Source organism: Vipera berus (genome assembly GCF_964194415.1).
Source record: "Vipera berus genome assembly, chromosome: 1".
NCBI classification, from domain to species: domain Eukaryota; kingdom Metazoa; phylum Chordata; class Lepidosauria; order Squamata; family Viperidae; genus Vipera; species Vipera berus.
The window spans coordinates 56,677,093-56,749,181 of record NC_138202.1 but is presented as its reverse complement, the minus strand read 5'-3'; the positions used below and the strand labels follow the sequence as shown (position 1 = coordinate 56,749,181).

The window sequence follows — 72,089 nt, the reverse complement described above, 5'->3', positions numbered from 1 at the left end:
CCTTGCTGGTTGGACCCTCTTTGCTTTTAAACTGCTAAGCACATTGCTATTGCTAAGCACATTGGTTTGTGCTTAAAATTGTAAGCCGCCCTGAGTCTTCGGAGAAGGGCGGGATATAAATGGGATTAAAAAAAAACTGCCAGAGGCTGCTGGGAAAAGCTACAAAACTGAGTTAAGGAGAAGTGGGTTGAGGGGCACAGTAGCTAAGTCCTTGCTGATTGGACCCTCTTTGCTTTTAAACTGCCAGAGGCTGCTGGGAAAAGTTACAAAACTGAGTTAAGGAGAAGTGGCTGGAGGGGCACAGTGGCTATGTCCTTGCTGGTTGGACCCTCTTTGCTTTTAAACTGCCAGAGGCTGCTGGGAAAAGCTACAAAACTGAGTTAAGAAGAAGTGGGTGGAGGGGCACAGTAGCTAGGTCCTTGCTGGTTGGACCCTCTTTGCTTTTAAACTGCCAGAGGCTGCTGGGAAAAGCTACAAAACTGAGTTAAGAAGAAGTGGGTGGAGGGGCACAGTAGCTAGGTCCTTGCTGGTTAGACCCTCTTTGCTTTTAAACTGCCAGAGGCTGCTGGGAAAAGCTACAAAACTGAGTTAAGAAGTGGGTGGAGGGGCACAGTACCTAGGTCCTTGCTGGTTGGACCCTCTTTGCTTTTAAACTGCCAGAGGCTGCTGGGAAAAGCTACAAAACTGAGTTAAGGAGAAGTGGGTGGAGAGGTACAGTAGCTAAGTCCTTGCTGGTTGGACCCTCTTTGCTTTTAAACTGCCAGAGGCTGCTGGGAAAAGTTACAAAACTGAGTTAAGGAGAAGTGGCTGGAGGGGCACAGTGGCTATGTCCTTGCTGGTTGGACCCTCTTTGCTTTTAAACTGCCAGAGGCTGCTGGGAAAAGCTACAAAACTGAGTTAAGAAGAAGTGGGTGGAGGGGCACAGTAGCTAGGTCCTTGCTGGTTGGACCCTCTTTGCTTTTAAACTGCCAGAGGCTGCTGGGAAAAGCTACAAAACTGAGTTAAGAAGAAGTGGGTGGAGGGGCACAGTAGCTAGGTCCTTGCTGGTTAGACCCTCTTTGCTTTTAAACTGCCAGAGGCTGCTGGGAAAAGCTACAAAACTGAGTTAAGAAGTGGGTGGAGGGGCACAGTACCTAGGTCCTTGCTGGTTGCACCCTCTTTGCTTTTAAACTGCCAGAGGCTGCTGGGAAAAGCTACAAAACTGAGTTAAGGAGAAGTGGGTGGAGGGGCACATTGGCTAGGTCCTTGCTGGTTGGACCCTCTTTGCTTTTAAACTGCCAGAGGCTGCTGGGAAAAGTTACAAAACTGAGTTAAGGAGAAGTGGCTGGAGGGGCACAGTAGCTAAGTCCTTGCTGATTGGACCCTCTTTGCTTTTATACTGCCAGAGGCTGCTTGGAAAAGCTACAAAACTGAGTTAAGAAGAAGTGGGTGGAGGGGCACAGTACCTAGGTCCTTGCTGGTTGGACCCTCTTTGCTTTTAAACTGCCAGAGGCTGCTGGGAAAAGCTACAAAACTGAGTTAAGGAGAAGTGGGTGGAGAGGTACAGTAGCTAAGTCCTTGCTGATTGGACCCTCTTTGCTTTTAAACTGCCAGAGGCTGCTGGGAAAAGCTACAAAACTGAGTTAAGGAGAAGTGGGTGGAGGGGCACAGTAGCTAAGTCCTTGCTGATTGGACCCTCTTTGCTTTTAAACTGCCAGAGGCTGCTTGGAAAAGCTACAAAACTGAGTTAAGGAGAAGTGGGTGGAGGGGCACAGTAGCTAAGTCCTTGCTGGTTGGACCCTCTTTGCTTTTAAACTGCCAGAGGCTACTGGGAAAAGCTACAAAACTGAGTTAAGAAGAAGTGGGTGGAGGGGCACAGTAGCTAGGTACTTGCTGGTTGGACCCTCTTTGCTTTTAAACTGCCAGAGGCTGCTGGGAAAAGCTACAAAACTGAGTTAAGGAGAAGTGGGTGGAGAGGTACAGTAGCTAAGTCCTTGCTGGTTGGACCCTCTTTGCTTTTAAACTGCCAGAGGCTGCTGGGAAAAGCTACAAAACTGAGTTAAGGAGAAGTGGGTGGAGGGGCACAGTAGCTAAGTCCTTGCTGGTTGGACCCTCTTTGCTTTAAAACTGCCAGAGGCTGCTGGGAAAAGCTACAAAACTGAGTTAAGGAGAAGTGGCTGGAGGGGCACAGTAGCTAAGTCCTTGCTGATTGGACCCTCTTTGCTTTTAAACTGCCAGAGGCTGCTGGGAAAAGCTACAAAACTGAGTTAAGAAGAAGTGGGTGGAGGGGCACAGTACCTAGGTGCTTGCTGGTTGGACCCTCTTTGCTTTTAAACTGCCAGAGGCTGCTGGGAAAAGCTACAAAACTGAGTTAAGAAGAAGTGGGTGGAGGGGCACAGTAGCTAGGTCCTTGCTGGTTGGACCCTCTTTGCTTTTAAACTGCCAGAGGCTGCTGGGAAAAGCTACAAAACTGAGTTAAGGAGAAGTGGGTGGAGGGGCACAGTAGCTAGGTCCTTGCTGGTTGGACCCTCTTTGCAGTAGTCAGGGCAAAGAAAAGGTCCAAGGCAAGAAGTGAAGCCAAGTCCAAAAAGCAGTCCATAAGAGAAAGGCTAAGTCCAAAACAATACGGAAAGAGCAATCTTCCAAGTGAGGCAAGGCAAACAGCAACAGGCACGAATCGAAGCCAGGGACATGTAAGCCAAAGCAAACCATTGTTCCAGGCAAAGACTAACTCCCCATGGCTTCTTAAGTTACTTCAGTTCAGGTGTTCCTTGTGAGAAGGGGAGGAGCAACTTCCTCCCAAGTAGCCTTGTAGCCCCTGTCTGGCCTTTCCTACGCTCTGGTCTCTATGCCCTTGGATCAAGTGGAGGAGACAGCTGTTCCTCATTAGAGGAGATCTCCTGTCTATCAGCATTACTGCTGTCAGCAGCCAATCCTACCCTGTATCTGTACAGGCAAGCAGATCTCTGTCCAGTTAACCATCTCCCCCAATGCCTGAGGGGCCCAGGACAGTATCGTCCTCAGCCCCTGGCCTCTCCAGACATGTCAAGGGAGATTTGCTATGCATGTCGGGCAATCCCAGGTCCAACTCCTCCTCTTCGTCCTCCTAACCAGGCTATGATGAGCCATGACACGTGGCTTCCCTTATGTATTCGTGATGTTTAGTCATGGTATCTGCTCTAGTAGAAAAATTGCAGACTAATGGAAGGTTGATGGCATAGCAGAGATTAAAAATATTTTTGTCCTCTTTAAATCTAACCTAAGGATCAGAGGTTCATGTCTCATCAATGAAAACTTCATCCAAAATTTATTTCCCATTAAACTGAGTGAAAATATATATTTTTGCATAACAGAGATAAAAGAGCTTTCTTGGTCTTGGATCCTTCCCAGATATTGATATCTTGAATAGACCCAAGATATATTTCTTATCTGTTTATAGGAGCTTTGTAATTTTCTTCTAATATACGTAACAGTAACTGTCCTCAAAGTGTGTTGAGGAATTTTCTAGTTCTCAAATCTTACTAGGGTCCTTTCAATAAGACATGGAATAACAACAAAAAAACCTCTCTGAAAGGCTATTTGACTGATTCTTATAGCACAAATCATCCTCTAAAACATCGCCCCCCCCCAACCTATGCAGCTTGGTGGCCAGGCGGGGGGGAAAACTGAGCAATGTGAGTGATGGGCTGGCAATTATGCATGCAGCTTTACTTGAATAAGCAGCGGGTTGGCATGCACGCACATAAGTGCCTGCCGGCCCATTGCTTATGGAAGTTGAGCTGTGCGTGCATGCGCTCTGGCCAGCCATTCATGCAGCCCAATTCCAAATATGCCACAGCTAGGTAATGGGCCACAGCCCGGAGGTTGGGGACCCCTGCTCTAAAATATATACCAGCCTTCCCCAATCTCACTGTCATGCATCTGATCTTCAACTCTACATTGAACCTTGTGGGAATGGGAAGCTTGCAAATGAAGATTTCTACAGTCTCTATTTGGTATGTCTTTGGCTAAGAAATTCAATGGCCACCTAGGACAGGAGTCCCCAACCTGTGGACCACGGCCCACTACCGGGCCGTGGCCTGCTGGCCAATGGGCCGCAGAACAGGCTGGCTAGATGGCACATGTGTGTGTGTGTGTGTGCTCGCCCCCACTCACACCAGCAGCACTGCCACAGCAAAAAAAGGCCACCACGTGGCAAAAATGGGATGGTGCTAGTGAGTGTCATGCAAGTGCTAGCACCGCCCCTTTTGCATCATGCCTGCTTTCAGCCCCGTTTGTGTGTGCGTGTGCACACATGTGTAAAATGCTTCCCCCTCCCTTTCCCTTCGGTCCACCAACTGAGAAAGGTTGGAGACTTTTGTTCTAGGATAGATTATTTGATTGCAAATGTTGGAGAACTATTGTATTTTGAAGGTTGTGTAAGCTTTAGATCCCATTCCAAATCTATACTGAGGGATCACTGAATCTGTGGCTAGATATCTTCACTCTATTACCACACCCTGCGTAACACTAGAAAATGCAGAATCTCAAAAAATTCCAGCCAAGGTCAGGTAGCACTTGGGGCAATTCATCTTACAAGCAACACTCTTGTGATGGAGTTAACTAGATCATCTGCAAAGCTGATTACTAGTAAACCTCACTCATTTCAAATATTGTACTATATTATTTGCAGAATGGAAAATAAGACTTTCTAGTATTAGACCCAAGTCTCAGCTAATCATGTAGAGATTCTCCCCCACCCTCACTTGTTTAAATCTAAAGCATATTAAAAACATTTCTGGGTGAAAAAAGAATGAAAAATTGTTTAGACCTAATGAACAGCAGGGATTTGCACATATAAATATATGGATAATATCTCTCAAAGGCAAAGGCTGCAGGTTTTTATCCCCTTGAATATCTTATACAGATGTTGTACAAGGATGTAGGCTAATATAATTTTTATCTAAGTTACGTAAACATAAAACAGCCAAGCCCCAGAATTTTTTTCAGCATTAGCAACATTTCGTAAACATATTCTTTATTGCATCCAACTTTTATGTAAGAATCATCACAAAACATAAAGTCAGGGTATATAATTCCCAATCTAGTACTTACAGTCAATGAATGAAAAGTTTGAGTTGATGAAGCTACAACACAGGAACAAAAGTCTTGTTATGTTGGGACAAAAAAGATAGAAAAGAAACTGGCCAAGTTAGGTAAGGCAGTCATAAAACACTTGAATGGAAATAAATCTAGAATGATTACAATTTACATTTTGTTTAAAGCAAAATTTCAAGCAAATTGGATCTGTGGATTTATTTTTCCTCACCCAGAAAACGTTTCTAAAAGTTTAACGAAGCTTGAAATAATGTTTTCACTTTAATATTTTTTATTGTTCTTTTTAAAGGAGTGGGTCAATCTCTGTACTTTTTTTAAAAAAAAATGTTTTGATAACATTTCTGAAAATCTCTGGCCATTTCCTTGGCAAGGATGGATATTTTTCAGGACACTGAATCATCTGAAAAGACAAAACACTTTGTGGATGTTCTATTCCTTCTGCTGGACTAATCCCTCTTCTCTGAGGGCTTTTCCACATGGCCTCCTTCAGCTCACTGGCTCCTGTGCTGAAAATGAAACTGACTTTAGAAATGCCTTTCCTGCTTTCAGGGCCTTCCTTTGCTTTGGTCATTTTTGATGGTCTAGTGCAGACATGTCAAACACAAGGCCCGGGGGCCGGATCCGGCCCGCAAAGTGGTTTCATGTGGCCTGCGAAGCCATCCTGGAAACAGTGAGGGAATGGCCCCCACTGCCTTGGCCCTGGCCCAGAGACCCTCCTTCTGCCAGAGACCCCCAGATCTCTCCCACTCCTGCCCAGGCCCCCATAGGCACCCTTGATGCGAACGATGTAGAGCTGGCCACGCCCACCCAGTAGGCCATACGCACTCTGGCCACACCCACCCAGTAGGCCACGCCCACCCAGGCCATACCCACCCGGCCCCTTGAGTGCAACTGCAATGCTGATGCAGCCCTCAATGAAATTGAGTTTGACACCCCTGGTCTAGTGTTCATTTACCAGAGACTCTCCTGCTTCTTTACTCCTCCTGGACTAGTAAAAAGTAAAGAAGAAAAGTCCGTGTTTCATCACTTGCCCCCATAGAAGGGCTAGAAATGAAAGAGGCAGAATTCTGGTCAATTTCATCTGGTTTAAAAACAACAACAACCAAGTGAGGTTTATCATTGCTTTGTTTCATCAATGAACATATCTAGAAAAATCAACATTTCACTATTCCTTCAATTTGCTTGTTTCTTAAATTGTTTTTGTTGCTTTTAAAATAAGAACAGAGAAAGGAAAAAAACAAAAGGAACAAAGATATATACATTATCAAAAAAATACATAACAAGTATTTTAAAAAATAAGTGGGAAATGCATCAGAAAAAAAACAACAATGGAATATAATATGTTATGGAAAATGCTGCTGGTTCAAACAATGCTGCCAACAAATGTTGTAGCTGTAAATATTGCTACTGAGTTATATCTGACAGATTATATTTATTTCTGACGACAAATGACATAGTTGATATATATAGCTTCTTCCCTATTATAATCTGGTAAGCATCTCTCCCTCCCTTTGTTTCTTCTGCTAAGTGTTAAACATGGTAAAACTCCAAAAATCAGATTTTTCCAGAGCCAACAAGTACACTATTAATTTATTTTTAAGATTAAAGGATTTGTTAGGAATGTTAGAAGAAATACCGTTTTAAAAGGTGCCAATTAGAGAAGGTAAAACTACCTTCATGGTTTTATTTCCAATGATATTACAAAAGAGGGAAGACAAGGTGAAATCCTGATTTAATAGGACTGTATTGCAATTTGTAATCACTGATTTGGAGGGAGGAAAAGGAGTTAAATCAAGGTGGCAAACAACTCAGGCAAAACTATGCACTTAACAGGCCCTGAAAAGGACATGGTGGCTTTGAAGGTCTGGGACCATGTATTGTATTCCCAGCATACTATAAGTGGACTCCCCTCATCCTAGACCAGGGGTAGGCAACCTTGGCTTTTTTATGACTCATGGCCAAGGTTGCCTACCCCTGTCCTAGACTAATCAGACTAGTTCTAACCAAATATACAGAACAGAAAACCTCATCTGGAACCTTCGATGTACACTAATCTCAGATTAATAGCTGACTCGTTATAATTATTATATAAACATTATCCCTGATAGCGATTGCCTTTTTCTTGTTCCCTGGGATTACAGCTGACAGTTCATTTCACCAGCTTTTCCAAAGATGTTTCAAGGCAGTGGGATTGTGTGCTGTACAAGGAGAATCCTCTTACATGGAAAAGGAAGAGAGATTCTATATAAATGCTAAATAGAGCATTTCCTTACTTCCTTTACAGCTGAGGTGGGACCCTTCTACCTCTGGACTACTCATTTCATAATACCAGAGTCCCCTAAAAAATCAAATTCTGAAATTTAGTGCTAAACCACAGAAAAACATGCCCTTAGTCATTTGTGGCTGAAAAATCAGAAGAAATGTACAACCTTCGGAAAAGGCTTGATAATTTCTTGTCTCGATCGCACTCCCCAAAATATGAAATATTTTTCATTATGTTACTGTAACCCTTAATTTGTAGGGGGAGGGAAGTATGGCCTCCAACCATCAAAACTCCCCCTCCCCAAGCTTATACTTTTCATAAAATTGTGCTACAATTCTGAATTCAACAAAAGTCACTGGTAAAAGATGTGCTTGTAAACATATGCATAGTGCTAAAAGAATATTGAGTAATGAAGTAGCATTAGGTCCAAATATAGTTGTCTTGGAAGCACATGGCTTAGTCCAGCAATCAATGGATATCAGCAGACACTCGCTATTTTTGAAGCAAAAGTTCAATTTATTAAGTAATATATAAGAGAGAACCAAATCTCCTGTCCCTTATCAATCTCTTGCCATTTGCCCTTGTGGTCAAAACTGCTCATTAGTGTAAAGAAATGTGGTGATCTCTGACACTGAGTTTACCTACATACCTATAGTATGATAAATAACATGCAGACTTCAGTCCCTCCAAGTAAGCCTGGGAGAAAACAAATCTGCCTGAAATATCTGCCTGAAACCTTGAGAGAACCCTGCCAGATAGTATAGTAATGCCAAACTTAAAGGGCAGCTGTCTGTTTCGCTTCCCATCAAGCAGTAGACTGTGCCACTACATCTGAGCTATAAAAATCCAGATGTTACCAAGCAAGAGTTAGAGGGTAAAGTATATTTTTATTGCAACCTATAGCTGCATGGATTTTTGCAGACCTGTTCACCCTAATGCATGTACTATTTTCAGGGCAAGATGAACAATCAAGATGGAGCACGCAACAAGCAACTCCATTCATATTATGTGCTACTGCAGCATCTATATTTTTCAACAGAAATATTCATCTTGTTCCTTCTCTTTTACCCATTTTGACAATCCTAGCCATCTGGGATGTGTTGAGCTGCTTCAGTCTTTTTCTGCTTGCTGATGAAATGATACCCTAAAATAAACATTTCAGTATGCGGATGGAATTATCAGTATCGATACATGCAAAGATGGCTAGCAAGCCAAAGACGTTAAGCTTTTCTAAAGAGTGTTTTTTAACACTAAATTAAGGTGACTAACCCATCTCGCACCACTTGGTGGCAACACTTCCATATTTGATTTATTGAATCTTGTCAGTATTGCTGCTGTTCTGATAATTGGAAAAAAAAGAAGTGTGGGCCCAAGAATGAAATACTCTACCACTAATTACAGCAGATATCAAAGATGTCAATTCCATCATGAAGATTACTCTTCCACTTAACCATAAGTCTTTCCCCCACCCTTCTGTTCACCAAGAGCAATAAATAATGTGTTATAAGTTATGCTGCCTGGAATATTTTAATAAGGTGTTTTGCTTACCACAGAAGCATCATTTATGGGTCATCATCACATCAGAAATAGGGACTTCAAATATTTTCAATGTACTTAATTCCTTCTTTTTATGCTGCGGCCAACGCAAAATGATTAATACATTTGGTGAGACTAGTTTTTGCTTTTGTTTTAATACCGTAAACATCATACAGAATTCTTTGCACAGCAATGGAGGAAGGACTGCCATCTAACATTTTCATGGCATTTTCACTGTATAAAATCTCACTTCCAGGACTTGTAAGAAGAAAGACATGTTAGTCGATAGTCAAAAATCAGGAGGAGACTGGCAGCACCTTTGCAGACTGACAAACGTTATTACAAGGCAAACATTCTCATGACCTACAGTTTATTTCATCAGATGTATGGAGTGGCTAAAGTGATGCAAGATTTGAATTGGCATGGGGGGGGAAGAGGAAGACAAGAGGGCTTTGCGCCGGAGGCATGCTGCACTTGTGCCAGGAGAGGAGGCCTTCTGCAGGTGCTGTCAGCCTGATTATTCTGGCTGGCAGGGTCCACATGGAGGGCCTTCTCTGCTGTTGCACCTGGCCTCTGGAACATCTCGCCCCCCCCCATGTGAAGTTGACCCCATCCCTCCTATCCTTTTGTAAGGGCATAAAGGCCTGGCTCTGCCATTCAGTGGAGCGGAGGTGATTGATTAACAATAGATCCCTCCTTCCCCCCATTCTGACCCCGCCCACCCCACATGTCCTTAGATTTTAATCTTTGATTTTAATTTATTTATGTTTTAATGTAGATACATTTTTATGACTGTAAGCCACCAAGGGTTACCATATGGTAAGATGGGCAGCCAATAAATGTTACAAATAAACAATAAATAAATACAGATGCTGGTTATATGAGAGACAGTTACAACTGATGTACTCTTAACCCATTGTGTTTATTGAGAACTTTTGAGATTGCCTGAAATCTTGTGATGTATGTGAGTTCAGCAATCTTTCATTTAAAGATACTGCAAAAGTTTTGTTTTCCCAGGGGATCACTTTGAAAGATAGATGACATCATATCCCTCCCCCTCTGTTGAGAGAGGGCTGTTCAATTTTGACATAGATGGGGATATGACATCATCTCTCTCCAGTCTACAACACAATCCTTTCAGCAATTCCAAGATGGCTCTACATCGGGTGTCAAACTGCCGGCCCAGTGGCCGGTTGCATCATACGGAGGCCGTGCCCACCCCAGCTCCGGCAATGCAAAAGAAGTCGCAATACGTCACAACATATCACGTGACACGGACGAGTTTGACACCTGTGCTCTACATCAATTTGCACTACTCAGGTGACCCTGAAAACCCAGATAAATCTCGAGGTGGCCTCAATGACTCTCTAAAAAGAATGCAAATGACCAGCTGTCTTCAAGGAGTATAAATCCTTCCATTCGCAACCATCCAATCAGAGCTGAAGAAGCTTTTTGATTGAGAAGTGAAATGTCTTCAAAGAAAAAAAACAAAAAACAAGAAAGACTAGTTGCCTCATGAAAAAGCACCTTTGGGATAACTGAGAATCTCCGTAGACCTAAAGCAGTTTTTTTTCCTCTATAATCCCTAAAGGAGTTTTTTGGGGGAGGGAAAGGGGGGGTAATATGCCCATTCACAAAAATGGGGAGGCTGAAAAGATTTGTAGAAAAAGGAGATAGGGGGTGAAGGGAGAAAGGAAATGCTGAATAACACCCCCCCCCCCGTTTCCACTTCTCTGCACCCTAAATCAGCCTCTTCAGATATTTTCCCTCAAAGAAGTCTCCTGTAATTGTCTTCCTGCACACGCTTTTTCATAACCCAGAGTAAGTTGGTGAGTTCCTCTTTGTGGCTGGCAGCTTGGTAATTAAAGGAAATGCAGGCCAAGGGAAGGGGGAAGTGTAGAGGGAGGAAAATGAGGAAGCCAGAAAACCATTTGTATTGACACTTGTTTTAAAACTAAGGACATAATTACCCTGTTGTGATCCTGTGCTGCAGCGAAAGCATCTTGTTGGGAACTAATTAAAGAATTATCCAATGTTTAGCTTCTCATAGATAAAGAAACAGAAGCTTTGAAGCAGAAGTGTTTGCAGTGAGCTTTTGAAAACTCTCTAAAGGATGGGCTTAAGACAGTTAAGCTTTTTCCTTTGCCAATTAAACAGCTTTTGAACTACTTTTGTTTTTGGAGAAAGTATGATAGAAGCTGTCAAAGCTTCTGAAATGTGACCAATTTATTTCTTCATCTCCAGGCGGTGACAAACCATAGCATAATGCTATTAGGGTTGAAACTAATATTAGGTAGGTCAGGCAGGGCTATGGATGGGCCCCCTTTTTCCCCTGCAAATGAGAGTAAAACAAGCCTCCTGATCCGGGATGTCCTTCCACTCTGGCCTTTCTAAATCCCTGGGCTTTGGTGTCAGCCTGGGAGTCAGCCTCTGAATAGGGAGGATTTCCTCCCCCAATAAGAAAACAAAGGGTGGGAGACAAGCTTAGGCATTATATTCCTCCTGCAATGATAAGCCACAGTATTTGATTATTTGCAACAAGCTGGGGCCAGGTATCCTGCAGGTTATGGGACCCAGAGAGGTCTCCAAGATCAGAAGCTCAGTTTTCTCACAGTGTGATTGTGCTCGAAGAGCCCTTCTTTACTATCTTACTAAGTCACATGCAACTCCTGGCAATATTGTTATTTTACTATGCCTCCATGACATTGCCTTCATTTCATTCTCAGCACTTGTATCATCTTAAATTGACCTCAGTTCTATAGTTTTTGTGTTTTCCCTTATGCAACAGCAACAAGCAGCAGTTTCAAGGAGATTCAAATCATAAAAACATAAACACCGCCCTGATGGAATCCTGCCCCATTTGGTCCAGGATTTGTTCTTGCAACAGCCAACCAATTGCATAGGAAGCCCACTAGTATCCAAGCAGATGGCCTTCAGAGGCAAGCCACCTTACCATCAACACATTGTTTCCCATGACTTCTCTTAATTGGTTCAAACTTTTTTGAAGCCAGCCAAGGTGGTAGCTAGCTAGCATCCACATCTAGAGATAGAAGTGCAGCCCAGTGAATTATGGGAGGTGAGAAAAGCCAAAGTGTCATAGCGCTGTTGGATCCTGGTTTGGAGAAATCGGAGTCGGAACTGGGATCATCTGATGGGGATGGTACGTCTTCTCTGGAATGTCAGGAGAGTCCAGGGGCTGAGGACAATGCTGTCCCAGCATTGGGGGAAGTGGTAATCCAGATGCAGAGGATTGGCTGCAGATGGGCAGCAATGATGAGAGACAACAGATCCCCTCTAATAAGGAACAGCTGCCTCCCCCTCCTGAACTGTGGGGATAGAGAGTGGAGTGGAGGGAAGCTCAGAGGTGGTCTGCAAGGCTGCTTGCGAGGAGCCAGCCCTGCCCCACTCACAAGGAACACCTGACTCAGGGTAATTTAATTAGAGGCCAGGGGAGGATGAGTTCGTAGGGAATAACCATTTGTCTCGGCACACTCTCCCCTGACTTTTGGAAACATTGATTCATGGACTTCAACTGCGTTTCAGCCTTTGTATTTTCATACCTAGCTTTGCAGACTCTGACTCTGGATTGTGGCTTATGGACCTTGTTTTGCAAACTCTGCACCTGGTTTGTGGGCTTAGACGTTCTATTTGGGGTTTTGGGTCTCATGACTAGTGGACCTGGCTGGTGGGACTGGGTTCTATTGACTGTGGGTGGTCAAGTGGAGTGGAGGTTTACCAACACCCCAGGAGGGCTGCCTGTCATGGTTTAGCAGTGCAATAAAAGACTTTATAGGTGCCTGCATCTGCCTACCTGACCTGGGTCAGAACACCAGCCTTTGTTTCCAACTTCTAATCAATGTAAGCAGGCCCCCACTTCCAGTCCTTGGATATTCTCTTCTGTTATTTTTCTGGTCATCATTCCACTGAAACAGCTGGGGACATGTGTGGAGAAAAAATATTTTCTGTTTATAAAATTAAGATTAAGAATAGCAGTAAACATTTAATTCTATTCTGAGACTTAAAGAAGTATTATTAGATTTGATGGGACAAAATGGGTTTAGGCTGGAGAAGGGCCAGCAGAGGAGGAAAGCTGGCTGTAAATGGGGTGAGGTGGGTGGCAGGGGGCAAAGGAGGCACAGCCAAGGGTCCGTGCCTAAATGTCCCATTTCACACAAAATTACAGTATTTTCAAAGTTAGACATATAAAAATGTTGAAGCAGGGAAAATAAATGGGAACAACTTCCTCAGTGTCAGGGGGGGAAAAGTATGCTGATGAATAATCCTAAGGAAGAAATTTTAGTATAGATAGCAATGAGGATGGAATAAAAACATGGGTGAGTATTTTAATTAGAATTCACAAAGAACAAAACATTAAAAGAACTCCCTTTCTATTAACAATGAAAAGTGATCTCATAAATTACTAGCTGCCACTGTTTGCATCATGCTTTTATGTGAATAGTTGCTATTGCTATATCTAATTAGGATATAGAATGGCTGCTTGCTAGCTCTGAGTGAACAGTATTGCTGTAGCTTTTGGGCCTCATCATCTTGCCTTTTGTTGTATGGGAAGAAAGGTAATAAAAAGGTCTTCTGTTTATTCTTGTTTCTCAAGACAAAAATCAGGATATATTGAGATAATTTAACTAGGTATAAATACCTGAAAGCACTATTTAAGGACTCCAGCATAGATTCAACAAGTGTTAGTGCTGAAATGAGAAATATAGGTGAGGATGGAACATTTCAGAACATGACTGGAATGTCAAGAGGACAAGTCTGCATTAAGCTTCTATACTTGTACACTATGAATCCATAATGACAAACGGGCTTTTCCTGCTTCTAGGGTGAATATATAGAGATACAGATGATATAGATATTGATGACATAGAAATAGATGGCATAGACACATGATATGGATATATTTTGTGCAACTGTTGTATTCAGAGCCAATTCCAAGTTGGAAGGGATGGTTCACTTTCTTCTCCAAATGCTGGTTACAACCACTTTTGTTCATGTGTTCAGCAAAAATGGAAAGCAATTTTACCAATGTACTAGTATAGCCCACAGGAGAATCACTTTTTTCTTTTCTTTTGAGGCCTCAGTTTTGCTGAAGGCCTGAGGCCAAAATGAAGAAGGTTGGATCAAGAAACAAAGTTTTGGTGAGTACCTTCTTCCCCTGGGTCCTGCATGTAGGCATAGACTTCATAGGGTAAGCACTACACCCCATTTTAGAGTGTGTGTGTGTGTGTGTGTGTATAAAATTATTTTTACAAATAACTTAGTGGCGAACAGATCCAACAAACCTTCCTCCTCCTATTTTCCTCACAACATCAACCCTGTGAGGTGAATTGGCTTGAGAGAGTGACTGGTCCAAAGTCATCCAAATGGCTTTCATGGTACAGTATAAGTCTTGTTACTAGGACTAAACTTTCACCTTAAAAGCATTATATGTATGTTCTTTTCTCATCAGACTATTGCTTGGTGATTTAATAAAAGGATAAAATAAAATGAATTGCTCTTAGGAAGCATTTTGAAGTGGATATTACTAAATACCTATTATTTTAATAGATCTGATCATTTCAAGCTATAAATTAGAAATCAAAAGTAGCAACATGAAGCTCTTCCACTCACTGTCTCCAGAGAGATCAAGTCTAGACTTAAGACCATAGTTAAGTTCTGTTGCGATTGTGTAGTTCACAGACTTTTGTGATTGAATAACAAGGAGCAGAGAAGATTGAGCATTTATTCAAAATGTGCTACTGGCAAGTTTGCTCATGATACCTTGTAATTATCTGATACTTGTTGATCCTCCAGGAAATACTAGATAGACCTCTCCAACTTCCTGCTTTTCAGTTGTGTGCAGATTGCAAATCCAGTGCCTCTGAATGGTTAATATGATTCAGGAAAACACCCAGTGCTGAACTGCTTATTTACTTAATTCTGTTTGGTAAATCATCATTTGATGACAAGGGAGAACTAGGTGAAGATTCTCTCTCTCTCTCTCTCTCTCTCTCTCTCTCTCTCTCTCTCTCTCTCTCTCTCTCTCTCTCTCTCTCTCTCTCTCTCTCTCCTCCTCCCTCTCTCTCTCTCTCTCTCTCTCTCTCTCTCTCTCTCCCTCCCTCTCTCCTCTCCTCTCCTCTCCTCTCCTCTCCTCTCCTCCCCCAATTGTCTCTGACTTTCAGAGATTTTATACATTACAGCCAGTGCTTTTTTTGTAAAGGAACAAGGTGCCGGAACTCACACATGTCATACAACCCGCCTTGCCTACCCTACAAGGTTCCATCCAAAAAAGGTGCCGGAACTCCGTTCTGGGCGTTCTATGAGAAAAAAAGCCCTTTCATTCTTTCAGTATTTTATAACTTTACTTACTGTTTCCAGGATTAATCCTGTATTAGCTTGATGGAATCTATCCAGTGCATTCTTTGCTAGCCTCATTTGCTAGCATAACTAATTTTTCTAAGGAATTTTATTGCATGATATGATCAAAACAAGATCATCTTAATTTGGTAAACTTAACTTCCAGTGATATTTTTGGCTCAATGTCTAAAATTTGCTTATTTTTGCTGCTGGGGAACATGTAATAGCCACATTCAAACCCAAAATTTGAAAGAATCCAGTTTTTTAATGTTTTTTTATTATCCAAGTTTCACAATTACAGATGGTTAGAGGAAAAACAATAGCATTTACTATTCTGCATTTTGTATTAAACTGATGTCCTGGTTTTCAGGATCTTTAGCTAATAATTGCAATGTCCCCTAGTGATATTCTGCATTTAATTTAAGTGCATAGTGTTTTCTGTTTGGCCAGTTTTGGAACCAAAGAAAATAAAGTCCTGATTATTTTGTTTTGATGCTCAATTTTTATCTTGATGTCACTATGGCTGACTATTATCTTTACTTTAATATTCTTGATGCTTAAATGTAGTTCAGTTTTTCACTTTTAGGATATTACTTTATCTGTTTTACATCCTCTTCATTTTCTGTTAGTGACATGGTGCCATCTGCTTATCTTAGATTGTTAATATTTTTGTCACCAAATTTTATTCAGATTTGTACTAAGATTCCTGGAAACTGTCAAGAATGCAACTCTGCCTCTTATCATTTCCTATCTTTCTTATTTGTGTTTAGTGAGGATTTTATATAACATGAAAGACAAATCTAAAGAAAACAAAAGGAAAGGAAAAAAGTAATGCAGAAAAGAAAAAAGAAACTAAAGTTATTAAATGTCCTCTGGCATTCTCTTCATCAGATAATTATAATCTTGTAATGCCTCCTCCTTTAGATGTTTTACAAATCCCTTCAGTTATATAAAATTTCTCAATGTATTTCTTTCATCTATTTTTGTTGTTTCTGATCATTAATATGCCAATTTTGTTAACTGTATTCCAGTGCAAAACTTCCAGAGCTGACAGTATCAAGAATTGCATCAAAAAGAGCAATATAGCAATGATCATTGTGCTGCTTCTTCAATTTGAGTTAATCCCCTTCATGGGATGATGCCCCCCTTTCTTAATCCCAATCTGCACATAAATTTCTCTGGATGCAACAGCTCCCAGATAGTCATTCTCATCTCATTTTTCTCCAGAGAAATCTGAATCTGCTGTATAAAAGCCCTTTGGCTAGGATCAAGGACCAAAATCTCTTATCTCCTAGCTGTATTGAGGAGAGTTACCTCTGTGGGAACCCAACAGAGGAACCAAATAAGATAGTGGCATTAACTAGAGTTGTCAGCGTGAGAGAATTGCTGTACAGAGATCTTTTAGTTTAGTTGGTGTAATATTTCTTATAGTCTGCAGCTTCTGCTCTGCTTTAAGAGAAGCATTATTCCGTCTCCTTTCACAGAGTGTTTTTAAAACAGTGAAAAATAGAAGACATTCTCCAGGAGTGTGTAACTCGTCAGTCAGGGGACACTATAACCACATCTATCAAAATGCTGTTTGTATCTTATTTAATCAACCAGATGCTCCCCAGGTAGACTGACAGCTCTTTATTTTGGGATGAAAACAATGAAAGTATGGCATATAAATATTATAAATAAAATAAACTATCAGAACCCCCATTAGCTAATTCCAATAAGATGGCTAGTCAAATTAAAAAGTTGTCTTGTTCTTTGTATTTTAACTTATTCAACTAATTCTTTTCCCTTTGAGTGATCAGAATACTTTTTTTCTAGCTTTCCTGGTTTCCCTTCCCTGTAAATCTTTTTATTTTTTTCTCCACAAATATCCTGCACCTCTGGATTCTCATCACTGTACTCTTCTGCACCTCTTATTAAATGTTTCTTCATTCATCAGAAAGGAAAGGATTACAAAAGAGTAAGCAGGTATACAGTGGGAAAAACATATTGAAAGGGATGCACTGGTGCCGGCAGTACCAAGCACACTAGGCAAACAATTGATTGTTCCCCATTATGTGCCTGCTTACTCACTGTAATCCCTTCCTCTACTCTTCAAGTTGGTGCGAAATGGGCCAGCCACAGAACAATATGTACTGATGATAAAGGGAATTACATGACTGAGGAAATACTGTGAAGATTGTAAACATGTACTTTGGTTGTAAAATTATTTTTTCAGGACTGTCGTAACTTCCAACAATTGCTGAATGGTAACATTAAGTCTATTGTATTTTTATTGTCACTTGTACATTGTCTAGAACATTTAAGGGATTGGCTGGTTTAGATATTTAGAAATAAATAATAAATTGCCTATCGGTGAAATCAACAGTGGTTCAAGGCCACCTTTCCTGAAATTTTAGAAGTCCCATATAGAAGAAAAATGGACTACAATAAAATCCACAGCTCAGTTTATTGACTCCTGCAAGATTTTATTTCATTCTACATCGTTTTAAATAACACAAACACAAATGTGGATAGGATGGCAACATTCCACAGTATAGACCACTATCCAGCCCACCTGCCAGCAACAATGACCAGCATGTAGCCTGGCAAAAGGTTTGCCCTCCTGAGAGACGTAGGGAGCCAGTCACAAAATATGATTAAGAATGGCCAGCAAATTAATGCACTTTCCAAAGCAAGCAGTAGTAGAAATAGTTACATTGAAAAGCAATCATGCAGGAATAGAACACAGTATTATTCTTTTTTTCAAAAACGACATTTCTGAATTGTTTTTCCACAAGTTCCAACCTTATTGGAAACACAGGAAACACATAAGAGATAAAATATATTTCATTGTGTTGTTTCCAAAATGTGTTGTTAGGTTTAAAAATACAAATGGAGTCTTCATATTAAGAAGGTAAAATTGACTGTTTTGCCCAACTTTTTTCTGTTGTAAATACAGTTTATTTTAAATGACTTTGTACAGTACTCAGAGGGATTAGGTCTGGTGTGATAATTATTGGATTGCATTTAAATTGACGATTCAAATAATCCTAGAAAGCTGTAATCCTGACAATTTAACAATGGATACAATATGGCAACTTTTTATAGATCGAAAAAATTATCTCACCACTCCATGAAATGTAGAATTGAACAGTTAGCCCTAGATGTGACTTTAAACTGTTTAGAAATCATATTTATTTATAAATGCAATGAAATTATTTCACACTTCACCTTTCCCCCAGCACACTTTTCAAGCCCAATGGGCAAGGGGGGGCCTTCAGTCATGGCAAGAAAAAGGCAATAAAAGTACCTTTGCCTCCTCAACTATAGCCAAATCAACATTTTTTCCTGTTGATCCAATAACTTCATTGAAGCTCCATTGTGACAATTTTTTTTAACAAACTGCTTATTGAAAATGCACTCAGAACCATTAAAAGAAATGTTTTTGTAATAATCTGGAAGTTAATCATTTTGCATAAATAAAACACAATGAAACATTGTGATAAAATAGGTAAATAACATTTCACTACCACACTATAATCACAGCCAATTGATGATCTCATTAACTTTTCAAGTTCTAAATTGCTTAGGCAGTTGAATGGTTCAGCTATGATTGATAACAGTAGATTCTTTCCCCAACTATAAAAAAGCTGACACCTTTTACAAAGGATATTACACAGAAATTGTTACCCTATTTTTTCTCTTTCAAGACATAAGCAGTCCTCATGATATGCATCTACAGCAGGTGGGAACAATAATAAAAAAAAATTTTTATCTTAGGTGAATGAGAAAATAGGTCTGATTGCACAATCTTGCACGGAAATCATAAAAGGGTTTATTTTGTCACATGTGAATAGGGTAAAAACCTATTTCTTGAAAGAGAATGTGGGGTTATGAGGTGTGCAGTTTTTTTTCCTTTGAAGAAGCTTCTGTGGATGAAAGAGTTGTCTCCAAATGAAAGGAGACTGAAGGATGCTATGCAAGTTTCCTGATGCTATGCAAACAGATCTTTGTTTTTCAGACATATTGATCTGGATTCCTTTTTATTCCTAGTAATGAAGTACTAAACTCCTAGTAATTCCTATATATTTTAGTATATCTCTTCAAGGATGCATCGTTGAGATGATAATGGATTCCTTTAAGGTTATGGTTGGATAGACTGGGCAGTTGGCAAGGTAGACCTCATCCATTTCTTGACCTTCTACAACAGGGGTCTTCAAACTTGGCAACTTTAAGATTTGTGGACTTCAACTCCCAGAATTCCTCAGCCAGCCCTGTGGAGTTGAAGTCCACAAGTCTTAAAGTTGCCAGGTTTGAAGACTCTTGTTCTACAATTTGCTCAGACTGCCTTCCACTTCATGATCCAACTGTTCTCTCCCAATACTGATCAGCCTTGGAGCAAACATCTTTTTCTGTTCTTGAGACTAGAGACCTGAGACTTGGACATTCTGAAACAGAATAGAAATAAATATACTTAGGCTGATGCCCATCTTCACTTTCATGTGAGTGCTAGAAGGTTGGCTATTATAGTCTGTGGCAGCCAAAAAGAAACAAAAAATCTATTATAGTCAACTGTAGTTTAGGAGAGTTAAGCTATAATCCATATCAATCTTTAAGATGCTACCAGATGCTTTTCATTTTTTTTTAAATAAATACTATCATCTTTTGATTTGTAAAATCTCAGTTTGATGCCTACAAAATTCTCCTGCTAATATATGCTGTATAGCCACACTTTCCTTACAATTATGAGCTCTTTACACAAGAAAGGGGAGGGGGAATCATTCACTAGCACAAATGAAAGCAATTAGTTTTTAAGTCTATTTTGCATAAGTCAAATTTAACTGACTGTTCTTTCCTGAAATAAAATATTTTATACAAGAAAAACATATCATAAACTCTCCATGTATAAAACTATGTGATCAAAGAGGAACATTCAAGGAAATATTTAAGAAGAAAGGGAATCATCACAGAGCATCTTAAAAATCAGACATCAAACGCAGGCAGGAGAGCCTTGTTTCCTGAAGTAAATGGCAATTTTGTTAGAAATTATGTTGCTTTATACATACTGTGTTGCTGAAAAAATATTTTCAGTTGGATTTGGGCTTAATCTGCACAATTCTTAAATATATTAGCCTTGTTCTGTGGCTCATGTTTTCTGGAAGTGACTTCCGTGTCTCCAGAAATTACTAGGAGATATCATATCAGCCATCCTATTTAAAGCCATAATAGTCAAAACTGAACTGAAAAGTTTAATTGGAATGAAAAGAAAGAACAAAAATGAAACCTGGAGAAAAGTATGGACACTTGGAAGAACAAATACAGTCTCCATCACTATATTCAAAACACTACTAGACACTACAGAGAAATGAACAATTATCTTCAAAGGATTGAATTGCATTCATTCATTGCATATTTTGACGAAAACAATTTGCTTTTTGTCTAAGTGCATTTACTGCTAAGCTTATTCATTAGAAATTCTTTTCTTTGAAAAAGTGACATTAGAAGAAAGGATGTGCTTCATAATCTCTCTCTGTAAAACCCATGGCTTCAATGCAGTAATTTAATCTGTAGCAAAGTGACATTTGGGACCACATTTTATATTTGTATTTGTAATCTCAATACGATACATCATGATAGCAACGTCTATCCTGACCTCATACTGGTAACACAGATCTATGAATCTTATCTTAAATATTTTCATAGTGCATCTGCTCTCCAAGATTCATGCTGTATGACACTGCATAGGTACAGCAACTGGAACATTCCCATCTAATGCATTATTTATTTATTTATTTTGCTGGCATCTCAAGTCTTAAGACTGAGTTGTAAGTCTACAGTTCAAAGCACACTTTCTTATGGGTTCCAAAACAACAGTGATTAGGTCTGAAATTCAGTTGTACAATCCTAGCCCCATTTATAATAGATCCAACATTTACACCACAACCGAATGCCAGTTTACATGCCATTTTCAGTGGCCACTGCAAATGTTTCCCAAGTATAACAGTTGAGAGCCAGCTGGACATGGCTTTCTATGTCTCTTCAACAGCTAGTTAGTCATCAAGCCCATCTTAACAATAAGCTTGATTGCTGGAGTTCATTTTTTGTCACATACAATATGTGACTAGTGGAAGATCAGTTGAAAAATAGTAAAATGAAATTTGATTAGATGATTTCTTGGCATACTTGCTCTTAGCTTGCCATCAACATTTCCCAAAGTTTGTAATGGGTAGGAGCTGGAGAGGGTGGCTAGCTATTTTGCCAAACAGTTTAAAAAGATGATAAAAAATAATTCTCAGAGCTAACCCACAAAGGAAGTACTTTTTAAAAACACTATAGGTAGGTGCACAATGGCTACCACTTCTATTTGGGGGCTCTAAAAAAGGCAAAGTGATAGAACTGCTGTTGCTTGGCTTGAACAATGTGGATAAAATCCAGACAATTTTATGGCAAGCGAGAGGCTTTGATTTGGCAACGAGACAAGCCAAAGAAGTCTCTAATAGTCTGTAAGTAAAACGATGAGGCACACCATCAAAAGCTCTGCAGTGACATAATGAATCTGGCTCCTGACAAGTATGCAGTTCTGGTTTGCATCTTGGCTTGCTTGTGTTGCTCATCTGAAGTTTGCCAGTGAGGATCCTTCGTAAAGTTCCTTCCTACCGAACCAGAAAATGTAACTAAAGTGCAAATAGACTCAGGTTCCTCCAATTGTTCAAATATTTAGTATTTTTATTACTAGTATTGCCATCTTCACCTTGATATCATATGAGATTTGGTGATATTCTTCATTCTGGTGGCATTCTTCAATTAAAAGGCAAGAACAGAAGAGGGATGCTTACGCCAAATAGAAGAGATTGGAAGCTGTCATGAGTACCATCATGGTAATATGCAAACATTAGTTAATGTCAAAAATAGTGCATTGAAGAATATCCAATAATCATAAAAAACAGACCATGTAATCTTTGGATCTTATTGCTTGCAAACAGTCCGAAAATTATCATTATACAAAAATTGTATCAAATCATTTGTTATTCAGTCTTTACTGAGAACTGCTTCTGTCTTTCCTGCATCTGCAATGAATAATTGAAGAGATGGTTAAATAACCACGCAACAGAGAAATAAACAAATTCATACTCAAGCCCTGCACCAGGTTAATAAGCATGAACATTTCATATGCACTTTGATGACTTTTCTATTTGTGTTGTAGAATAGGACACATAAAATTATAAAAACAATATAATAGGAGCATGAAACTTTAACACAAAAAAATCCCCTATCAGGAACTGTAAGTTAAACATAGAATGTACATTTAATTTACTTCCAAATTTTCTTCAGAATGCTTAAGCAAAGAGAATTTTAATTTAAGACTGAAAAGAGCCAATCCTATCATCTTTGGGAAGATACCCTTAAGTTCAGTGCCATAACAGAAAAAAATCCATTTTTCTACACACATAGCATTTCTCTGAACAAAGATATGTAGAGAAGAATTTCCTATGAAAGTCTTGGTAAAGGCAGGATGGTATGAAAGGAATTCTTTGAGATGTCAAACTGATTGTTGTCACTGGGGGGGATTATTGCTATTGATTATTTTTATACTAGGTTTTTATCTTTCTAAGCCACCAGGAATCAATGAGAGCTGAATAGCCATATAACTTTTCTTAAATAAAATAAATTCATATTTGGGTCCCAGTCATTTAGACATGAAACATAAAAATGAACAGAAACTTGTTTCAATGTGTAGAGCTTACATTTCTGGACTGGGCAAGGTGTTCTTTATGTAATTAATTCTGTGACATCAGAACATAGTAGAATGTGTTCCTGGAATACATGGGTAAAAAATAAATTCTCATACCAACTAAATTCCTGAATTTCTTTTTCGCTTCTGCTCTTTCCTCAGCATCGAAATACCACACCGTCATTGCATATCTACAAAGGGGGGAAAATCCATGATCCATTACATTGAGGCTTTATTATATATTTGGAAGTTCATAGAGCATACAACTTATTATGTTGCTTAGTGACTTTAGATGGCAATAGTTTCAAATATGAAGACAGTCAGATAGTTACTAAACTATCTTCTTCATTTTGGCACCTTCAGCTGTGCTGGAATTGCAACTCCCATTACTCCTACAGGCAAACCCAACCAAACTGGAGGGCACCAGCTTGGGGAAAACTATTGTGAAGTCTGTAAGTCCTCCTAAAGTGCCATGTCTTGCTTACATATTGCTATGAAAAGGGACATCATTAGTAAGAAGCAGATGGGCACATTCTCTAGCCAGGGCAAAAGCAATTATTGAGAAAGCATCAGTATCACAGATGCAGTAATGCTGAAAGAGGACTTCACTATATAATTTGGCACCACAAATAATTGCCATGGGTGCTTGTGACAAAGAAAAAAATGTCTAGATTCCAAGAAAGCCATTACTCACAATTTGCTATATGGATCCAAACACACCTATCAAAATTTTACCAATTTTAACTAAATTGTTTTTTTTTAAAAAAAAACTCTCAAAGGGTTTGTGTGCGCATGCACAGGTATATAAGTGGGTTCTTTAACCAAGGCTGAATATCTGGCACACAGAACTAGAGGACAGAAACACTCAATAGAGCCAGGAAGTTAAAATTAATTTGCATAACTGCATACTTTTCCCCCCCTTTCTGTTCAGTCATATCTGATTCTTGGACATTGCCTGGGCAAGTCCTGGAGCTTTCCTGGCAAGGTTTTTTTTTTTTTTTTGAAGTGGTTTGACATTGCCTTCTGCCTAGGGCTGAAAGAAAGTGCCTGGCTCAAATTCACACGGCTGGCTCTGTTACTAGACAGACTAGAACTGTGAATGACTCTCAGTTCCCAGGTTGATGCCTTAATCACTACATCAAACTGGCTCTTAACTGCATACTATGTATATACACATAGTAAATACCAATCAGTAGATATTCAGTACAGAATTAAACATGGCAAAATGCAATGATTTCCTTTTCAATAAAGGGATTAGTAAAATGTGAGGATAAAAGAGCACACTTCCATATCAAAAGTGTTTCTACATAATAGATACTTCTATTTTTCCAGTATAATTCCCAAATTATATGACTTACCCAGAGTATTGTTCCTTTCATCAAGCAAGTTTCAGAATTCATATTTCAGACGTCTATTGGATTCAGGGTTCTTTCCTGAACCTGCTACCTGAAATCATTTTACTGTCAAGGCTGGAATAGTACATCTAACTATACATGAAGTCTGTCCCTAATTAAAACCCACACCTGCAGTCTTTACCTTGTTGCATAGGAAGGTTGCACTTCATGTGGGTTCCTTCGGTCTGACCAGAAAAAAAGTAATCTGTCAAAGATGGGTTCGACATCTGCTACATAGGACTTGCCCTCTGGGAATATTCGTAGAATTCCCCCATGCAGCTTAAACAGAAAGAAAAGAACAAGATCATTTTTTGATTACACAGGATAAGCAGACGGCTTAAAATGTAGGTATATATGTGCATAAAAAAAATAAGTCAGGTGAGATTTACTGAGGACCCAACTGGACATGAAGGGGGAGAATGAAGAACTCATCTGCTGATGAAAAATTTGCCACAACCGTTGGGGCCCCTTCGTCTCATCTTCCTTCAATGGAAGAAAATCATTAACCCATAATCCCAGGGCTGACCTATGTATGTACCATTTGTGTTGCTGTTCCTGAAGGGTCTTTGGATATAATATAGTCTATTTGCTCTTTGTGTTTCATGAACAAATCTTAAAATGAATCAAGTATTAATACAGTGGATGGGGAAAACAATGCTCTCTTTTTCTCAAGACTTTCTGACCCCGGTTTTGTCTGGTTTTCCTTAGCAGATCTGTTATACACTTTTTTGTTATGATAAACTTCTCGCTATCATATCCAGACGGAAAATTTGAACCACTTCCATCCCCATACTTAATTCTTTTTTAACTTTTGTATCTTTGTATTTTTATATGTTTGCCCTGTTCACCGCCCTGAGTCCTTCGGGAGAAGGGTGGTATACAAATAAAATTAAATAAATAAATATGAGCTAGATTTCTCTCTCTCATTTCCCAGCCACTCAACTCGTGAGTTGACTACAAGGATCTTCAAATCCTGTGGACTTCTCCAGAGGAGTGCAGGTGGGGAATCTTTAGGTCACTCCTTATCTAGAGAGGCTCCCTTGGCCTGGACTAGTTGACTGGCCACAGGTAGCACTATAACACAGTCTTCGCTCCCTCAAAGATGTCCTAGTTTGCCATAGTATTCTTCCAGAAGGTGGATCTGCCCAGATTTAATAGAACACTACTATAACACCACTCTCTGCATGCCATGTTGACAGTGAGGTTTTGCAGCCAGATTGTTATTATAATCAAATTTACATCTTTCTTATCCAGATAACATCTGTGGTCTTTTATACCATCAAATATATATTCATCAGAGGGCTGCAGTTAAGAGTTCTTCCAGTATACTTATTACATTGGCATTAACGTACAGAGTTTTAAAACATGTAAATAATTTCCTTTATTGCTTGGATGCATCTAAATTATAAGAAATGTCCCTATGTCATCTATTCATGTTGGTGTATTTTTTAAAGAAAAGGAAAGGATTGTTTTTATTTTCCACTCTGAGAAAAGTCTGAGGGATCTCAGTGTCATATAAAAAATAATGCTCACTTTTTCCTGGGTATCCACAAGAGTTGGACATGGTTTGAAGTGGGCACACTTCTAGATTCAGGGCTTTGAGTAGCTGAAAACCGATGCTTTTGACAGTTAGCAAACCTAAAGGCAGAATGTCAACTTGCTTTTCTTTAAATATATCACAGCAAACAGCCTCTAAGCTCTCCCACGCGTGTTAGCAATGCGTTTTTTGAGGCCAAGGCATGGTAAACATAGGGGGATCTTATACTGTACAAAGGGCAAAATCAAACAAATATTCTTATTTCAAAGGCTGTTTTATATGGGACAAAAAGAAAAGATGACCACAGCTGAATCTGCCAATCTTCAGTTAAACTACCTCAGTTGTCAGAATCCATTTATTCCTTTATAGGCACCCATTTGTTTTCATCAAACTAAATCCTTTGTTACCTGTACCTTTAAATAGTGACAGTCATGCCAATGGCTCAGAAATTCTAAGTTATCCCCATATTCAATAAGCTGTCCATCCAATTGAAATTAAAAAATAATGCAAACATGAAATGGATTTATCTTCACATCTCAGCTACCCAGAAGCAATGGTGTTGTTGTATTCAGAAATTTCACGGTACTTCATAAAATATGGAAGAGCAAGAAAACAACTATGTGGAGAAGAATTGTTTCTGGAGTAGGTTCCTTTTGAGTCTGCAGCTCAACTACATGTGAGGAGCTACATACCTTTGAATCCCAGTTCTTGTTCAGGTAATAAATGCAGGTGATACATCGCCCATCTCCATTGGGATTGTCCACATGACGCACATAGCCAGTTCCATTCCCAGGATAGCAAGCTACCATAGCCTAGAAAGTGATATAAGAAAAGAAAGAATGAGGCTTACTATTTTTTCCTAATTTGGCAGTTTTTTAAAAAGTTTCTATTTGCTTTTCAGATGGAAATCAAAATATAACTTTAAGCTATCTGTCTTACAACTGAATAGTTTCTGTAGATGCTGTTAAGTTTAGTCAGACATATTATATTCTTCAAAGTAATTCTGCTCCTACAGAGCAGTGCTTTTAAGGAGAAATGCTCCTAGTGAAGATGGTGATATTAAATCTTCATTGACCTGACTGACTAGCAAATGTAGGCCAATATTAACAGTCAGTAAAGAAATCATGGAGGCTATGAATAATTTTTTAAAATGCAGCAGGATTTCACTTTATTTTATTGAGTTATTTGATCAATTTATATGGCTCCTCATCTTGCAGCATAGCAACTCTATTTAAGAATAATTGTCCACCACAACTCTGAAATGAAACAGTTAAGATACACCATAAAGGCAAATGGTTGGAATATGATCTTAAGGTCCATTCCATTCCTACTGGACATTACCAAGAAATACATGTAATATATCTACAAATGTCTTCCCTGTACCACAAGCATGAGGACCTTTAGAGATATACTTTTGAATTTGAGTGGAATAGCCTTCCGTATACTAATTATCTTTCCTGGGCATTTATATATTTATTTCAGATTTAAATTATTTTGCAGAAAAGACTGTATCTCACCAAAGCACCCTGCCTCAATTGGGTACCTTTGAAATGTGTTGGTATTACAAATCCTGTAATTGCCAGAACTGTCAGGCCCTACACTTTTGGAAATTATTTGAATGGGTTAAGAAGTATCCTTAACTTGTAGAAAAGTGTGAATACCACTTTTTCAGGTATTGTAACTCAGGCTATTCCCTCTATATTCCCACTAAATAAACACAATAAAACAATCCATTTTCCACCCCTCAGGATGTTTATATCTAATGCCTTGATGAAAGTAAAACTTAGATACTGTGCACAGTTGTTCATTTCTTGTTTATATGGGACTGTAAGCTTAAACCACAGAATTAGCCAAGTAATTTCTTGTTTTAATATTTTCATGCCTACTAATATAACCATCTTCCTTTTGTGGAATTAATCAGAGGACTAAATATGATGCTACCCTCTTTAAGAATCATAAGAGAATGCCATAGAGGATATGAGCAAAAACATATTTAGTACTGGTTATGGAGGAAATGGGCTCTTCACAGTACATACTCATTCTGGGGTTTTTTTTTAACGCAACTAGAACCATGGCAGAGGCCTAAGGCTGCCATTCCTGATTATAGTAATCACCATTACCATTTCATGAAACCCAAAGCTCTATGGCCTGAGGAGGCAGATTTTAGTAGTCAAAGCAGCATATTCCTCAACTCATTTTTCTCTCAAAGACAAAGGGCATCATAGCATAAAACCACAATGTGATGACAAGACTGTGAAAAAAAGTTAATAGCTGGTGGGACAGCAAAGCAATCATCACTCAGAATGGCTTGGGATAATTAGAAAATGAACTGCTACATTTCTGCAGGGCAACAAACTAGGGAAGATTATATCTCCTTCTTTCTTCCCTCTTTCAAAGAAAATCCCAATAGAGTACTAGTTAGGCATTTTTTAAATATTTCCTTAGTTACCACCAGTCCATTTTACACTGCAAAGAAAGACAAAACAAAAATTTACTTCAACAAATCATCTGTCATTTTCATTTGAGAAACCTAGACTTAATGTACGTTTTCTACATTCTTGCCCTTTTTCATGGAAAACAAGACAGAATTACCAGCTCTTGGAAATTAAAAATGGAAAGAAAGATTGCAAATCCAATTTTTCATCATCTGGTTCACATCTTTTTTCTCACAAGTACTTCAATCCACCATTTACTACATCTTCTGGTGCATTTTCTCAAATTAATAAATACTTGGCTCTGTAAATTTTTACTGATCCAAATATTTATAGAAGGAGCAACCAGGCTTCAAGTCACTTGTCTTCTAACCTCACAACCAACTGTAAACATGTATGTGAGTTAAATTTGGATGCAATATGTAACTTGGGCAAAGGTTAAATCAGAAAGGTAACCTATAAATAAGAGCTAAGGGACGCAGTGGCTCAGTGGGTTAGGACGCTGAGCTTGTCAATCAGAAGATCAGCAGTTTGGCGGGTCAAATCCCAACTGCCGCGTATCAGAGTGAGCGCCTGTTACTCATCCCAGCTTCTGCCAACCTAGCAGTTTGAAAGCACATAAAAATGCAAGTAGAAAAATAGGGACCACTACGGTGGGAAGGTAACAGCGTTCCGTGTGCCTTTGGTGTCTAGTCACGCCGGCCACATGACCACAGAGACGTCCTCAGACAAGCGCTGGCTCTTCAGCTTTGAAACGGAGATGAGCACTGGCCCCTAGAGTTGGAAACGACTAGCACGCATGTGCGGGGGAACCTTTACCTTTTTAAATAAGAGCTACTTGTTTTAAGGCACGGATTGGTCCTGCTAGAATATGTAAATTTTTGTTCTTTCTGAAAATGATGCATGCAATCCATCTGAAGTTAGAAGACTGAATGGAGCTGGTGTAGTATAATTATTAAAGCAGGAATAAGAAATCTAAAATCCTCCACTGATGATTAGAATCTCCTTCTTGCTAGCTGCAGTCAAATGCTAGTCCAACAGCATCTAGACTGAACAAGGCCTCCACTTGGAAGTCTCAAATTTAGTCCTAGGCATTGTGAAGTAGGAAAATTTGAAGCATCTGAAAGCCTGAAGAACTACTTAAGGACTTGACTCGTGTTCTGTTTCCTCATCTTTGAGAAAAACTTCACATCTGAACAGAAAAATGTTCTGCACAAGAAAGATATACTTTCACCAAAAGAGCAGGTAGTTCAGTTTAAAAATGAGAGCAAAAAGGAGTACTGAAATATTATAAATTTCCTTAAACCAGCAAACAATTTGGACAGAGGTTTGTTTCAATTAGCAGATCTTTCTGGATTTTCTAGGACCTTTTGAAAGAAGATTATCAAAGTTCCAGCTGGAATAATTCCAGCACAGATGAGGCTGGCCTCCATGTAGAAAACTGGCTGTTGACTGCTTCTTTTTGAGGAATCTAAAAAGCAAATATTGGAGACAGAAGAGGAAAAGGACCAGAAGGAGGAGCCAAGTGTCATATCAATAATTGTAGAATGTAACTTAAAATAAATGAAAGTGGCCGAATCAATATGGATCACATCTTCCTCTGTCAATGTCCCAAATAATATTATGCACTTTGCATTTTCATAGCTATAATATTGATACATAAACACCAAGTTTATTTGAAGTCCTTGTTTCTGTGTTTCATGCTGATTTTTAAAAATTGCTTAACTCTATTACTTAAACCAGGGATCTTCAAACTTGGCCCTTTTATGACTCCTGGACTTCAACTCCCAGAATTCCTCAGCCAGGTATACTGGCTGAGGAATTCTGGGAGTTGAAGTCCACGAGTCATAAAAGAGCCGAGTTTGAAGATCCCTGACTTAAACGAACCTTGGAATCCACTTTCAGTGGAGACAAATATACAAATACATTGTAAACAAGCATATAAGACAAAGAAGGTAAGCTATTCCAAACAATGTTGTTTATTTTTTTTAAAGGTGGTGGTGGTGCACTTGAACTGTGTTTTCTTACAATAGGCCTCTGTAAACTAGAAGCATGTTGGAAGTCTGATTGAACCAGGCTTGGAAATGGAATCCTGGCATCTTAACAGCCGAACACAAAGTCAAGGCAGTCTCCAAAACAAGTAGCAGAATTCTTCATGCCAAGCGCATGCTACGTATGATCTTAAGTGGCATAGTGAGGGATTTCTTTTCATAGCACTTTTCTCAAACATGGCTTTTTTATGAGCCTAGAGTGGATGACGAAGTAGGAGACATTTATTTCCTGAGCCTCAAGTCTCAAGATTCTGGGCTTGAGAAACATTTTTTTTATTTGCCAGCTTCAACAAGAGAAACTGGTTATTTCCAGATCAAGTGGGGGTTGGGAAGAGAGCTCTCATGCAGGGGTAGCCAATCCATCTCATTTTGGATTCAGATCAGCAGACTTAGGTGTTTACAACTGCAGTGTTTCAATGCTGCAGACTAGCAACACCCTATTGAAAACTTCCACCTCCAAAGCAGCGACAGTTTTAGCTTCACCTTGTGAGCCTTGCCTCCTGCAGATATGCAAAGGAATAATTCCAGTTCAATGTGTCTGACAAATGTAATTTTTCCATGTAATAGTATCAGGCAATTGTAATGTAATGTCACAGATATGCACTTAATACTGGCCAACAGTTTATGTTATCGCTTCTTATTCTTACTTATGAAGTTGCCCAGAAATCCTCTCCTGGTTTAGCATCTCCAAGCAAGATGACTTAAAAGACTTCCTGACTGCCACCTACCTAATATTTTAAATTAGCAACAGCTATTTATTTTGTTGTTGTTAGTTGCAAAGTTGTGTCCGACCCATCGCGGCCCCATGGACAACGTTCCTCTATGCTTTCCTGTCCTCTACCATCTTCTGGAGTCTATTTAACAGCTATTTATAGTTGCCCTCTAATTTTTGGTGTTTATTCTTGGCTTAAAATTCAATAGTGATTTTTTGTCTTTTCAAAGAATTTAAAATATTTCATTATCCAGAACTAACAAATGATATACGGGTACTCCTCAACTTACAACCATTAATTTAGTTACCATTCAAAGTTACAACAGCACTGAAAAAAGTGACTTACAACCAGTACTCACTCTTATGAGTGTTGCGTTTGCAGCATCGCAGGATCATGTGATTGCCATTTACAACCTTCCCAGCTAGCTTTGGACAAGCAATGTTCACAGGGGAAGTCCGATTTGCTTAATGGCTGCATGATTCATTTAATGACCACAGTGATTTGCTTAGCAAATAGTAGCAAAAAAGGGTCAGAAAGTTAGGTGTGACTCATTAAACAACCACCTTGCTTAGCAATAAAAATTCTGGTCCCACTTGTAGTTGTAAGTCAAAGACCACCTGTACGGGAAAATGACAATCTCCATGACATTTTAAAACCACTTGTTTATTCATCTGTATTTTGCCTTTTTAATCCCTTGGGGTTTTTTTAATAATTATTTATATACTTTCTTTAATACCTAAAAGTTTTTTTAAAAAAAATAACCACCAGTGTTATGAATGAACAGACCCAATCAGTCAATTTCTGTTTCATTTCCGATCAATCTGGACATCACACTCAGAGCTGATCCCGATTATCAATTTGCCCCAGTTTGAACGTAGGCTACAGAGAGTCTCAAGGGAAGGAATGGCCACCATCAATTTCTACCCACCCCAGCTCACCGAAGGGCAACTTCTTCCTGTCTTCTTCTGCTACCTATCAAAAATAATGTTTTCTGTCTTGTGTTAGTTCAAGTAGTGGGTCCAGTTTACCCTTGCATTTCATTATAGGCCTACACCGCCACATTACTTGGCTTTTAAACAATGAAATTGATAGAGTTCTGCCATTTGCCCCTTCTACCATGAAATATATAGCAAAATGGTGCTGCCTTTTTTTTTTTCTTTTGCTACTGATCCAGGAAGGGTAAGAAAGAATGGAAATTCACCAGTCAGGGACCATGTTAAACCTAGTTCAAAGAAAACTATGGGTCATCATCTGGCCAAAGTGTAATACAAAGTGTAACTACTGAAATACAGACAGGATTTTTGAAAGCCAGCTTCATTTCCACCTGATTTACTCGAAGGAGTCCAGCAATTTAAGGTTGCAGTGTGGAAAATTCATTAAAATGAAAACAGTGGATTTCAGCTGATGAAATGTATATTTTAAAAAACAGGAGCCTTTGAAATAAAAGGCTTAGCACCCCTAAGAAAAACAATCTACTTGTAATTCTATATTACTTAACATTATTACAAATGGCTGTAGCCGTTCACGCTTTTTCTGTCTTCAACCTTATTGTTCAAACAGGAATTTTAATAAACTCTAAAGCAGGCAACTATTCTAAAATTTAAATTGGCCTAAATACAAATATTATCACTGCGTATTTTTCATTCTGATTCTTACCATATACAGTATACTAGGTAGGACTAGCAATCTGATTCAGAATGAACTGGCACAATATTTTATTTGGTTCACCAGTCATGGGATCAGATATTTTAATGGTTGTTCCAGGTGGCCTCCAGGAAATACAAGAGGTCTTGAGAAAGACACATTTACAACTGGTGAATTATTAACGCTGATCAGAGTATATAAATCTCTACAGGAATTTGCTCATACCCAACAATGTGTACCAGATTAACTCATGACTTGGGGTGGGGGTAATGAATGGGGAGGACATTGGTCACACTGGTCTGGAAGCAAGGGCCAGATCAAAATCAAATTAAATTTTACCTTATGATAGAGGAGGTAGGAAGTCATGCAAAATTTGCCTATCAACCATTCTATCCACTTGGCATGGCAGAATTATACTGCAAGGCTGAGGGTTAATTTTGAAGGTATAAATTAATGAAATACATAAATAAAAGCCTGCGATCCCCATTGTAAAACAGTCTGTCAAAGCAGGCTGCATTTTGTCACATTGCATTTTTAGGACAAAGCAAAGCGCTAAAGGCTATGACAACAACACTGAGGCTGAAGGGAATTCACTAGATAGAGAATCATAATTCTGCTTGCAATGAACACCTTCGTCTCTTCCCATTATCAAAACAATTAATCTTTCTTTTATAAGGAGGGTGTTGCCTTGCTCTTTAGCCTCACATACTTCAGTATATACTGTGATGAATATTTATCTGTAAGCATCGTATTGCTCGTATGCTTTTATTTTAGCTTTCATGCAGTCCTGACTCTTACACTTTTTTTTTCCTTTTACAAAGTTAAAATTGCTGCCAGCGGATGTTCTCTTTTATGTCTACAGAAGCACATGTAATTTCAAGAATCATCTCTAGACCAAAGCACTGCCTGCTGAGAGCAGCCGTGCAAGTGCTACTTGAAATGCAAAAGGCTGGGTGGTGTTTTTTTTCTTTTTAGTCAGGACAACCCAAGTTCGCTTCCAATTAGCAGAAATAAACATTCTTCCTGCACTGATGTACACACACACACATATATATATATCCACTCTTTCGGTTTAGGAGCACTTCCTCAGAACCTTTGTGTGATCTGGCTCCTGGCCAGCCATATGATGGCTTAATGACAGTGCTACGTGCAGTGCGTGAGGCTATCAGCGACCAAACACTAACATCTCTCCCGAGTACACTTCACAGAGAAACGGATGAAGAAAGGAAAAGCATATACAAAACATACAGAACTGATTCTTGCTGAATACTTTCAGAAATCAGGGGGGACGGAGGATGGGAGTTGTTCGTCTTCCCTCTCCTTTTCATGACAAACACATATATTCAGAACTTTTCTACTTGTTGTTTTTGTTACGGTTGTTTGTCTCTCATATTTTCTTTGAAATCTCAGCTCAGGAGAGTGAGCCAAGAGGGAAAAGCATAGCAATTTGCTATTGTTTTTCTTTTTTTCTTTGGAGGGGGGAAAAATTCTAAAGCCCTGTTTTGACAATTTCAAAGCTTTAATGTTCTTTTACGCCTTCAAAAAATTGCTGCCAGTTTCATTTCTCCTGTGCTTTAAAGGCTGTGAGATAAATTTTATAAGAGAGAGACCACGTTCATTATTGTTGGGGTTCCCAGCAAGAGGAGGTCGGGGGGGGGGGAACACCAGCTCCTCCTGAAAGCCTTCCTTGAGAAGCAACTAAAAGAAATTTTGAAAGGCAGTAGGTGAAAACTATTTAGTTGCACATAAAATGCTACTTCTCCCATCAGGCAGAAAGCAACTGAGTTGAAGATGAGTTGTTTCGTTTTTTCAATGTCCTTTTAATGTTACTGTCCTTAGGATCATTCCATCTTTTAAAAGTAAGTCAAGAGAATTAAAACAACACGCGTATAATTTAAAATTGCATTTAAAAAGTGAGTGGGATTTAAAAAAATGATTTCATCTGTTTCACAAGGGAATGCATACCCCTAATCTGATAAAGACACGGTGGCCACTGCAGATAAGGTCCTGCACTCCTGGTAGATAACAAACAGAGCAGGATTTATGGCAGAACTTATTCCTATGCATCCTAGAATTAAGGAGCAGGTGTAAAGGAAATTTAAAGATCATCTAATATAACTCTTCCTGCAGGGTCAATTCAGGATCTGCTATATAGGATAAGATTCTAGAATTCCTGTCAGACTGCCCTATGCTGTTTAAATATTCCCAGCATAAGAGAGCCAACTATCTTCTAAGGCAATCTGTTCCATGGTCAGTTTCTCTAATGTTTAGCAGAAATCTATTCCTCAGCTATTTCCATTTCTACCTTTTTCTCTGGATCAACAAATAAATCTGTTCATCTTCCACTAGACAGCCTCAGATATCTGAAAGGCTGTTATGTTTCTTCTTAATCTTTTCTCCTAAGGCTAAACATATCCAGCTCTTTCGATCATTCCTTCTAAGATGTGGTTTCCAGACATCTCCACATCCTGTCTGCCCTCCTACTCTAATTTGGTGAGGTCCTTCTTGGAAAAATAAACTGTCAAGATACTTCAGTAATCAGCAAAAGATTACCCAAAACACTGATGAAAAAACTATGAAGGACAATGAATAACAGAAGGGCTCAACACAAAATGAATAAATACTTAAAGATAATTGAAAAAAACTTAAGACAATAGGGTGGGGTGCATTGTGTACAGTACTTCTTTTGATTTAAATGCATGCAAGATGAATGTACGTGTCCCAGGATAATGTTATGGGATCCAGTATGGGTTTGTCACCTCAGGGTGTGTGGATGATGTGACTGTGCTGTTCGAGGGTTGGGTCAGGAAGCTTAAGCGTTGTGCCAGCTATTTAACCAGGTTATATGTAGGGATGTCTGCCCTGAGCATGGGCTCCAGTATAAGTCCGAAAGCTTGGAAGAATAAAACTCTGGTCCCGGTGATTGACTCGGATTGGATGCCGGATGCATTGCTGCTTTAAAGCAATATACATTATGAGTAATGGGACATCCTAGCCTTCCAACTAGTTCTCATTCTGGAGCCAAACTTTAGGCTAACAAGAATACTCATAAGGTTACAGAATATCCACAGAATTACAGATGTCAGAATGTCCATTAGATCAGGGGTCCCCAACCCCTGGTCTATGGCCCAGTACTGGTCTACAGCATGCCAGCAACCGGCCCGCACAAACAAGCAAAGCCCCATTTGCGAGATGCAGGCAGCACACAAAACCCCACACTCTCCGGTCTGGGAAAAACCTCTCTCCATGGAACTGGTCCCTGGTACCCAAAAGGTTGGGAACCTCTGCTTTAGATATATAATTAGCTCTGTTACAAGCTGTGATATCAGCAGTAAGGAACAATTAGTGGCAACACTAGCAGGATATAGCAACAGGAACATGGGGGGACCAGTACTGTCTTGACAAAAAAAGCAACATTTATCCGAGGACATCATTGTAAACTGACACGTAATGCTGCAGTTTATAAGCAGCTACCAAGAGCAAGCTTCAAATGTGTAGTTTGAGCCTTGGTGGAGCAGTGGGCTAATGCCTCCTTAAGTAACACCAGCTGCCTGCAATTAGTGCAGGTTCACATCCCACCAGGCTCAAGGTTGACTCAGCCTTCCATCCTTCCGAGGTAGGTAAAATGAGGACCCAGATTGTTGGGGGCAATAAGCTGACTTTGTAATAATGCCGCTGGGGGGGGGAGCGAAAGCCCTAATAAGCAGGCATATACATAGAATGAAGGCTATTGCTAAGCACATTGGTTTGTGCAGTGGCGTAGCGTGGGGGGTGCAGGGGGGGCCGGCCGCACCGGGCGCAACATCTGGGGGGGCGCGCTCGCACTGAGTTGCTCAGGGAGCCCCAAGGGCTGCACAGAGTCGGCTTGGCTCCGCTCTCGAGCTGCTCTTTCTTGCAAAGTGAAACGAGTCCGGCAGGTGAGATGGGCGGCCACATAAACTGAATAAAATAAATAGAAGTGCCCAACTCTCCGCCCAGGCTCAGGCCAACCGCAAGCGCCCCGCAGGCGCCCCGGCAGGCTTGGCCGAGCGAAGACGGACCCGCCGGCCGGCTGGCCTAGCTTCGTGCGCATGCGTGGCTTTATTTAGCGGGGCTCACGTGCGAGCTTGAATGCAGCGGCTCTTGCAGGTTGGAGCCCCACCCAGCCGCCCTCGAGAGGGACCCGGAAGCATCCCGCATGCGCGCGACTCTTCTTGGAAAGTCTACGCCGCTGCGGGGCGCGTCTTTTCGGCGGTGCCATGACGTCACCGGGTTAGGGGGCGCAAATTGCCCCGGGTGCTGACAACCCACGCTACGCCACTGGGTTTGTGCTTAAATTGTAAGCCGCCCTGAGTCTTCGGAGAAGGGCAGGATATAAATGGGATTAAAATAAAAATAAAAATAGTTTGGAACAGCTGTATTTGCATATATTGTGACCTGAAGGTTTTCTGGACTTGTAGCTCCTACTGCATTAGCAGGTGGAAACCATGACCAGGTCTAAACTCAGACAAGATTCATCAAACAGCGCCCAATGTTGTCAATGTTAATACTCAGCATGAGCAGAGAAAATATTCTGTCATGAGACACATGGGATACTTGGCCTTCCAGGAATCTAAAAATACATTCTCATTATAGGCATATGAAACATCTTCCTCTTTTTTCAGCTTCAGGCTGAAACTGAGACATGATTAACATAAAATAACCCAAGGAGCTTCATTTCAAGTTAATCTAGATAAAAACTATGACATATTTGAAACCAATACTTGAATTTTCTTCTTGTCCTTTTCCCTCCTGTTTCCTCCTGATCCTTTTTTTTCTCTTGTCTTTTTAAATGAAAGGCCTAAAGCAGGGCTGCCTTTGTTTTAATCTTCTTTAACTCAATCCAAGAGCCCTTCAAACTAAAAACTGCAATATAAATGTATCAAATAAATGCATCTGCATGACGGTGGAGAATGGCTAGTTCATTCACGTGTCCCATAAAAGAACATGGCCAACTTTCTTGCAGCCCACCAATTGAATGCAGAACATTGGAAGATAGAAAAATGTACTTGCTTCCTTTGCATTTGTATAAAAAAGCTAAAGACAAAAGCTTTTTAAAATTCCCCCTCACTTTCTCCATTTCTCTGCTTAGTTGAAATCCATGGAAATAATTTATATTATACAAATGGGTGGCCCTGGACCTATTCTAGTCAGGGCTACTTGTTACATGGATCTTTCACATATGTAATACATCTCTTTCCCCCACCGTCTCTCTCTCTCTCTCTCTCTCTCTCTCTCTCTCTCTCTCTCTCTCTCTCTCTCTCTCTCTCTCTCTCTGTGTGTGTGTGTGTGTGTGTGTGTGTGTGTTAGAAAGTAAGGATATGCTTGGACCACTCTTTCTTTCTGAATAAAGGTAACGTTTTGTCATCATCCCTTCCTCCCCCTCTGCTCTCAAAAAAATCAGCAGAGAAATGTTAACATTTCAGAAGAATTCCAGATCAAGTCCTTCTTTCTAACTCAATCTGCTAGCGGGTGAGAACTCTGCTTGCTCTGGCAGTCTGTAGTTGGGCCCAATTTTCTCAGCAGGTCTACTCAGAAATAGAAATACATTATGTGATGGACATTGTGTCTTCCTAGTACAATTTTTAGTCAGTAGAAAAAGGTAACCTTGCTGTTACAGGCACATTTTCATTTCTACTCTGATCAATGGTACCTATGGAGATCATTAAACTCAGCAAGATGGTGGGTGGAGTGTTAAACACAAACCCTGCCCTTTTTGTACATGCATAAGTGTCACACAAAGATTCAAAGGTGCTGGGGCTTGTATAGCGACCCTTCATGCATCATCTGGTCAATGGTGACATGCAAATCCTGCAGCCATCACAGTTTGATACTGCAATCTGCAACCTTTGTTCTTCTGAGTAATATTAGAGGTTAATGAATAGAAGTCTCATGGAAACAATGATTCCCAACCTATGTGAAGTTTACAAACTGCTAACAGAGAACATCTCTGAAACACTTTCAACTTGGTAGTTCCTCATATGAAATTAGTAAGAAACTCTTAAGTACAAATTACACTTATACATGGGGGCAATAATAGCTGGCATGAATGCATCTAGCCAATCAAAATAATTTTTTACTTATTGACATGTCAACGTTACTTTAAAAAGTAACATGAACAGTTTGGTGGATGCAGTGGTTCACGCAAGAGGGAATCAACGGTAGTCTCAACCTGAGCAGTAAACAGCCAGTCAAGATGCAGGAATGGAAGAAAGGATTTCATTGATTGCTACACTGAAGTGATTCTCATCATACAGATATGCTGAAGGATCATGCCCATAGATTTCATAATACAGATGCACAGAAAAAACAGAGAACTGAAATATGAAAGTGTAATAAAATAACAATCCTAGCAGCTCCACCCGGAGATCTTCAAGTTAAGAATATAATATCAATACAAAATGTGATTCACAAGTTTCCTCAATATAATCACTTCAAACACGAGAACCAAGTGATTTTTCAATAAGCAGGTAACAAAAGCCGAAAAGCAAAGTGGAGACTGATTCTGGAAAGAATACTTGAGCCATTGCCAAAATTACTGAATGTATCAAACAAAGCCTGATGTTGAATTAGACACTGTAATACACCTGTAAGAAATTGTAAAAGTTTTATATTTGTAATGTACACAAATATTCTGCAAACAGACTCTGTCCAAAGAAATGTAGAGCGCATACAAGCCCTAATTCATTAGCATTTTATTTTGAAAATTGGATGCAAGCACCTAAATGAGATTCTGTATGTGTACAAAACCGAAAGTTGAAACTGTAACACACATGAAACAATCAGGAAGGAACTGTGGATTGCCCTTTTGGCTTAACCCAAAAACCCCTCACTATTTACATCTTTTTTATATTAATGGTAAAAGCACCTAGGTTTATGGAGCCCTTACTGTTTTTTACATCTCATTTTTCTCAAAAACTCATCTTTGATTTTGAAACTCAGAATAGCTATCTTACACTTTCTGTTGATTATTTTGCTCATGTTTTTTTCAAATTTCTTATCTTTATTCCATTCAGGTTTCTAAGATCAACAGCCCAACAAAAAATAAATTTCAAATAGATTTGTTTCAGCAGTTTTAAGACTACGTAGAAAGGGACTAATTTCATCTGACCTGTATTATACACGTGAGATTAAATATCACAGGAGAAAAACAATGCAGAATAAGAGTTGGAAGGGACGTTGTAGGTCTCCTAGTCCAACTCTCAGCTCAAGCAGCAGCCCCTATGGTTTAGCCTCCAGCCCCCAATCATCTTTGTTGTTCTTCTCTGCACTCTTTCTAGAATATGAATAACCTTTTGTATCGTGGTGACAAAAATTGGATTCAGTATTCCAAGTCTGGTCTCCCCAGTGCAGTATAAAGGAGTACTAATACTTCATGTGATATTGATTCTCTGTTAATGCAGCCTAGGACTGTATTGGTCTTTTTAGCAGCTGTGGCACACTACTGACTCATATACCTAAGTGACTGTCCACTAGGACTTCTGTACAGTAACTGCTGTTGAGCCAAGTACCACCTATTCTATAACTGTGCATTTGGGGCTTTTTTTGCCTAAGTTTAAAACCTTAATTTTTTCACCACTAAATTACATTTTGTTGGATTGGACCCAGTGTTCAGGTCTGGCAAGACCTTTCTGGTTCCTGAGCTTAAAAAGTGTTGGCTATTTCCCCCAGCTTGGTGATGTTCCCCTTCTATCCCTTCCTCTAAATCAGACATGTCAAACACAAGGCCCGGGGGCCGGATGCGGCCCGCAAAGTGGTTTCATGTGGCCCGCGAAGCCATCTTGGAAACAGTGAGGGAACGGCCCCCATTGCCTTGGTCCTGGCCCAGAGACCCTCCTTCTGCCAGAGACCCTCAGATCTGTCCCACTCCTGCCCAGGTCCCCATAGGCACCCTTGATGCAAACGATGTAGAGCTGGCCATGCCCATCCAGTAGGCCATACGCACTCTAGCCACGCCCAACCAGTAGGCCATGCCCACCCTGGCCATACCCACCCGGCCCCCTGAGGGCAACCGCAATGCTGATGCGGCCCTCAATAAAATTGAGTTTGACACCCCTGCATTAAAACATTTATGAAGCTGTTGAAGAGTACTGGACCTAAAATAGAACCATGAGGTACTCCACTGCTTGCTTCCTTCCATGCCAATGTAATTCCATTGAGGACTACACATTGAGTCCAGTTGGTCAGCCAGTTACAAATCCATCTGATGGTGATGCTGTCTACCTCTCTATATTTTTCTATCTTGCCAAGAAGTACAGTGTGGTCTACTTTGTCAAATTTAGTCATAAGGCACCTTCTTAATCGAATGTGGCCAAGAAAAAAAAATCCAGAATAAAGGTAGGCAGATTAGGAAGAATGTCTACACATTTCAATTCTCGTAGTGACAACCTTTTATTTCTCTCTATGTACACGAATTATTGTCATCCTTTCCTAGGATAAAAATTAAAGTTGCACTTCAGATCTTCACCCTGATATTAGGAGACTTAGCTCTCTCAGAGCTATATGACATTCCACTACACACACATAAACATCATAACAATGGCACATTGATAGTTAATAGTCAACTTCTACTTCAATTACAAACTGTACTAAACCTGTGCTATAAAAGCAGACTCTAGACCAGCAGGCAGGCCAGATAGGGGGTCAGGTCTGTTGCTAATGCAATGAGATTTATATCAATGGCTCATTGGTGTTACCCAAGTAATCAATGAGAAATAAATGTCTTAAGATGTATAACCTACCATGGAGGAGCCCTGATTATTTCCTAGTTCATCGATCATGCTGGAAACTGCTGCACGAAGAAAGCAAGAGTATTAATCTCCTAGCAATGACCCACACACACACACACACCTTTTTCTCCCCAACAGATACAGCTTTTTTCCTCAAATGGAGATATATAAATATATACGGTTTGTCCTTTGGATATGGAACCTAGAGAGATGCTGCCACCATCTGACAATAAGAATTGTGTTTTAGATGTTTAAGCTACAGTTACTCTCAGTTTAGGTTAAGAACAGGATGCATTAGAAGAAGCAGTCAACCACAGCATTTTTATATTAAACTGTCAATGAAGACTTTCTTACATTCTGTTTAAATATCAAGTTGACACTATAGCAAAAGAAAAGGGGGAAAAACAACACAGATTCAACCCTCAAAGTTGAAAATATATCTGTGAATACATAGTAATACAACACAAATGACTCCTCTTGGCTGGTGACTACATATGGGGGCCAAACTTTACAGAATATAAACAATTGGGTGTTGGAAAGGCTCAGCCTTTTTTATTTGTAGTGTATTGACTGCTTCTTTGTTTTAAAGGAAAAACTTTGTTTCTCAACCAGATTTTCACAATTGCACTAAGACCACAAAAGCATCCCCAAGCTATCCAGTCTGTCACCATTTAGAGAAGGACAAAACACATACTTAAGATGTTCTCCTTGTTTCCCTGAGTCACTTAAGCCCTCACTTCACAGAGTAGCTTCTTGAAAGCCTAAAGGGGAGTTTTCAAAAAGCTCCAATTTTTGACAGGCAGAAGTTTTCCCAAGGGCAGAAGTGCTTACCACTTCAAGGCCTTGCTCTGTAATATAGGAATCTGACAATAGTTGATATGCTTCCAGAATCAGTCAGCAAACGCAAGAATTTCTATGTCTCTTTGTGCTAAGTTTTGTATAATACAGGCCCCAATCTATGCTACCTCCTAGATACGGTATTCCTGCAAACAAAACCAAGCCTGTTTCGGGCTATAAAATTGTCCCTAATCTAAACGTAATGCTGCCAAACACCCCGTTGTAGCTAAACATTGTAGTTAGTGAAACAACCACAGTATTTCAATGACCATACTAACTGCTGTAAATGCAACTGATTTTTATTGTCAAAAATTACTTTTGTTGCAACACATTACTCTGATTCTGTATAGTTTTGCAGGAATTTGTATAGAAGCAAGTGGTAGTTTTTTCAGCGAAGCCTATTATGGAACAATGCCTGTGACAGCTACAGTAAAAGGAAGGATGGCCAACTACAAAGAGGATGTATTGACTTGGATCTCTAAACTACAGCAACTTTGCTCTCATTGCCCATTAAATTCTGCATGCTGATGCTTTTGAGAAAACAAAAGGTAAAAGTAATGTGGAATTCAAATGTCACGATTTTCTGGATCAGTCAACAAGTTAAGATCATTGCTGCATCCAATTATTAAAGTAGATGGGGCAGAAATTTGTGCAAAGTCGACAGACAGCTGTCCTGGGCAATGAATAAGACCTTTGGCAGAGTTTCTAATTTAGATTGCCAAAATTCATGAATTCGGCATCTGTTGCCTATACTTAATATAATATCATAAAGATACGGTAAGAATGTTAGGAAAAAATATGCTATGCAAGATAGAAGTGTATCTGAGTTAACATGCTGGTCAAGTGAAAATTAAAGGGAAACATAGAGGTCCATGTTAAACCTTAAATTACTTTAAACTAGAGAAGAAATAACCCCTCAGGGAGACAGGGACATGGAAGACGGCAGGGGCAAAAGCTGGCCCTTATTTGTAAGTTACTATACTGAGGAAGGTTAGCCTAGAAAAAAAAAATCATAAAACTGAGTCAGTGTGTGTTGATGTCAAAAGTACAGTAAATGACTGATTAAAAATAAAGAAGAACCCCTTTTTGGTCTGCTGTTGGTAAAGGAGATATAAAATAGAAGAAAGCATTGCTCTGCCCCTCAGAAGGGAGTCTGTCTCACAGACTGCAGGATATGGGATAAGTGTCCTACACAAACAAACGCAAGATACAAAAAAGGCTGGAATGGAGGCTTAGAATTCTTTGGGACTCGAGTCAACCCTGACCTTCCCTTTGTGGACTTTCTGAGGTTAGGATTTCTTCCAGATGTTAGAAAGAGCTGGCTCTTACAATCTCCCTCTCCAAGGTCACAGCCCTAAGCTCCAACTCTGGAGAGGGGGAAACAGACACATAATTATGTTCCTTGGGATATTCTACGTATATTCTTCAAAAATGAAAAACAAAAATGAGCTGAGATATACCTGCAAGCAAAATGGCCTGACTGTATGATGACTAATGTAACTCAATACCACAGGCTATCAATCATAGTGAAGGGTGTCAGTGCGAATTTCCCTTTGCCTTTTCATGTGAAAAGTCAACCTAGTATATTTGTAGTGTTATCACAGGGTTGACCCAAGACGTTTCATTCTCTAAAGGTGAAAAGCAAATAGCAAACTCCCCATAAACTAAGGTACAAAGTATCTAAGATTTGGCACTTGAAGCAGAAGTCCCATAATGGTCAATCACTAACACTAATTAATGACAAAGTAGCCATTTTCCTTAAGCCCTACAGTCAGCTGACTGGGGTGATTGCCTCAGTTTTCCTACGATAGCCTCCTTAATCTGGTAGCGTGGAGTTTCTCAGAGATGACCTTAAGAGAAATTGCACAGCAACAGCTACAAAAGCAGGTTTTCAGCCCTGGAAATGAATATATTAGAAAGACACTCAAACTGGCTTTGACTTAACTCCCTAGGACAGACATGTCAAACACAAGGCCCGGGGACCGGATCCGGCCCGTGAAGTGGTTTCATGTGGCCCGCGAAGCCATCCTGGAAACAGTGAGGGAACGGCCCCCACTGCCTTGGCCCTGGCCCAGAGACCCTCCTTCTGCCAGAGACCCTCAGATCTGTCCCACTCCTGCCCAGGGCCCAATAGGCACCCTTGATGCGAACGATATATAGCTGGCCATGCTCACCCAGTAGGCCATACGCACTTTAGCCACACCCACCCAGTAGGCCACGCCCACCCAGGCCACACCCACCCAGCCCCCTGAGGGCAACCGCAATGCTGATGTGGCCCTCAATGAAATTGAGTTTGACACCCCTGCCCTAGGATATAAGAGGGAGAGAGAGAAAAATACAGACAGCTTTCAAGAGCCCATTACTATAGCTGATCTCAATAAAGTATACTTTCAGCCATTCTTGAAGAATCTGTTTCCTGATCTGGTCCACCTGGAAGGTATTTTCCTGAGGGATCGAAAACACATCTGTGCAGCTAATTAAGAACACTGTAGTTCCAAAGTATTTGGAGGCCTTAGGATGCCCCTATTTTGCTGTACGTATATAAGATATTATAAACCAAGATTTACAATTCAGAATATTTTTACAAATCCTAAGATATTTACTTCTTGAAAACAGTTTTTTTAAAAAAGTAGTATTAAGTCTAATAAATTCATGTAGCATTAAATCTAGTAAAATGAGGTTTTACTGATTTTATCACATATTTTTCTGATAACCCCTGCTATGGATTTTTATGACAATGAAAGGGATAGGTTAAAAGAAAATATTCATTTGTTTGTTTTTATATACAATCCCAGGTCAATAGTCAAAGAAAACATCATGTTTTTAAATAATTTGCACTATGTCCATTCAATCCAACTGGAATTTTTCTCTTAATTTTCAGCAATAACTTAAAAATGGCTATGATATTACAATTATCATAGAAGAGCCATGGTGGCACAATGGTTAGAATGCAGTATTGCAGGCTAACTCTGCTCACTGCCAGGAGTTCGACCTTGACAGGCTCAAGGTTGACTTCCACCCTTCTGAAATCAATAAAATAAGGACCCAGCAAATATTGATATTTGAAAATCCAGAAAAGATATTGACAACTTGGAAAAAAGAAAAGGTTACTTATACAACACAGAAGGAACTAGAGGATCTAGAAAAAGAACAGTTGGATAAGAAGACAAACAATTCAGAACAACCATGTCGATATGGAAGAATAAAGAGACGACCCACTAGACCTACAAGTCCTCTCAAAAACATGGCGACCCGATGGTTTTGCCAACATCAATTAATATACATGATATTACAAGGAGATTGGTTCGATGACCCAAAAACAAGGACATGGAAGATGATTTGGCAAAGGAAAAAAGCCAGAAGAAGAATGGAGTTTTGACCATCTTATTAAAATATAAAATAGAATGTACTTAAATAGATAAGATGTGCATGTTGAACACAAGACATTGTTATGAACTGAGATAAAGAAAGTTTTTTGGTCATTAAAATTTAGCAGTATAAATACCAATAGTTAATTTGAATATTGATTTGTGCATAAAGGTCATGTAAAGGTGAATAATGTAGATAAGCTAAAAACTTATTTTTGAAAGTAATAAATAGGTCTTTATGGACCGTTAAAAATGAAAATTATCAGTTTAAGCAAGAGATAGCAGATACAAAGAGGAAAAGAGGAAGTACTAAATACTGAAATAAAAAAGAAATTTTGATTACTACTTAAAAAAACCAATCTGAAAATTAGCTAAAAGGAAGAATATCATATTGTATCCTCAATTTGTTGACATAAAGAATGAGGTTAAGTAAATGGGATGTGTATTTTGAATATTAGATTTTGTGAGGAATGGTGATAGATGAATTGGGAGTATATTAAAAAATTTGGGAATGATAAATATCAAACGTTAAATCTAAATGTTAGTGGAAATTAAAATTGAAAAATTTATTAGGTCATTGATTGTCTAAAAGATTGTATGTTAAAACAACTAGAATATGTCTAAACTGAAAACTATGGATATACCGTAGTTTCCGGCGTATAAGACGACTTTTTAACCCATGAAAATCTTCTCAAAAGTCAGGGGTCGTCTTATACGCCAGGTGCTGAAACTTTAGGGACAGGGCTGGCTGGAAAACCTGGAGCGGATCTTCCATTTAGTCTGCGCAGGGAAAGCGGGACCAATTGGAGTAGAAGCTGCAGTCTGTGATTTTTTACAGGCTGGGGTCTGGGCGTCTTTCCTTCTAAAGTTGAAGAGCAGCTGTAGGCAGGTGGGGAATGCAAGAGCAACTTGAAAGGCAGGTGGGGAATATCAGAGCAGCTGCTTAGCTCTAAGGACACATTTGACTCAGGAACTGGGCGGGCTGGCTGGAAAACCTGGAGCGGATATCCCATTTGGTCTTTTTTTTAAAATCCCATTTATATCCCGCCCTTCTCCGAAGACTCAGGGCGGCTTACAATTTAAAGCACAAATCAATGTGCTTAGCAATAGCCTTCATTCTATGTATATGCCTGCTTATTAGAGCTTTCACCCCCCCACACAAGCAGCATTATTAAAAAGTCAGCTTATTGCTCCCAACAATCTGAGTCCTCATTTTACCTACCTTGGAAGGATGGAAGGCTGACTCAACCTTGAGCCTGGTGGGATGAGAACCTGCACTAATTGCAGGCAGCTGGTGTTACTTAAGGCTCTGCACAGGGAAAGCTCTAGAGTGAATTAGGAAAAGTGAAAAAGTGAATTAGGAAAATAGGAAACGGTTGCTGGAATTGGGTATGTGTAGTTTAACGAAGAGAAGGGTGAGGGGTGACATGATAGCAGTGATCCAATATCTCAGGGGCTGCCACAAAGAAGAGGGAGCCAAGCTATTCTCCAAAGCACCTGAAAGCAGGACAAGAAGCAATGGATGGAAACTAGTCAAGGAGAGAAGCAACCTAGAACTAAGGAGAAACTTGCTGAAAGTTAGAACAATTAACCAGTGGAACAACCTGCCTCCAGAACTGGTGAATGCTCCAACACTGGAAGTTTTTAAGAAGAGACTGGACAGCCATTTGTCTGAAATGGTATAGGGTTTCCTGCCTTAGCAGGGGGTTGGACTAGATGACCTCCAAGATCCCTTCCAAATTATTATTATTATTATTATTATTATTATTATTATTATTATTATTATTATTATTATTATTAAGTTTAATCCACTTGCACTGTTTTATGTTTACATGTTTGATGACAAACAGCCTTATGTTTATAAGTGACAGTTTTCCTACTAAGTACCTGCATGTCATAAGCATTTGAATTAAAATTACCATATTAAAATCAAATCTGATGTTTTTTAATTTTTATTTGGTGTGCGTTGGAAGAGGGGTAGTCTTATACGGCGAGTATAGCCCAAACCCTATAATTTAACAGGAAATGTAGGGGGTCGTCTTATACACCCAGTCGTCTTATACGCCGGAAAATACAGTATGTAAGAAAGTTATTTTTTATGTGATTGATAGGATAAAACTTGTCTTTAAATTCACAAATAGACAGTACATATGTAGGGAAAAAGAGAGGAAATGTTTATGGTAGCAATCTGAAATCTGTACTAATGATATTTGTATGTAATTCAATTACTACTACCCAGCCACCACGCTGCTTTTCAAATATGTAAATGTAATATTAGAAAATCAATAAAATTTGTAAAAAAAAAATGAGGACCCAGATTGTTGGGGGCAATATGCTGATGTCGTAACTTGCCAGAGACTGCTATAAAGCACTATCGAGTGGTATATAAGTCTAAATGCTATTACTATTATGAAAAAACAGTAACTTTCCTCATTGTCAGAAACTTTATATTAAAATGCATCATTTTATGCAAAAAATATAAAAGAATGAATAGATTTTTATTTTATTATATTCAGGCAGCATAGACAGCATGCAATAAAATAGCTTTTTAATTGTTTTATTTTTACCATCTTCAGAAAATCTTGCATTTCGTACAAACCCCCATAAAAATGAGATGATAGAAAATTGTTCAATTGCTATAGTATCTGCCACATATGCTGCTCGGTGACTTCAAGATGAACATCTCATACGAAACACATGCCAAGACCATTTTTTCATATACTACTCAACTGTATGGTATTTTAAATCTTAAGTGGAAGTCTCAAATTCATGGGTCACTCAAACATGAAAACCAGGCGTTATTACTTGCTAGATTGTAACCAAATGACAGTCAGCTAACTATTTTTACCACCCAAATATTACACACAGAACAGTTCATATTTAATTAAGATGCCTGACAAAGACATGTGGTGGGAAAAAACACAGGGACATGTATGTAGAGAGATGGAAAGTTATTCCAGTCTTTTGTTCAGTATACCTAAAACAACCATAATGTAAAACAACAGAACTATTAATTTTCACTTGCTACTAAGACACAATTAACTGCCGTCTGACCTAAGATGAAAGATCTCTGCATAAACTGTTTCCCCTTAGCACATTCCAGATTTTTTCATTTACTTTTGCCCATAAGCTTATGAAAGAAGAATGACATTTACTGAAGCAGCTGACTCAAGAAGGAAATAAAGATACCAACGAAATTTGTAAACTCAATTAGACACCTGGAATTCCTTTTCCAACCAAACAGGTTTGCCTTTCAGCAGACACACTTGTTCACATCAATCAGCATAATGAACATCCATGTCTTTCCATTCATTAGGGATACGTTTCATGCATTATTCATTTTGAAAGCATTTCTGGGGGTAAAAGGAATTTTAATAAAACATGTAAGCAGAAGAAATTGTCTAATTCTTAGACAACCGATGTCCATCTACTCTGATATCCTCCAGATGTATTGAGACTATAACTCCCAGAATTCCCAGGCAGTAAGAGTGCAGCATATTGATGAGAAATTCTAGGCACCAGAGTAACAGACACCAGAAGGCATCGGGCAAGGAAAGGCTCTTCTATCAATTGTGTGGGTTCACATAAACCTAAACCGTAAAATGATTTTTCTGAGTTTGGAGAATTTAAGGCTCAGAGGAATTCATTATATTAATGCAGACTTTTAGAAACCATGGCTTGGTTATGTCTGCCTTGGTTTAGAAACTGCACTAAGCTGTAAACATCATTTCCTTCATTTCACATATTGTGCATGCCCAGCAATTTATCCAATAACCATGGTTAAGCAAAATATGGCTTATTATGAAATGTTCACTATGCTCAATATGACTACATCTATGGTATACATATATCCTACATAGTTTCCTTTGTGGAATGGAGAAAAATCACTTCAGAAGGAAATGACACCCAGACAGAATTTCATCCATTTCATTCCAGGTTTAATATAAATACTGTAAACCCGATTATATGGATCCTTTTCATGAATCCATTATGTCAAAAATGACTGCAGTCCTATGCGTATTTAGTCGTATGTAAGTTCTACTGAATACAATAGGACTTTTCCCAAATAGTCTTTTTTTTAAAAAAAAATCATCTGAATGCAGACATCCTCATGAACCAAAAGGTACAGGATACAAATTCTGTGGGCTGAAGGTGGCAGACAGACTAATCAGAGACAAGCCACTCACTATCTGGGAAGCAAACATCTATAAGCATTGCAAAGACCTAAGATAAGAGATAAACACAGTATGAAGATCTCATATGAGATGAACCCATTCCCATCAAAGTGCAAAAAAGTTACTGGAAAACAGGGAATGGGAGTAGGAAAACGCCAAATCTACCCAGGGAAAATCTGGAGTGGAATGGCGTCTTATGGAGGAGAATGCTAGAGTTATACTCCACACTGTGATACCAAATATTATTCCAAATACACTAATTGCACATACATAGGATTATTTCCAAACTAATTGGTTAACTTTTGATAATACATTTTAAACTGTTGGTTACATTACTAATTTCCTGAACAAAACCATTAAGTCATTTCTATATATTTTGTTAACAATCAAGACCATGTTAGAAATCCATGTCCTCCAGACGTTTTGCGATTATATTTCCCAGAATTCCCTGGTGGCAAGAGTACAGCACATTAATGAGGAATTCTAGGCAATGGAGTATCAGACACTGGAAGGCAAGAAAGGAATGTCCTATACACCATGGTTTGTACAATACTAAACCATAACATAGTTTCTTTGGGTTGGAGAATTTAAGGCTCAGAAGAATACAGTAAAATAAAAATAAAATATATGAAATTAAGAATGGTTCGTCAAAATTTCAAAAACATGTTTCAAAGTTCTTTTAGTATTTGATGATGGATGTCACTATTTTAATCTCCACAGTAGACTAATTTGCTTCTACTGAATTCACAGGAAAGGTTGCTTACAGAGTCAAAAAATTTGGTTCCATTGTATAGGAATAAGAGCACAATAATAACCAGAGGCAATACTGATTTACAATTTGATTAAAACTAACCTGCTGCTATATTTTGATTCCATGAAAACAAAATAAAAGGCATGGTATACCAAGAATCCTGATAAAACCATAGGGCATTTAAGTGGCATGACATCATTTACGAAGCAGAGATGAGAAACATGTAGAATGTGGGGTCTGTTAGACAATTAGTTCTCCTCAAATGATATCCACAAAACTGGATTATCAGTCTTCATAAGAGAATTTTCTATTCCCCAGCCAGAAGATTCACCCTCTCAGAAATGTGTACTCTATCGTGGTTCAGGCCAAGACTTCTGGCACCACCAATCTATATTGATCAATAATTTCTATAGTAAATGTCACTCTACAGATCCTTACATTTTAAACTCTACCTTTCACAATAACATTAGGCCTAAAATATAACAAAACGCAGTTGAAAAATTATACCACTATATAGACCTTCCTGAATTCAAATTAAATATTCTAACTTTTGCATGAAGTTTTTAACCGATTGGGATGTTGTTTTTTCAGACTGAACTGGATGCAAGCATTTTCAAAACAGTGTTCTTATTTTTTCACAGGATTCTAGAGCTAGGTCTCCTTGTTCACACTGCTTAAACCAAGTTAAATTAGATAACTAGTTAAGATGAGAGAGAATATTTTGTTGATTATCAACCTTTCATAATCTATTTCTTTTGAAAACTCTCAGTGATAAACTGATGTCTTATAAATATAATAGCACTGTGATCTTTAAATTATAACCATTGGCAATACATGGACAATACATAATACACAGACACAATGAACTAAATAAATCACCTATGCTCTATTTCACTTTTTAAAAACGCTGTTAGAAAGATAATGTAAAAAAGCATGTTTTCCATAAAGAAAAGAGAAAACATAGCATGGAAACAAAAGTCCATCAAACTGGAAATTTGTAACACCTTGTTTTTGTAAAAAAAAAAAAAAGGCAAAACAAGAAGCAAGAAATAAAACCACTCAAAAACCTATACCTGAACATAATATCAACTAATCTTGCTTGACAAGTACAATATAAACAGTAATTTTGATACAAAGCCACAGCAACTGCTCCGGGATCTCTACCAAAGCTGAATTCCTCCATCTGATATTATAAAATGATTTTTGTGTTCTATTTACAATTCTAGTGATTTTGGTCCAGTCTGATGAAGACCGGGCAATAACATGTGTACTTGGTTAGAAAAAGAAAGACAAACTGCATATTTCTCCAGGATCATCTACTGTAAACTACTTGCTATGCTGCCTTCCAAATATGAAACTCTTTTGTGACTTATAATAAACAACAGTAATTTTCAAAGGTGTGAAATCTTCGGCAGTGCTATAATGAATCTTATTCACATTGCCGCTAAAATTTAAGAGAAGAGAAACACATTCACACTTCTGAAGCTTACAGATCTATGAGATGTAACAGTAACAGTTATCTTTTTTTAAGATATGCATAGCCACCAATGGGGAGAAACAGTCATTATGAGTTGGATCCAAAACAAGGTTTCCACAAATTAATATACTGAAGTTGAGATGAGAATTATGACAATCTTACATTCATTTGATTCAGTGAGAGTTAGTTGTCTTAAAATCTTGCTCACATCAAACCTTATCCATACTTACTGTAGGTGGTCCTCAATTTACAACCATTTGTTTAGTGACCAGTTACAATGGCACTGGAAAAAGTGACTTATGACCATTTTTCATACTTACAACTATTGCAGCATCCCATGGTCACATGATCAAAATCTGGATGCTTGATAAATGGCTCATACTTATGACAGTCCCAGAGTCATGTAATCACCTTTTGAAACTTTCTGACAAGCAAAGTCAATGGGGAAGCCAGATTCACTTAACAACTGTGGCAAGAAAGGTTGTAAAATGGGGCAAAACTCACTTAACAACTATCTCACTTAGCAACAGAAATGTGGGCTCCATTGTTGTCATAAATGAAGGATTACCTGTACCTGGCAACAGCGGTGGTATTATATCAATGCAAGATAAAATATTAACTATTATGTGAATTATTAGAATTTGGGAGTTCTTTTAGATGAGAAACAAAAAAGGTGCTGCATTTGCACCATTGTGCACTCCCAAGCATCTTTTTTAAAAAAATACTAACTTTATTTCTAAGATACAGTTAGATTTCTTTAGAAGCAGGCCTTAATCTTTTCCTAGGATTTGTTAACATGCCAACATTATTTCAGTTAATGCCAAAGGAAAACTAATCAAAAGCATTTGATCCACCAAATTTGACTTTTGACTGTGATAGGATATAAGTCCCCTTCATGGATTACTGCCTTGTCGTGGCGAAGGGGCTTGCGTAATTCAATGAAGCTATGAGCTATGCCGTGCAGGGCCACCCAAGACGGAAAGGTCATAGCAGAGTGTTCTGACAAAACGTGATCCACTGGAGAAGGAAATGGCAAACCACTCCAGTATCTTTGCCATGAAAACCCTATGGACAGTACCAAAAGGCAAAACGATATGACGCTGGAAGATGAGCCCCTCAGGTCGGAAGGCGTCCAATATGCTACTGGGGAAGAGCAGAGGGCTAGTACTAGTAGCGCCAGAAAGAATGAAGCGACTGGGCCAAAGCCGAAAGGACGCTCAGCTGTGGATATGTCTGGTGGTGAAAGGAAAGTCCGATGCTGTAAAGATTTTTTCTCCATAGGAACCTGGAATGTAAGATCCATGAATCAAGGAAAGCTGGACGTGGTCAAACAAGAGATGACAAGACTAAACATCGACATCTTAGGTATCAGCAAACTAAAATGGACAGGAATGGGTGAATTTAATTCAGATGACCATCAGGTATACTACTGCGGGCAAGAATCCCTCAGAAGAAATGGAGTAGCCTTCATAGTCAATAAAAAAGTAGGAAAAGCAATACTGGGATACAATCCTCAAAATGACAGAATGATCTCAGTTCGAATCCAAGGCAAACCATTCAATATCACAGTAGTCCAAGTCTATGCCCCAACCACCGGTGCTGAAGAGGATGAAATTGACCGGTTCTATGAAGCCCTACAGCACCTTATAGAACTAACACCCAAAAATGATGTCCTTATCGTCATGGGGGATTGGAATGCTAAAGTAGGAAGCCAAAAGATAACCGGAATAACAGGCAAGTTTGGCCTTGGAGTACAAAATGAAGCAGGGCACAGGCTGATAGAATTTTGTCAAGAGAATACGATGGTCATAGCAAACACTCTTTTCCAACAACCCAAGAGACGGCTTTACACATGGACATCACCAGACGGTCAACACAGAAATCAGATTGACTATATGCTCTGCAGCCAAAGATGGAGAAGCTCTATACAGTCAGTAAAAACAAGACCAGGAGCTGACTGTGGCTCAGACCATGAGCTTCTTGTTGCAAAGTTTAGGCTTAAATTAAAGAAAGTAGGGAAAAGCGCTAGGCCAGTCAGGTATGAGTTAAATCATATCCCTGTTGAATATACAGTAGAGGTGACAAATAGATTTAAGGAATTAGATCTGATAGACAGAGTGCCTGAAGAACTATGGACAGAGGTTCGCAACATTGTACAACAGGTAGCAACCAAAACCATCCCAAAGAAAAAGAAATGCAAGAAAGCAAAATGGCTGTCTGAGGAAGCTTTGCAAATAGCTGAGGAAAGGAGGGAAGCGAAAGGCAAGGGAGAAAAAGAAAGATATGCCCAATTAAATGCAGAATTCCAAAGAATAGCTAGAAGAGATAAGAATGCCTTCTTAAATGAACAATGCAAAGAAATAGAAGAAAACAATAGAATAGGGAGGACCAGAGATCTTTTCAAGAAAATTGGAGAGATGAAAGGAATGTTTCATGCAAAAATGGGCATGATAAAGGACCAAAATGGCAGGGACCTAACAGAGGCAGAAGAGATTAAGAAGAGGTGGCAAAATTACACAGAAGAACTATACAAGAATGAGCTTAACGTCCCTGACAATCACAATGAGGTGGTCACTGACCTCGAGCCAGACATCCTAGAATGTGAAGTGAAGTGGGCCTTAGAAAAGCTGAGCAACAACAAAGCTAGTGGAGGTGACAGTATTCCAGCTGAGCTATTCAAAATCTTAAAAGACGATGCAGTAAAAGTGCTACACTCAATTTGCCAGCAAATTTGGAAAACTCAACAGTGGCCACAGGATTGGAAAAGATCAGTTTACATTCCAATTCCAAAGAAAGGCAGTGCCAAAGAATGTTCAAACTATCGCACCATTGCACTCATTTCTCATGCTAGTAAAGTTATGCTTAAAATTCTACAAGCTAGACTCCAGCAGTATGTGGATCGAGAACTACCAGAAGTACAGGCAGGATTTCGAAGAGGCAGAGGAACTAGAGATCAAATTGCTAACATACGCTGGATCATGGAAAAAGCTAGAGAGTTCCAGAAAAACATCTACTTCTGCTTCATTGACTATGCTAAAGCCTTTGATTGTGTGGATCATAACAAACTGTGGCAAGTCCTTAAAGAGATGGGCATACCAGACCATCTTATTTGTCTCTTGAGAAACCTATATGCGGGCCAAGAAGCAACAGTGAGAATTGGACACGGAACCACTGATTGGTTCAAAATTGGGAAAGGAGTCCGGCAAGGCTGTATACTGTCGCCTTGCCTATTTAATTTATATGCAGAGCACATCATGAGAAAGGCAGGGCTAGATGAATCAAAAGTTGGAATTAAGATTGCCGGAAGAAACATCAACAACCTAAGATATGCAGATGATACCACTCTAATGGCAGAAAGTGAAGCGGAACTAAAGAGCCTCTTGTTGCGAGTGAAGAAGGAGAGTGCAAAAGTTGGGTTGAAACTTAACATTAAGAAAACCAAGATCATGGCATCCGGCCCTCTCAATTCCTGGCAAATAGATGGGGAAGAAATGGAGGTAGTGACAGATTTTATTTTCCTGGGCTCCAAGATCACTGCAGATGGGGACTGTAGCCAAGAAATTAAAAGACGCTTGCTCCTGGGGAGGAAAGACATGGCAAATCTAGACAGCACACTAAAAAGCAGAGACATCACCCTGTCAACAAAAGTGCGTATAGTCAAGGCTATGGTCTTCCCAGTTGCAATGTATGGCAGTGAAAGCTGGACCATAAGAAAGGCTGAGCGCCAAAGAATTGAGGACTTTGAACTATGGTGCTGGAGAAGACTCCTGCGAGTCCCTTAGACTGCAAGGCGATCAAACCGGTCAGTCCTAGAGGAGATCAACCCTGACTGCTCTTTAGAAGGCCAGATCCTGAAGCTCAAACTCAAATACTTTGGCCACCTAATGAGAAGGAAGGACTCACTGGAGAAGAGCCTAATGCTGGGAAAGATTGAGGGCAAGAGAAGAAGGGGACGACAGAGAATGAGGTGGCTGGATGGAGTCACTGAAGCAGTAGGTGTGAGCTTAAATGGACTCCAGAAGATGGTAGAGGACAGGAAGGCCTGGAGGAACATTGTCCATAGGGTCGCGATGGGTCGGACACGACTTCGCAACTAACAACAACAACAAAGGATATAAGTGCAATAAAGAAATAAATATACCTGCCCAGTATTTTTTTAAGCTAGTATATAGCAGTATGTAAAAATGAACTATAAATTTAAGATTAACTGATAGGGCACAATTATTTTGTTTTTATTAGTTACTTTAATAGGAAATGTTGACTTCTGTGCCTGTATAATATGTTATCTTAGTCTGTTTATGACTAAGAACAATGTGAGGCTTATGCTTCCAACTATGCTTCTTAGTAACAGATATACTTGCTTAGAGTTGATTTTTTTGAAATGGGAAGCATTACCATAATTACTACTTGCTAGTACTGATTTTATATAAACACTCCAGGCTGGTTTATAACTATGCAATGTCAGGCGTATCTAGTCAGAACGAAATCTTGCCAAGTACAAAGACACTTGTTCCCAAGATCATAGCCCAGTGATGGCGAACCTTTTAGAGACCAAGTGCCAAAACTGCAACCCAAAACCCACTTATATATCATCGGGTGCTGGGTTGGTGTGGCCCATTGGGTGGGCACGGCTGCAGTGGTAACAGCAGACTGGGTGGGACTAAAAAGTCCTATCAATCAATTCCAACTTTGCAAGATCTTTTTTTTTCCGTGAGAAGTTGAAATTGATTGATTGATTGAACATATTTTTTTTTTGCACACGGAGGCGGAGGTCTAAAGCGAAAAGGTTTTATAAAACCCAGTTGAAGGCCTAGGACTGGGGTGATGGTGCATGTGCCCACAGAAAGGGCTCTGCTTGCCACCTGTGGCACGCGTGCCATAGGTTCACCACCACGGTCATAGCCCATTTAAAATAATATTAAATTTGCAAAATTTTGTAATTAAATACTTCTAGTACAAATGTAATAAATTTCTAACAAATCTAAAACAACCTTTGGTTGCAATGTACATTTCATTCTTCTTAAAATTTCAACCCCTGGGAATAGCGTTAAGCAAAACGTAGATATGTCTTTCAAATGTTCATTAAAAAATTCTTGGATTAAAATAAAGCAATACCCCTAACATTTTATAGTGAAGATTCTATTTACTATTTTTCCACCATGCCTGAGACTTCTACAGTGTAGTGGTCATCCCAACAAGAAGGCACCAGATGATAGAAACTGCACTACTGTGACCAGAGGATATGGCTATGCCATTTCTTCAGCATGCTAAGGAAATCAGGAAACACCCTGTGGTAATGTGCATTATTTACATTATGGATGACATTTTCTTTCATTTTTAGGGCTAGCCAGCATGACAGACTCTGCACTGTCCTTAGGCTATAATTAGATCAATTGAATAGATGAAGTTTGAATTTACTATCATGGAACATTAATGTTTAGCTCCTACAAGGTAAAGTTCAGCTATATACGATGACAGCTATATTTAATTTTGAAAGTGATTAGAAGAATGTGAAATTGAGGGTCTTATCTGTATTAGGTATTATATTATGGCAAGCAGATAAGCTTTTTACATTTTTAATTATTTGCATTTTTTCATTTGGGCAGCCTTCAAGTTTAATATATTATTATTACTGGTTTGTCGTACAGCCAGCCAGATGTTTAGAATGGATTTGGAATTATTGTATTTAACCATGTTTCACCAATGTAAACACTGTGATCTGAGGAGGATGTATGTGTGCATGACACAGCACTTTTTAAGATAATGGAGATTTACTGTAACATCTCACGAGCAATATGTATTATGATAGATGGATGAATTGTTGCAAATAACCAAATCAATTAAACTGAAAACCAAATGGCAAGAACTTGGCTTTCCAGACAGTCAACCATGTTTTTCAAGGTAAGTAATTTTCTCAAAGTTCTCTGTAGGAATCAAGTATATGCAGGTTGACTTTTTTTTTGTGGTTGGTTGGTTGATTAGGAAACCTTCACACTCTTAATAATAGGTTGGGTAACCAGGACATATTGTCCACAATACTTCTAAGCACCTTTCATACTGAATTCAAAGGGATCTAGTTCATAATAAGTGTGATTACACCTGTCACTTTGGAACGTTAATTGTCAAGAAGAAAAAATGAAAAAAGAAAAATGTCTAGATAAAATTCTGATCAAGAGTTCCACCTGTGACCCAAAATAATGAAGCTTTAAAAACATTTTAATGTTATATTCTGTAGACTAAATCACTAACAGAAGAAGAGCTTTAGAAATTCTAGTTCATTCAGTCACTAGCAGAGACAGGCTTTTGAGTATGATTTTGGTTTTGTTCCAACATTTAAGTGACACAATTCACTCTTCTACTTCAATGACAAAAAATTCAAATTGCTTTGAAAAATTCTTTAGGAATAAAGTTTGATACAGAGGGAAAAATACTAGTATGGCTATTATGGCAGGCCTTTCTGTTACACCAGTGTAATCACTGTAATATATTTAATAAATTATTAACATTTCTAAGCACCTCTGAACGATCTATGTCAGTAATCCTAAACACACTTACTAAGCAATACTTATTCTGAGTAAACACCCGTTGTTTCAGGTTAATAAAAATTTGAAGTGGCATTAACTCTTGTACACAAACATTCTGCAGCATCTATTAATTTATTGGATTTATTAATTAATATGGATTTTACAGATTCAGTTGTGCAGTGGACTCTGTTGGAATAAAAATGCATTAATTAGAAAGGTAATAAAATTAATCCCTCAAGACAAGCTAAAGTAGTTTGATAAGCACTTGATTATTTGAGCACAACAAAGTCAAGTTTAGTTGAATCAGACTTTTGCAAACTTTTAACAAAATAAGGTTGCTATCTACAGCAGCACCAGCAAAGCTTTAGAGATTTATTACATGGCTGGTATTACAACTGTTGTTCAAGAACTACTTTTAGAAACCCAAAACAAAAGAAATACTCTGCATATAGGCAGATTTGTCATTCACACTAATCTCTTACTAAATTTAACTTTACAAATTGTACATTCATTCATTAGCGTATGCAATACTTAAATATACAAAGTTGTTAAACTAACTTGGACGTCACAATGGTTCTTATTTACATGGTAAAGTTTAGGTTCAAGGTTTTAAAAAATGGGGAAAAGATTGTAATTGCTCTCTATGTGGCACTTCAAGCCCCCCAATTAATTCCAGGAGCAATAGTGAAACGAATGAAATAAACCCCTTAAGTCAAACATTCAACGTCTTATTTTTAAAGCTCTTACCTTGGACCTTTCCTTGACATAGTATTTACCCAATCTACTGCCACAAAACATCACCAGCCTATCTACCAGCGACAGGAGAAAGTTGATGGCCTCACATCCTTCCTCAGTGCCTGCGATCCACTTTATCTTGTCTCCTCGCAAGTGCCTCTTGGAGATGCCATGGCGCTGGCCGGCCAGTTGACCATCCTGCAGCTCCCCACTATAATGCATCTGTTTTACACATTCCAAGACGCAATCCCCTATGATCTCGCCCAAGAAATTGTCCAAGTAGCAAAAGCCAATATCGCGCAAACAAGGTACGATGTAGTCCAGGGCAATTTTCTCTAAATCTAATCTCATAATATCGCCCAGTGGCATTTCACCCTCACTCTTAAATAATGTAAAAAAAAAGCAATCAAGCATTGGATCTGTCCCAGAGCGTGGGCTGCTTGAGTAGCGGTTATTTTAACAAAACGACCCGGCCGCTCGCTTCAGCATGTCTTAACTTCTCAGATGTCGACGGAGAACCGCAACCAGGCAGAGTTGCTCTGTGTCAGGGAAGCAACTGAAGCGGAGCGCTCAAAAGTTTGGCTGAAGTAATCACACTCGGTCTTCCGTGCAGCCAGCGGTCACCACCCCAGTTCCCCGCCACTCCTGGCGACCCAAAGCTTGAGAATGGAGCGAAGGGCGACTGCACAACTCCTCCCACCCCCGGGGCTGCCTTGCGCACCTACGGTAAGAGTAACTAACACCTTGGCTGAAGATCTTTGCTATCTGTCCTGAGGCCAGGCGATCAGTGTGAGCAGTGAACACCTCCTTTGGCTGAGACGATCACTTTCCCCCACCCCACCCTACCCTACCCCACCCTTTTGGGGAGCCACGTCCGGCAAACTCCTTTCCAATTTATTTACCAAGGCAGCAGATGGCCCCTCTCGGATTTAATACGTCTGCTACGTGCAGGATGTGTTCCCAACTTCTACAGCCAGCGGCACGTGGGTGGAGCCCCGGCCCAGAAACAATCACTCCGCGCGCCCACACATCAACCAAAGGGAACGTGGATGCAGCCAATCAAGGAAGAGACGAGGTGTGGCTTCGGACGGCGTTTCCAGCCCCTTTCCCCCCCCCGCCCCCAATTCACGGCTGGAATTGCCGCGTGGGGGGGAAGGGGAGTCGAAGAGCCGCGTGGCTGCAGGAGGCGTGGTTTGGGGCTTGCCAGGCCTGAAGACCACACTTCGAGGGGGCGTGGCCCCCGCCATTGAGGAATTCTACCCCAGCATGTACGCGTCGAATACGGCCACATACTACAGGCCAATGTAAACAAACGGGAGGGGAAGGGTGTAAGCGCGCAAGTGACAGTGGAGTTTCTTTTGGCAACTGAATATACCCGAGAGGGGTTGAGTTTACAAGTGCTCAGCATTTTTTCCCCCGGAAGGCGGCTTCCCCCTTTTTCCACACCTGCCTTTCTGCAGACAAAGCCTTTTTAGACGCGCAACAATTGTTTTTATAAACAACGTGAGTCGTATTTTCACGACTCACTGCAGATGCTGCATTCAAAAAGCTCCCACGATTTTAATCGAAAGGATTCTGCATCTCATATATGCCATCTTTAAAAAAAATTTAAAAAAAGCAAAACACCCCCGATTCTTGCTGCGTAACAATATAAAAATCAACATGATGAAACTTTTGATTAAAAATCTTCGGGATGTGCTTCTGATGAAGTGTATCTGTATGTTTCCGAAAAAGTGAGAGGAAAGAAAGAGAGAAAGGAAGACAAAATTGCCCTTAATGTTGCGATAATACCCCTTCTTGTCCGGTTCGGAAATCAATCACGTCTAACTAGTATTATATTGTGTGAATTCGACCCTTAAAGTTGTATTTTTACTAAGCGATCGAATTAGGGTATTTAGAAGAAAACTCCAAGACAAACAAGCATACAAGAGTGACCAGAAGGGCACAGCTAAGAGTTCAGACTCCGAGTGACAGCGAGATTAGAAACTTTGGGAAAGTTGCTGGTAGTAAGTGAAGAACAAAGTCCTCGATACTGGAACTACTAACCTTGTGTCTTCCTCTAATTTTGTAACTCCCCAGCTTCCCATCTGCGTACATGATGAGCTTATCCATTTTTTTCAGGAGGTAGCCTATGTTCTCACATCCTGGTTCACTGCCCTCTACCCATAAGATCTTGTCCCCGCGGATGGCTTTGTTGCTGCCCAGTTTCTGACTCGCCAGGGCTCCGTCCTGGAATTTGTCACTCAGGTGCAAAGCCAGGACTTCTTGGAAGATTTTCTCCGCTATCCGGGATCCCAGGAAGTGGTCTACAACGCACAAGCCATAGGCGTTCATGCAAGGCACTATATAGTGTAAGACTAGCCTCTGAGCATCTCGGCGGTGCTCTCGGACGGGCGCCCGCTTAGGAGGCGAAGGGCCGGAGGGCAAGGCGCCCTCGACCACTCGCACTTCGCCTGAGTTGCCGGGGGAGAGGAGAGCTCCCAGGGAGCCCCTCGCCGGCCCGTCCGGCTGCTCCTTTCGCCCGGCTCGGTCACCATCCTCGCTGCTCTCGGGATGACCGATGAAAATCTTCCTCATGCTTTCTACTGAGTCGCCACTGAGCTCGGTCGGAGGCTGCACGGTTGCTTCCCTGCCCGAGGCCATTTGCAGGCAAGTCAGAGACGCCGGCCGGCCGGCATCGCCTTACCGGGGCGACGGCATGCCGCTCCTGTTGCGTGTGGCCCTGCCCGAGCGAGCCCCGTGTGGGAAATGCCATGTTCGCCGCACACTACCGGATACCAGAGGACAAGCCGCTCGGGAGCGTGCACACGTACCAATGGGAGCGAGCGGCACTTTGCCCTCCCCCCCGCCTCCCTCGATCCCGCCTCCTTCTCGTGCCGCCTCCTCCCCCGCCATCCCTCCGGGACACGGGCTGGGAACACGCGAGATCCAACGAAGCGCACGAAAAACTCCCGGGCAGTGCAGGACGTGCGGGAGTGAGGAGGGAGTCTGAGATTGGTACGTGCCCTCTCTTTTTGGGAACGACCGACGTGAGTTACCCAAAAAAACTGGAAAGCACTGGAGCTATCTTTTTCCGTTCACCTGGATGGACCCGGTCATTCCCCGGCAAAATATATTCCCGCAGACCCTCACTCCTTTCATCTTGTCCCAAGACGGAGGTCGTGAAAATGGTGGCTGTCCGCGAACTGTCCAGTCTGCTTGTTTGGATGGAGCAATAATGCCGGGACTATTGCAGCACAAAATTTCAGGCAGTAAATATTTTTCATAATCCCCTCTTGAAGAAATGTGATGAAACCAAGGGCGAGAATGTGCAGTCCCAGGAAGGCCTTAGGAGATAATAGGAGCATGCATATTTCAAACAATTGGGTTCCGTTACAGTCCAGTTTACAAGGATAGATAAATCCCTGCGGATAGCGCCGAGTTTGAGAGATCAGGTTTGGTGTAGTAGTTAAGGCAGCAAGTTAGAAATAAAGACTGAGTTCCAGTCCTGGCTTAGGCTGAAACTGGCTGGCTGACCTTGGGCCAGTCATTCCCTCTCAGCCCTAGGAAGCAGACAATGGCAAACCAGTTTGGAAAAACTTGAAAAACTGCAGAGACTTGTCCAGGCAGTCACCAGGAGTCAACACTAACTTGAAGGCAGACATACACACATACAAAACCACCCAGTTTAGTTTGCATCCAGTACACTCCCAGTCAATCCCTGTATCCAGATCAGAGCAATTATACATGCCATTCAGTCTCCTAGCAAAAAAAAATACAGCTTGGAGTTTATTTTTGAAATATCAGCAAACATTAAAAACTTAATTGGGAAAACGGGATTAAAGGCAGGTGGGATTCCTTTATTAGATCTTTGAGCTCTTCTGGATCTGATAGTGTGTCAGCAGTTCCTTCTGAGCCTAATCTTGTGTCATATTCTTTAAACTCATTTTCAGAAACCCCTTCTGACTGTACACTACTCTGAATTAATTGTCAAGTTCAAGCTCAGAATTATTTCAGACTCAGCAATCTATTCTTTTTCATCCAAGTTATCTTGGCTAGTCCTTCTAGCATGATTTTTTTTATTATTATTTTTTTGGTCCCAAGGTTACTGCCACTTTCAACACTTTATGCTAAGGCGGCTCAATTAGGATGTTTTAAGCCCTAATGAAACTCCATGGTATACAGTTCTTAAGTGCTGGTTCAGCTATCTGCTTGACCATGAAAATATATAGTGGTGGTTTTGTGAATAAGCTTTGGGACATTCTGGGTGCTCATGGGTTGTTGCTGGTTTCCAGGTGAGCCCATATTTATTTACTAGCTATTACCTGTCAGTATCTTTAGCATTCATCTAGTGTTCAAGAGCAAAGAAGGGGCTGATACTTAAACTTCAAGAAAGAAGTCATTTTCTTGGTCTAATAATAGTTGATGAAACTTACAAATGCCATTTTGAATTGAGCCTCAACAGCGGACCCCACTCTTTTATGCCATTTTGGTTGTTGTTTTTTTTAATAAATATATTACCTTTTGGATGTTCAGAAGGCAGAGGCAAAACAACAATTTATTGGGATACCTTAATCTTAATTTCTGCAGTGGATGAATGGCATAAATGGCTATTTCCAATCAGGGTGCGTACAAGAGAGGTACAAAAGTACTTCCATAAGAGTGTTCCTCATTGATAGCATTGTAGAAAATACACCAGGCCAAAGAAGGCGAAGAACTGCTTTCTGCCATCCCAGAGGTCAGGAGACAGAGTAATTAAATTAGCTTGCAGGAAGCCAGATGAATCTGCTTTCATAGAACTTAAATCAACTGGATATCTTTAAGCAGAGACTGGATGGCTAAGTTCTGGGGAAGGTTTAGTTTGGACTCTAGTGTTGGATACATGCCTGCAAGAGACAGGACTTTAATATTCCTGTCTGTTGTCATAATTTTCTATGAAAATACTCATACTTTAAGATGTTACTTTAATTAGTCTGAGTAAAAGGATAAAAGATGGGGAATAGAAGATGTGGAATAGCCCAAACAAAGGAAGGCTGGCTGGTATAATTCCTGCAGTGAAAAGCTTAGCCTTGAGGTTCAAGGGCAGGCTTAAGACTTGAGTGATCACCCCTGATCACATCACCCTTGATTACATCAACTGATCACTTGTTTCCTGCCTGGATTGTTCTACCTACTTGTATCATCTCTTTCTTAATCATGTAGAGGAAGCTAGTGAGATGAAACTGGCCATTCCTTAGAAAGAAACTACTGTCTATGGTTGCTCACTTGAGCTCTTGGAGGGTGGAGAATTACAGTCTCCACCAACACACCATTCAGTTGGAGGGCAAAAAGTAGATAACACAAGGGACTATTATTTTTCATTTCCAAACTTTCTTCATTGCCCAGGAAGTAAATGAGTATAGGTTGTACTTTCTGGATATCAGCACTAGGGGCCCAATCTCGTCTTCTCTGATATCCATGGTTTGTGAACCAAAAACAAAAAGGAGGAACTACAGTTGCTTCCTCTTGTTTGCACATTCCTGCCCATCTTCAGAAGTTATGAAATTAAAAGAGCACCATTATATTTGAGAGCTACTTTGGTACAAGCACCAGGCTAGAACCCAGGAGACCCACCTTAATCACAAAGCCAGCTTTGGACCCAGTCACTCTCTCTCATCCTGGGAAGGAGGCAATAGCAAAGCACTTCTGAAATCTTGCCATGAAAATTACAGGGACTTGTCTAGGTAGTCACTAGGAATCAACACCGATTGAAGAGCATCAAAACAATATAAATAACAATAACCCACCTGTCGTTGCCAAAGGAATAATGAATAGATGGAGTGCAAACCTTTATTCAAATTAGAACCTAATGTGGAACAAATTGTACACTCATTTTCTTAACTACACAACTTACAGTACACCTGGGAGTATAGTTCTAAAGTTGTTCTTCCACCTTCTTTATAGATTTTGCTGTAGCATTTCAGTGAAACTGCTAGTTCCATGATTTTTAGTCTAAAATCTGTTAAAGGCAAATCTCTGTTTTTATTGTACATGGAACCACAAGGCTCAAATATTTAGAAAGACTATTTATTTAACAGTGTTACTTTTCAAATACTTTCTAGATTATCTATCCTGCTTACATTACAGGATCCTATTATTCTAAATGTTGCTTAAACTAATGTATAGCATGTGACAGGCATATCTCAAAACACTTTGGTTAAACAGCTATTCTTATTTATAATAACAGTAGTATATTCCAAACATGAAAAGTATCAGCATTTAAATAAGAAAGCTCTACAATTAATAACTCATGTCTTTTATGTAAATTGCATCAATTTTGAATCTGAACAACTGTAGCACAGTAAGTATATTTCCTTGTCTTTAAAGGGGCTTCCTGTCCTTTTGAATTTATAGTAACAACTTGAAGAACAGCTCCCAGCACTGGTGCTTAAATTTGAGAAAAGAGACATAGATATTTGCTATAAATCATATTTGATTCTGTTAAGATTGAGGTTTCTTTTTAAATATGTTATTGTTCAGTCCTATCCCCTCTCCTAATGCACATTTTTTAGAATTAAACTGAATACTATTAGATATATGGCGTGGCATATAAACCCTTTGCTATGAGATATTCCTACCTCACCAATGAGATGGCATATTGAAGCCCAAACATACTGAAAATAAAAGTTGTTTCATATCATTATTGGGTACTTTAGGTTTCTTTTAAAAAAATGTTCTTTAAAATTCCATGTCTAAATCAGGTAACTTATGTATTAAGAGAGACATTTTAGAAGAGCTAAATTTATATGGGCCTCCTGACTGTATTAATATACTTTAGTACTACTAACTCAATTGTCAACTCTTGACAATTAAAGCAACATTCCAAAATTAGCAAATATGGTACAAATGTTTTTCCTCTGAAATATCTTTTGGTTCAGATACTGTTGAATGGACTGTTTTGGGGTGCTCGGGGTGCAATCATATAAGTTATATAAGATGTTGTTTTAACACACGTTCCCTGCATTCCAGTACCATTTTTCACTCACTGAAAAGAATGTGTGTTGAAACCACTTCCTCTATACATAGAACATTGCTCTTGGAATGACTGTATGGGAAGGCTGCAAATTTAATCCAATCCAATGTTGGGCAAGTATTATATTTACCTGGAGGAGGGAAGGAAGAGGGAGGAGGAGGAGGAGGGGGAGAGAGAAGAAGAAGAAGAAGAAGAAGAAGAAGAAGAAGAAGAAGAAGAAGAAGAAGAAGAAGAAGAAGACGACTAAATCTAGAATTGCCAACACACATCCCCCATGGGTAAAGATACTGTCCAGAGTTGTTCTATGAGGGAGATGGGTAGTGTCTATATGAGAAATAAATAATATAAATATGAATAAACCATTCCTTTCGCCACTGGAAAAAGGAGTATAATGAAAAATAAATAAATTTGCATTGTTAGCCATCAATTTTGCAACTTCTGCAGTCCTAGCTTCCCTGAAGTTTTTAAGAATTGTGTGACTGTTTATTCTTCACACACACAGAGTCCAGAAATGCACTTGAAATTTCCCAAACAAGAGATAATAAGGCAAAAATAATAATAAGAGATGTAGCATTATAAACATTAGTTAGGTGCCACATTGTATATAAATATCAAGAAAGACTGGGAAATTCAGAACTAAATTCCTACTTTTTCTTTGTTAACTAAATAGAGTTTTTATTGATTAAGTAAATCCTCTGCTGATCTCACAACTTGATTGCCTTTATCACTGTTGTTTCCTCCTTAAACCAAGTGCCTACATCATACCTGAATCCCACTTCCCCAAATAAATAACAGCCATGGAGATGATTAAAATCAGGAAAATGGTATAGAGAAATTTTAAACATTCTTTATTTCCCTTTTCATAAACAGTTGCCAATATCCCAAAATCTATTTTATTTAACATGGAAAATCATAGAAAGTGAATTACCCTTTAGACTTTCTTAAGAACGTGTAACAATAGAGCTTGGAAAGCTCCAATTGATATACAGATAGCCCTGAACTTAACAACCATTTGTTTAACCCCAAAATATAGAATATAAATCACAGATCTTGGAGATGTTGGTCAGTGCTTTCCAGCACTGGTTAGGGCATGCTAAGTGCAGAAACAAACCCGCCATGAAACAAAGAGTTTGAGTCTGGCCAAATGGCAGTGTCTCCCTTCATTGTCTTTTTCAAAAAATTACATATTACATATCTCAGCATTACATATTTCAGCAGAAAAAACCCAGAGGTATCCCAAATCCATAAATAAATACTTTTATAAGAACTATCCCAAACAGCAAAAGTTTGACAGTAATGCTAGCCATCTCTTTACTCTAGGTATCTCTTTACTCTCCTACCATCCGGTAGGAGATATAGGAGTATAGCCAGCCATACCAACAGGCTGAAAAATAGTTTTTATCCGTTGGCTGTTAGGCTTTTAAATGGGATATAATCTCTGTGAACTTATGCAGAATTGACTTGGGAGGCCGGTGTGTGGTGTAGTTGGTTCACATGGTGTGGTAGGATGGAGGGTTTGTTGTCACTGTGTGTTGGGGGGGGAGAGCAGGGGGGGGGAGGCTCAGCTAATCTCAATGTACACATGTGTACTTTGACAATAAAGGTTTATTTTATACTGACAGAAGTTTGGTGAAGCCCCTCTATGACAGATTCTGCGTTGCCCTGTGGTTGGCCTTGTAATCCCAGTGTGCCCAATTGATCTGCTACATGCTTAATTGTAATAATTAAAGGCATGATGTGACCATTTGAATACGTGCTTCTCTGCACACATAAGGTTCTGAGGAAGGGAAAAATGTGTTGTAAATACTTCCTCCAGGGTTGGTTAAAAAATTCTGTGGTTTCTTCACTTTTTTTCAAGAATGAATGGAGTCAGAACTGCTAGCAAAAAGGTCATAAAAAGTTAAGAGCTCATTTTCTATTGGGACAATTGCAGCTCATAAAATATTTTTTCAGACAGGGTGAAATTTATTATTACAGGATTGTTGTGATATTGGACAGAATATTTTGTTATCTTTTAAGTGATGTAAATATTTTTGTGGATAGATCTAAGCATCCATAAAGTTATGGTTTATCATTTACATTAAAATCCTACCTTTATCTTTGTATTCCTGATTCTTCCCTCCCCATTTTACTCCCCAAACAAGTACTGTATGTAAGTAAGATTAAAGATACTGATTAGTAACCCAAAGTCATCTGGGGTTTGATGCTGAACGCTGATCTGAACTGAGATCTCCCAGTCCTAAATTAACATTGTAAGCCAATTAGGTGTCCTCTAGATATATTAACTGTATCTCCCATCATTCTACCCCATAATTACTGGAGCTGATGGCAGGAGAAATTCAAAGCATATGAAGTTGGCATACTATCATGGCTGACATTGAATCATGAATCCTTTGGGGCAAAGAGATAAATTGTCTTCAAAATGAATCTATATTTGTGAAACCAATTAACAAAACAATCCTAGAAACTACTTATATATTCTCAGACACATATATAGGATTGCCACTTAAGATATTAAAGAGGAGGTAAAAAGAGAGAGAAAGGGGAATAATATTTAATCCTGAATACCTCCATTTCTTTATTTCAATTTGCATGGCTGTTTGTCTTGCCCAAACAGCTGTGGGTGGGCTGCAGAATTTAAAATTAAAATTAAAAACAGCAGTGGAAATAAATATTAACGCAACACAGGGTGACAGGAAAATAAAAAGGCAGCTACATACGCATATATAAAAAGCTCTCTCCAAACAGAAAACTGCCAAATCCAAAGTAAAAGTTCAAAAGTAGCCTTTTGCTTGCTCATTTTTTATTGCCTGATTTATTGGCCAATTTTATTCATGCATTTTTAAACCCAAGAGAAGATTACCAATCAAATGCATGGGCATACCTACTGTTTGAAGCAATGCAGTCTATTTTCCTACCTCAGCATGCAATCCCTTTATTCTGATACATAGAGAGCAGATTTCAGACAGTTGTCTGCACATTAGGCTGTTACATTTTTTCCCCCATCTATTATAAATGGGTATCAATATGGATACTAATGGATGTTAATATGAGCAGCTATCCTTACTAATCACATAAAAGGAATTCACTGGGTTCAAATGGCAAAAGTGTTGGTTTTGAAATTAAGCAGCATTGATTCCACTTAATGAAAAGTCTGATGCCCTCACATAGTAGTTAGTACTCTGTGGTATGACCAAAATTCCTAGCTTGGAAGAAAGACATCATTTTTGCACTTCAGAAAATTCTGCTGTTGGCCACCCTACTGTTCATAAATGTGATCTCTGGATAGCCATGGGGCTCATTCCCTTTTCTTTAATCTTTTCTTGTCTCAAGAGCCTTAACAAATTGCCCTATTAGCAACTAAAATCAATTGGTTATTAGGTAATTACCATAAGTAAAAAGCAGCATGAACTCATGATGAGTATCACGCATATGCAGCTTTCAACTCCTGCTGGGCAAATATTACTTCTAAAAAAACAAAGCAACAAAAAAGCCCTCTAAGTTCTTATCCTAATGTTTAAACAGTTTGGAAACAGCATTAGAGGGTATAATATTTGGTTCACAGGCTGTTGATTTTCCAGATGATGTCACCTTTCAGCATTCAGGCTACGATTACTTTGAGAAATAATATGCTTTGAAGGTATTTAAAATGGTACTTTCATAATTGAATGCAAAAAGAAAATCCATCCATTTAATACAGTACATTTCTCTGAGCATGTGAATAAAATGGAATTGTAGTACATGTGCAGAAGTAGGCTTAAATGGATATTCCATAATACTAAATATTATTGTCTCCTGGAGTTTCAACATTGGTGAATAGGAAAATAGCGTAATTTGTACAATTGATCTGGACACTCCCCACTTTACTCATTTGTGAAGAGTAAATGAATAATTAGAACTTTTTAGTTTTGAGAAATAGGCAGTTGGGGAGAGACATAACAAAGATTGATAAAAGTATAAATGGCATAAAGACAGCAGAAGGCTTTTCTTATTCCATAAAACTTAAACATGGATGGCCATGTAAATTTGATTAATAAATAAATAATACTTGTTCCCTCAGTGTGGACAAGTAGTGCAATTTAAAGATAGATAAAAGAAATACTTATTTGCCCACTGTGAAATTATTTTATTTCATTTATTTATATGCTGCCTTTATTATTTTTATAAATAAGTCAGTGAATACATGCAACACACCTTCCTCCTCCTGTTTTCCCCACAACAACAACAACCCTGTGAGATAAACTGGACTCAGAGAGAATGACTGGCCCAAAGTCACCCAGCTGGCTTTCATGCCTAAAGATGGATTAGAAATTATCTATAGAATTTGCTATAGGTGATAATAATTCTAAACACAATAAAAGGTTAATTCGGACAGTATATAGCTATTAATAGTTAAATGTCCACTTCCAGGAGCATAAGCAACATGCCTGTTACTAAACAACGGCGTGGAGAATGGTTTTGTCCATATTTCCTGCTTATGGGATTCCAATAGACACCTGCAGAGCCACTTGAAAAAAATGGTGCTTGGACTTCATAGATGTTTGCTCTGAACTGGCACTGCTCTGCCTTATTAAACATGAAGATTTATTTACAGCATCAATTAGTAGCATTTCTTTTCATTTTAAAAAAAATTCATTGTGCTGAACATATTAACCAAAGATATGTGTATATACTGTGGAAAAACCTAAGTGCCGTGGCAGTTATGTCTATTCCCTCCTTTTTCCTTTTTATAGCAATAGCATTTAGGTTTATATGCCACCACATAGTGCTTTACAGCATTACCTGGGTGATTTACAGTGTGTTTACATATTTCCCCTAGCAATCTGGGTCCTTATTTTACCAGCCTCAAAAGGATGGAAGGCTAAGTCAACCTTGAGCCCCATCAGGATCAACTTTTAGGCTGTGGGCAGAGTTTGCCTGCAATACTGCATTCTAACCACTGTGCTATCAGGACTTATTGTTATCTTTTAAGGGACCTGTCATTGAAGATTGGATGAGCTGTTTTTTAAAAGAAGGATCAACTATGGCAGAGTAGAAAGAAGGGAGAAAAAAGGAGGGGGAGGAAAACTGAAAAAAGCAATGACAGAACTGTGGGAGTTAGAATGGGGCAGCCTGAGCTGGAGGAAACGCTGGCAGCAGCAGGACACCATTCATCCCCCACTGAATAGCAAAAAACACTGTCAACTGAGAACAACCTTGAGGACCAGCCTGCAACCTAGGCACTGGCAGAGGAGTCGCTGGATACTAGCCGCCATCAGCCCAGGGCAGTGATAACAGTCCATCAGACTGTTACGATGAGGTGGTGATCATAAAAGACCAGAGCACTGACAGTGGAGCAGCCTGGAACTGATGGAGAAGCCAAACTTGCTGACCTGCCAGGGTGAGCTTCAATAAAGCATTGAACATTGGTTCAATTCTGAAGACCTGAAGCATGAGCAGCACAAGGGGCATGTGGTAGGAGAAAGGGAACAGTTGCAATTCCCCCTTGATGCCCTGGTTCTCCTGCGCTGAACCATGTGTCAAGTGACTTTGACCAGGGTTGGCTGGGGAGAGGAGAAGTTGCATTGGAATAAAGAAAAGACACAACAAGAATGTTAAAAAGCTGATTGGAATTACAGTATAGGATACTATTTATATAAGATATAGAAAGTGTTTTGTGTGATCCTAAAATTAGAAGATAAGATACAGTGTACATTAAGCACTAAGTAAAATAGGAATTTGTCTAAAAACAAATGAGCCTGGCACCTCAAATTTAAGGTAAAAAAATCTATAT

At 39.4% G+C, this 72,089-nt stretch overlaps 1 protein-coding gene across 1 annotated transcript; it reads right to left on the bottom strand.

Annotated features, from left to right (window-relative positions):
- Positions 1-22,042: 22,042 nt before the first annotated feature.
- EGLN3 (egl-9 family hypoxia inducible factor 3) lies at positions 22,043-59,694 on the bottom strand (the record flags this gene model as incomplete). Its single annotated transcript, XM_081326828.1, has 5 exons — positions 22,043-22,275; positions 23,058-23,131; positions 24,477-24,613; positions 26,564-26,683; positions 59,338-59,694. The coding sequence occupies 5 exons, from the start codon at positions 59,692-59,694 to the stop codon at positions 22,238-22,240; spliced, it is 726 nt and encodes a 241-aa protein (XP_081182954.1). The 3' UTR covers positions 22,043-22,237.
- Between the last annotated feature and the right edge of the window lie 12,395 nt (positions 59,695-72,089).